This window comes from Eleutherodactylus coqui, chromosome 6 (assembly GCF_035609145.1).
Source record: "Eleutherodactylus coqui strain aEleCoq1 chromosome 6, aEleCoq1.hap1, whole genome shotgun sequence".
In the NCBI taxonomy this organism is placed as follows: domain Eukaryota; kingdom Metazoa; phylum Chordata; class Amphibia; order Anura; family Eleutherodactylidae; genus Eleutherodactylus; species Eleutherodactylus coqui.
In genome coordinates this window covers 205,215,110-205,287,198 of record NC_089842.1, presented here as the reverse complement: position 1 = coordinate 205,287,198, position 72,089 = coordinate 205,215,110, and the positions used below count along the sequence as shown (strand labels likewise).

The 72,089-nt window shown below is 43.8% G+C and overlaps 1 protein-coding gene, 1 long non-coding RNA gene and 1 pseudogene across 3 annotated transcripts; 2 read left to right on the top strand and 1 right to left on the bottom strand.

The window, feature by feature from the left end:
• Positions 1-13,468: 13,468 nt before the first annotated feature.
• On the top strand, positions 13,469-15,040 carry LOC136571809 (cytochrome P450 1B1 pseudogene; annotated as a pseudogene).
• Positions 15,041-24,985: 9,945 nt separating this feature from the next.
• Positions 24,986-67,754, bottom strand: RMDN3 (regulator of microtubule dynamics 3). 2 transcript variants are annotated; one of them, XM_066608651.1, is made up of 13 exons: positions 67,625-67,754; positions 62,982-63,174; positions 62,728-62,893; positions 61,549-61,692; positions 46,601-46,874; positions 44,486-44,588; positions 43,223-43,283; positions 39,470-39,545; positions 38,815-38,892; positions 36,818-36,916; positions 36,676-36,729; positions 32,994-33,074; positions 24,986-29,221 (listed from the first exon to the last, which is right to left on the bottom strand). In XM_066608651.1, exons 2-13 carry the CDS (start codon positions 63,163-63,165, stop codon positions 29,168-29,170), a joined length of 1,374 nt encoding a protein of 457 aa, XP_066464748.1. In that variant the 5' UTR covers positions 63,166-63,174; positions 67,625-67,754; the 3' UTR covers positions 24,986-29,167. The 2 variants fall into 2 exon arrangements, with proteins under 2 accessions (XP_066464748.1, XP_066464749.1); XM_066608652.1 differs by having other exon boundaries at positions 67,653-67,735.
• Positions 48,034-63,271, top strand: LOC136633144 (uncharacterized). The gene is made up of 3 exons (XR_010793235.1): positions 48,034-48,098; positions 51,881-52,013; positions 63,063-63,271. It is a non-coding gene; the product is annotated as an uncharacterized lncRNA (long non-coding RNA).
• Positions 67,755-72,089: the final 4,335 nt, after the last annotated feature.

Here is a 72,089-nt window from a genome sequence, read left to right as displayed (position 1 = left end):
CAGCACAGTTACAGCCCCCCCCCCAAGGTACCCGACCAGAACAGTGACAGCCCCACCTTTCCCCCCCAGGGCACGCGACCAGCACTGTGGCAACCCCCCCAGGCACCCCACCAGCACAGTGACAGCCCCACCAGCGACAAGTCTATGTGACAGCACACCCCACTGTGACAAGTCTATGTGACAGCACACCCCACCGTGACAAGTCTGTGACAGCACACCCCACCGTGACTAGTCTGTGACAGCACACCCCACCGTGACTAGTCTATGTAACAGCACACCCCACCGCGACAAGTCTATGTGACAGCACACCCCACCGCGACAAGTCTATGTGACAGCACACTCCACAGCTACAAGTCTATGTGACAGCACCCCCACCCCCGGCAAGAAGTCTATGTGACAACACCCAACAGTGACAAGTCTATGTGACAGCACACCCCACAGCGACAAGTCTATGTGACAGCACCCCCAACCCCCGCAAGAAGTCTGTGTGACAGCACCCAACAGTGACAAGTCTATGTGACAGCACCCTATGTGACCCCAGCCAATACATTGACAGCAACACGCCCCCCCCTTCCCGCCGCCGTCAACTCGACCTACACTTTGAGAGACCCAACACCCCCTGACAACCCCCTCTCCCCGCAGAGGCACCGACCAGCACAGTGACAGCCCCCACCTCCCCCCACCAAGGCACCCAACCAGCACAGTGACAGCCCTCCTCCCCCCAGGCACCTGACCACCACAGTGACAACCCCCCCACTCCCCCTAGGCACCCGACCAGCACAGTGACAACCCCCCTCCCCCCCATGGCCCCCTACCAGCACAGTGACAGCCCCCCTCCCCCCAGGCACCCGACCAGCACAGTGACAGCTCCACCCCTCCAGGCACCCGACCAGCATAGTGACAGCCACCCCCTCCCCCAAGGCACTTGATAAGCACGGTGACAGACCCCCATCTCCTTAGGCATCCGACCAGCACAGTGACAGCTCCCTTCCCCCAGGCACCCGACCAGCACAGTGACAGCCCCCTCTCCCCCCCAAGGCACCAAACCAGCACAGTGACAGCCCCTCCCCCCTTCCCCATTACATTCACCCTCCGCCTCCTTGACAGCTGGACACTTGCAATCCTCACTGCAGCAGACCTGGACTGAAGAGAGCTACTGGGCATGTGCGAAGAATACCAGGCTCCTCCATGGAAGGTGAGTACATAACTTCTGTATGGCCAATTTACAATGCACAATGTATATTAAAAAGTGCATTGTAATGGCCATACAGAAGTGCACACACCCACTTCCCACAATGGGACAACCTCTTTAATAATCAGGATATTAACTGTGAAGAACACTGAGGTACATAATGAGACACTTCATAGCTCATGCCACTTTTGGGGTTTCTGCACACTGGGGAAAGCGATATTGGGCCGTGATTCATATCCCGATATCGCTCTCGCAATCCCTCTGAAAAGCCCTGGATGCGAGACATTTTCGCAGGGAAACAGCCTACCATCACAGCAGGGCCACAGCAGAAGATAGTGATCTTCTCCCATTTATTTCAATGGGGCCGGTGGCAGCAGCGCCAGTCCAATCGAAATCAATGGGACACGATCGCTGAAGGAATCCCCTGCTGCAGCTGTCATTGCTGCAGCAGTGGATCGTGATGTTCTCCCATTGTTCTCAATGGGGCCGGTGGCAGCAGCTCCGGCCCTATTGAAATCAATGGGAGAAGATCGCTATCCTCTGCCACTGCTGTGACAACAGTGGCAGGAAATTCCTTCATCCCAGCGGGGAGTCCACTCATCACTGGTGGGCTTGTACTATAAGCCCTACCTCGAAAAACAATCCCTAGCTGCAGAAAAAAAAAATAATAATACATTACCTTAAAGCGCTGCCTCTGATTGGGATGAAGGAATCCCCTGCCACAGCTGTCACAGCAGTGGCAGAGGATTGCGATTACCGTCAGCCCCAATGGAAACAAAAGGGCAAGATAGCAAAAATATAGGACATGCTGCAATTTTGTTTTCATGCTGCATTGTAAGTGTTAAAACATCACACATGTGAAGGGGGCCATTGGAAGCCATTGGCTTCATAATTTTGCGATTTCTTGCAGCGCTGGTAAATCGTGCGATTTCATCGCCAGTGTTAAGGCACTCTTAGGTCATTAATTCCTACTGGATTTATGCATTGACTGTTTATTTCCACACAAACATGCTGCAGATCTGGAAAAGGCAGACATGGCCAAAGTACACCAGGATTTGGCAATAGGTCCTGGCAAAGCTCTGTTTTCGTATCTGTATCTCATTCTGAGTAAGCTGGGTGACTACAATATATCTAATATGACAGCTCCTATGGGAGCTTTTACAGGGATTCTGCCAGTTTTATTTGAATGTTTTAATGAATCTGCTCCGTTCTGCAGTTATTATAGGAAGCAGGGAGATTTTGCTTTTCAAGGGGAAGTAAAACATGAATGACAACTATTGCCGGAGCAGTAGTGGCAACCCTGATGGCAAAGAGGCTAATGGATGCCCACTGATATTTGACATCAGAAAAATCCTATTGAAATCAAACATGTATGTAAATGGCAGAAGAAAAGTTTATCTACAGAAATCAAATCAAGTTAATTTTATCATAAACGTTTCTGGATTTTTTTTGTCTTGCTTTGCAACTTTTTGATGCCACAATTCTGGCGCGAGCCAGGTTAGGCTGCTTTCACACTTGTGCTGCGGACTCCACTCTTCTGCTCTGTTCAGGGAACAGGAAAGGGGAATTCCACAAGGCCGAATGGTCTGTGGACCAAACCAAACAGCTTCGGGCGGGCCCCAATGATTATAGTGGGGTCTTCCACTTTCCACCCAGCTGCCCAGTTTGGGGATGAAAGAAAAAGTGCTGCATGCAACACTTTTTTTCCTGAGCTTGCAGCTGGATCTGTGAATCTACTTTAAAGAGGTTGACTGCTATTGCCTATTTAAACAATATAAAGTTGATATACTGTATTTTTCACCAGAAAATAACAGCCAAGGTTAAAAAAAGGATGTGGGTTGGTGAGGTGATTTAACACTGCAGCTTAGCTCTAGAATACCTTCAATTAAGGCCGAATGTACACGGCCGGTTTCTGCAGCAGAATCCGACCCTGTGCCCAGCCGGTGACGCCTGTGTACCTCTCCAGATCCGTATTGCGGACATGCGGCTGACGCACATGTACAGTATATTGTATGCCGCATCATCACTAGGTGATGATTGCGGAAAGGCCGCGGATTGGACGGCTTATATTGACTTCAATGAAAGCCATCCGTGCTGGAATAGAACATGCTACAATTTTCCCTTTGCGAGCGGAAAATCGCAATTGATTTCCACTCGTAGACTGAGAAAAGCAATTTTCAATAGCGTGTCTATGAGCGGTATTTACTGCATAATCCGGAGGAGGACGCCCGCTCCAGATTCCGCAATGCAAATACGCTCGTGTGATTCGGCCTTATGCAGTCACCACGTAATAGCAGTTCTACACAGTGATAGTGATTACAGTACTGTTACCTCCAGTGATCATAGCTGGATTCTTCTCTGGTTAGTGATGTTTATTTTTTTCTCTATATGGGCAAAGACTGCCATGTCAGTGTGTTACACTTAGAAGGTAGGGGGTGGCCCGTCTGATCTAATAGTATGGGTGTAACTAATAGGACTTATTTACACGAGCGTATATTGGCTGGGTTTCCACGCCCGGCCTATATACGCTGTCCTTCTCTACAAGGGGGGGAGGCGAGCCCCCACTGCTCCTCGCCACCCCTTCTCGCCACCGCCCCTAGCCACCGTTTGCAATCGGAGGGGGCGGAACTTGGCCCCGCCCCCTCCCATTGCAAACAGTGGCGAGGGGCGTGAGCTCAGTGCACTAGCTCCCGACCAGGCCTGCCTCCTCCCCTTGCAGAGAGGGACAGTGTATATTGGCAGGGCGTGAAAACCCGGCCGATATACGCCTGATTGAATAAGCCCATAGGCTGTAAGCCTGCATGGTGCACTACATGCATCTGTGTGACTGACATCGTATACAAGCCTTATTTATGTGCACGTATAATACAAGAAATAAATTGTGGCATGTTCTAATTTTTCACGTTCCTCGGAACGCCTCGCCTATTGATTTCAGTGGGATCTTAAATACATTGCTTGGCTGTCATATGCTGTGCAATGGGCATGCAGGTGCAATGTGAGGTTTCCCATTGAAATCAATGGGAAAACACTTGCGATCTGTTATCATGTGTTAAACTCATGTGAGAGGATTGGAATTTCACAGAAGCGATGCGAGGCGTGTTTGCCTTAAAAATGCCTTTGCATCCTCGGGTTAATGGCCTAAGGCTACCTACACACCGGTGAGCGTGATATCGGCCTGATATTGCACTTGTCAATGTGCGTTTTACCCGTAAATGTGAGGCATTCTTCATACAAGAACTCCTCGCATTGTTTCTGTGAAATTCCAATCCACCGGGGCTTATTTCACACGGGTCGGAGGATCGGCAAGCGTTTCACATTGATTTCTGTGAGAAACATCACAACGTATTTGCATGCACCTTGCACGGCATGTGATAGGTTTGACTGTCCCATTTAAAACAATTGGCAATGCGTTCCGATTGAATGCGAAAAGATAGGACATGCAGAGACTTCTTACCTCATAGCATCACTTTGAGGGAAAACATCTCTCATACGTATGACCTCATTCAAAAGAATGCAGTTCATATTCGTTTAAAGGGGTTGTCCCGCGAAAACAAGTGGGGTTCAGCACTTCTGTATGGCCATATTAATGCACTTTGTAATGTACATCGTGCATTAATTATGAGCCATACAGAAGTTATTCACTTACCTGTTCCGTTGCTGGCGTCCCCGTCTCCATGGTGCCGTCTAATTTCAGCGTCTAATCGCCTGATTAGACGCGCTTGCGCAGTCCGGTCTTCTCCCTGGTGAATGGGGCCGCTCGTGCCGGAGAGCTGGTCCTCGTAGCTCCGCCCCGTCACGTGTGCCGATTCCAGCCAATCAGGAGGCTGGAATCAGCAATGGACCGCACAGAGCCCACGGTGCACCATGGAAGAAGACCCGCGGTGCATCGTGGGTGAAGATCCCGGCGGCCATCGTGCTAAGGTAAGAAAGAAGTCGCCGCAGAGCGGGGATTCGGGTAAGTACTAAACGGTTTTGTTTTTTTTTAACCCATCCATTGTGTTTGTCTCGCGCCGAACGGGGGGCCTATTGAAAAAAAAAAAAACCCGTTTCGGCGCGGGACAACCCCTTTAAGTTTTGTGCGTCTCGCAAAACACACAAATCTTGCGTGACTTTCTTGAGCATGTGAAATTGGCCTAAGTATGTTTGAATAGCTTTCTCTTTATATATAAAATCTTCTTTTTGGTTTTTATCCTCTCTAGTTATTAATCCCTTAACGCTCCATGATATACAGTCACGTCATGGAAGTTTGGGGTTTGTATGGAGGAGGATCAGAGCCGATCCCGCTCCATACATTGTGGGTGCCCGCTGTGTCTTACAGCCGACACCCGCCAACAACAGCTGTGATCAGCACTCCCACTGATCGCGCCTGTTAACCCTTTCAATGCTACTATTCTGTCTATTCTGCCCCGATTGGAGTATGATGAAATTGCAGGGTGCAGTTTGGTTGCCATGGGCTGCCATTATGGATTGTGGTGTGGCTTGATAGACAGCCTGTCAGATAGAGGTATAATCTAAGGTTATGGCATTACACCATACTTCAGGGGTGATCAAACCATTGCAAGTTCTGCATTGCAATTATTTAAAAAATTGAAAAAGTTATAAAAGTAAAATAAAAAAAACTAATCTTTTCCCATATTTATAATAAAAAATCTAAATAAAAAAAACAAAATCATATTTGGTATCGCTATGTCCATAAAAGTAATGCATTATTTACTCGCATGGTGAACATCGTCTGAAAAAATACACATTAGAATTGTGGGGTTTTTTGTCACCCTGTCTCCAAAAATTAATATACAGCAATCAAAAAGTTACAGGTAAGGCAAAATGGTGCCAATAGAAATGACAGAACGCCCCGCAAAAAATGACCCCTCGCACAACTATCTCAGGAGACGGCAGCAGAAAATAAATTGATGTTTGTCCAAAGATATTACTTTTTTCAAATAATACAGCTTGAGGGCTTATTTACACAAGCGTATATCGGCCGCTGTTTTCGCGCCCGGCCAATATACACTTCCATCTAAGCAGTCCCGCAAAAGACAAGCCCTCAGACACCTACATCGATGGATAAATAAAGAAGTTACAATTTTTTTTTAAAATAGGGAAGAATAAGGGTGCCTACCCACTTGCGTTGCCGATTTTCGCACGTGAAAAACGCGGCGTTTTCGCGTGTTTAGCGCGTTTTTCGCAGCCCTCCATTGACAATCATGGGTGCATTAAGAGAAAAATAAGGACACATATGCAACTGACAGTTCCTATGTGAAAAAACCCCACGAAACGGGAAAAAAACCCCAGATGGACAAGAACACATTCTATACTAATTGCTCTTGAGAAAAAACGCAAAACATCACAGGAAAAAAAAATCGCAAGTGGGTAGGCACCACCCTGACTGAGAATGAAAAAAGAGGGGAAAAAAGGGCTGCAACCTTAAGGGGTTAATCCCTTGGCAATTCAATAACCTGTGGGTAGGAGCAAACTGATTGTCATCACATGAATTTCCTTTATAAGAAATCAGCACGATGCCATCCCACAGCCTCCCAGTATAAGCCCCCATGTCCTTCTCACCCCTAGCATTGCATGACAGCAACTGGAAGTAGGGGAGACGAGTTCTGTAAACACTGATCACTTCCAGAGTGTAAAGTCCTTCTATTCGTGACAGAAAGATCCCCTTCTTCTAAACTGCCAATAGTCTCACATGCAAATGTTAAGTAAGATCCTGGACTGCACTCTTGATAATAAATGGGGCCAGGCAGAGGAAGGAAGAAAGTGAAGGGTGTTAAATGTCTTCAGTGACTGCTAATTACCAAACTACAAACCTCTAACACCAGAATTAACAGAGAGGGGGGTCACTGTGCTATATTATATAAATGTATAATAGCAAATGCAGAAGTGAGCTGGGAGTAATTACAGTATGTCTGGAAATTCACACTCAATGTTTAGGATGAAGTTACAAGAAGTAATTCTGCAGGGAAGGATTGATGCTGACTCATAACTTACTTGTTTCTCAATGGGCTACGGTTGAATTGAGTTAAAGCCTATCAATTAACTGTTCAGACAACTTGTGCTTATATCATAGTCAGCGTGATAATTAGGATGCTTTCACACCTGCGTTCGGGTCAGCTCAGGGTTTTTGTCTCTCGGTTCCATTTTTGGAGGAGAGAAACTGAAATAAAACGGGGAAAAAAATGGAATTGGGGGACACTTTACTACACAGGAAGTACAGTAATGTGGGCACCCGGTTCAGCAGCAGGTATAGCGATGGGAGAAGTAGTGGGATAGTATTAATAAAGAGAAACAAGATTGGGAAGTAGAACTGTGTGAAGAATATAGGTAGAAATATGTTAATGTTTGAAATGGGGAGTGGAGCTGGAATTGTACTACGCTTATCCCTTAGAAAATATACTATTGTGTTTGTAGTGTAGAAGACTGTTATTTGATGATACTGTACGTGATGTTATTAATTGTGTTGCACTATTTTTGTCATCGCCTAGCGCACCTCAATGGTGCCACGATTTCCTGCGTTAGTTGAAGACACCAGGATGCTATCCTGCAGAAGGAGATCATGTCAGCCAAATCGGTCATTATTCTGGTGCCCTGTGCTGACTTGACGTTGAGTCAGTGCTCAATGAACCAATCACAGCATCACATTGAATGGCTTGGTTCTCATTTTACTGACCTCAGAAAGATGGAAGGCTGAGTCAACCTTGATCCGGCTACCTGAACCAGGCAAGGAGTGAACCCACAACCTTCAGGTCGTGAGTGAGAGGTTAGGACTACATTTCTGCTGCCTTAACACTACACCACACAAGTTTTTGGCTAGCTCCTTAACGCCACATGGCGTACAGTTACGTTATAGAGGTTCGTGATTTGTATGAAGGACGATCAGTAGAGTTGATCCCGCTCAATACAGCGTTGGACACTGACTGAAAGCTGCCGGCCGCAGAGGCGCGCATTGGCCCACCGGAAAGGCCTATCACATCAATTCGTTGGCATGCAGGTCCCCCGCTCCAGCTGCGCATTGCCACATCAGAAAGGGCCTTCCCCGTCGGCGGAACCCCCCTCTGTGTTATGAGTTTTGTGGAGCGCGCTCGCTAGCACGGAGCACATTGCGGCGGGGGACACACTGTATGACCCACGGCGTCCCTACACAGCTGCACAACAGCAGAAAGCAGACAGCGACGCGGGACACAATCTGACATCGCTACCCCGGGGACTGCATGACAAGAGCAGGGAGGCAACAGCGGCAGGGCCAGGGGACAGGCAGCTAACATCGGTGCAGCACAGGGAGTGTTCCTCAGTCAGATCCCATGGCACTTCAGACAGAATAAGGTTTTTGTACTTTCTAGGACCTTTAGGTCTTGACCCAATCGGCAGCTAGGGGTGTGACGGGGTGTTCCTCCATGGAACCCCTGTCAAACCCCTAGCTTTCCTTGGTGTCAAGATACACCAGTACTGGCATTCCATCATACTGCATGAGCAATCAAACCACTGCAAGTTCATGTCCCCTTCTGGAGACTAAGGGTGGCTTCACACGAGCGTGTTTTTGTGCGCGCATATTTGCAACAATGCATTCCCTATGGTGTGTGCACATGTCTGTGCTTTACAGGCATGTGCCTGCAAAGATAGGACATGCGTGCACCATAGGGAATACACGCACTGTTTTCAATGGAGCTGCAGCTGCTGCCAGCGGCTCCATTAAAAACAATGGGCTGTCGGCACCCCTGCATTCTTTTTCAGGGAAGGGCTTTACATATAAGCCCTTCCCTGAAAAAGAAAAATTTTAGTGTAAAAAAAAAAAAAACATAATAAAAGATATACTTACCTGTCCGCCGCTGCAGTGACCCCTGCGGGGATGAAGATCACACCTATCACATGCGGCAGATGTTTCCTTCATCCCCGCTAGTTAAAACAATTCCCTGATGCTACATATGCCACATCTGCCGGCAATTGATTTCAGGAGAGGACTTTAAATATAAGCCCTTCTCTGAAAATCAAATAAAAGCACCTCAGCCAATCACATTCAGCTCTTTCAGCAGGGGATTTTAAATCCTCGGCTGCTGATAGATCAGCACCTCAGTGCAGGGGAAAGCAGGAGAAGACGCGGGTGATCCCCTGCAGTTGAAGCAAGGTGAGTATCTTTTTTTTGTTGTTTTTTAAACCACTTTTACTTGATTTTCAGGGAAGGGCTTATATTTAAAGCCCTTCCATGAAATCAATTGCTGGCAGCAGAATCCTCTACCACAGCTGACATGTCTGACATCTGTTCTTCATCCCTTCGGGGGACACAGCAGCGGCGGACAGGTATGTAAAGCTCTTCCCTGAAAAACAATACAGGTGTGCTAGCAGACCATTGACTTCAATGGAGCCGCCGGCAGCCGCAGCGGCCGCATTGAAGAGAATGCCTGCATTTTTTTTCCTTTTACACTAAAATCTTTCTTTTTCAGGGAAGAGCTTATATGTACAGCCCTTCCCTGAAAAAGAATACAGGGGTGCCGGCAGACCATTGTTTTCAATGGAGCCGCCGTCAGCAGCCGTGGCTCCATTGAAAACACTGCACGGAACTGCATTCACGTGAGTTTTTGCACGTACATGGGTGCGCACCTATGTACGCACAAAAACACGCTCGTGTGAAGCCACCCTATAAAAAAAGTGTGGAAAAAGTTTTTAAAAAGCATTAATAATTATTTAAAGAAAATAAAAGGTAATGCAAGTTTAAAAGAAAAAACTTTTCCTGTATTTGTAATAAAAAAAATCTAAATAAAACCCAAATACATATTTAGTATCTTTGCGCCCATAAGAGTCTGATATATCAAAGTAACACATTATTTATCCCGCATGGTAAACGTTAATATAAATATACAACTTCAGAATTCAGCTTTTTTGGTCATCCCGTCTCCAAGAAAAACAGTGATCAAAAAGTCATATACTGTATACTCCAGAATATTACCAATAAAAAACTACAGTATGTCCAGCCAAAAATGAGCCCTCATACAAGTAAGCCGATGGAAGAATAAAAAAGTTACAGCTGTCATGAGATGACGGCAGAAAATAATTTTACTTTTTAAAAGTAGAAATCACAGTGGTATTCCAAATCTATATGGTCATAGAAACGCCCTTCACAGATATAGATTAAAATTAAAAATAATGACTTTTATTAACAACTGATTAAAATTAGGGCCACATAAATCATATAACAAACAAAAAACGAACGTGGACTAACAACGTGGATCGTATTACGTGACCCAGTGACCGGATGATATGAGGGTGTCGATTCCCCTCCAGTAGCCAGTCAGGTTAACCCCTATTAACAGTATTAGGGGACTGGGTCACTGGTTTATAGCGGCATGTCACAATGCGAAAAATGGTCATAACGTATCAGGTTTCCAGTCTAGGATAACAAAGTACCTCAATTTATGATTTAGAGCTGGAAACCAGCTGACCATTTTTTTGTCGCCGCTTTCAATACACCTTAAAGGGGTTGTCCCGCGAAAGCAAGTGGGTCTATACACTTCTGTATGGCCATATTAATGCACTTTGTAATGTACATTGTGCATTAATTATGAGCCATACAGAAGTTATCAGAAGTTATTCACTTACCTGCTCCGTTGCTAGCGTCCTCGTCTCCATGGTGCCGTCTAATTTTCAGCGTCTAATCGCCAGATTAGACGCGCTTGCGCAGTCCGGTCTTCTTCTTTTCTGAATGGGGCCGCTCGTGCCGCAGAGCGGCTCCTTGTAGCTCCGCCCCATCACGTGCCGATTCCAGCCAATCAGGAGGCTGGAATCGGCAATGGACCGCACAGAAGACCTGCGGTCCACCGAGGGAGAAGATCCCGGCGGCCATCTTCACCAGGTAAGTAAGAAGTCACCGGAGCGCGGGGATTCAGGTAAGCACTGTGCGGTTTTCTTGTTTAACCCCTGCATCGGGTTTGTCTCGCGCCGAACGGGGGGGCTATTGAAAAAAAAAAATAAACCGTTTCGGCGCGGGACAACCCCTTTAATACAGTAGGGATTCATATAGTTGATCAGATGTGTATGTTACACCATATGAAGTCAGTAATCACTCAGAGTTTGTGTATTACAACGTTGACAATAGAGGAATTGTTTCACACAGTAAGCAATCACTCAGATGTTATTGTACGTATTTCAACATTGATGATAGAGTAATTACTCAGCAATCGCTCAGGCGTTTTTACGTCTTTCAACGTTTAGGGGTAAGATGATTACTCCAATGGTGGGCGATTGCTTCAAGTGTCTTTTCGTGTTTCAACTTTTTTAGGAATAGGGTATTTGCTCGACGCGTTTCTCCGCCCCTGTCTGGGGCGGTTCCTCAGGAGCAGGGCCGAGGATCGCCCTAGGATTTACGTGATTATCCCTATTAGTCCTATCGTGGTGAATAAGACCCTTGTTGGTAGTCCTTTTTATTAAAAGGGAGTAAGACTATGTCCCTGATTAAAGTGAAGTTCTCCTACTACTACTTCCCCCATCTCGGCTCAGAAACTTGATGTAGGGGGTCACTTTGCTATAGGGAAGAGCAAAGAGACCAATTATGGCCTATAAGTATTAATCTGAGACCATCTCTAGTCGCATCGAGACCGGTTAGCATATATAAGTCTCAAAGCGAGTAGGTGGGAGTTGGATGTCCCAGCTCACTCTCCCCAGGAGGGATCTCAGGAGACAATTCACTCCTATGGCGCAATATGTATATCTCTGCGCAATATGGCGCAGAGATAGTAGAGGGCTAGTAGGACAGACCCGTTGGTCCAAACCCACATATACTGGACCAATGTCCTATTACAGACTGTAGCCTGTAAAGGATAGTCTGGTTCTTGGTCCCTGTACCAGGGATGGATCAGGTATCCAGTGCTCCTATATGGGTTAGCAGCAATGCTCCAGATGCAGGACAGAGCTGCGCAGCCCCACTAGTAAGGGGAGGTAAATTGCGGGTGGAAGAAGGGAGAAAAGGTATAGCGCCTGCGGCTCTGATGGTGAGCGGCTGGCAATCAGTTGTTAATAAAAGTCATTATTTTTAATTTTAATCTATATCTGTGAAGGGGGTACTTTTTAAAAGTAGTACAGCAAAAACAAAACAATATACATTTGGTATTGTAGTAATCGTACTGACCCATAAAATAAAGTTATCCTGTCATTTTTGCTGAGGTGTGTCCACCGTAGAAACAAGAACCCCACCCCCCAAAGTTGCCAGAATTGTGCTTTTTTTCCATTTCACTCCATTTACAATTTTTTAGAAGTTTTTCAGTATATTATATGGTACATTAAATAGTACAATTGAAAAATACAATTAGTCCCGCAGAAAAACAAGCCCCAGACAGCTACGTTAGTCGATAAATAAAAGTTATGAATTTTTAAAAGTACAGAGGAAAAAACTAAAACAAAAAAAACGGGCACATTCTTAAAGGGTTAAAGTACAGTATTTACTTTAGCCTACTAGGTTACGTTTTAGTTTCACATTTGTTTTCTGTGATTTAGTTTATGGATTGTAAAACTATCTAATACCCAGTATGATCAGCAAAGTCTCTAAATCCTGGCCAAATAGCAAATCGTGCTCACTTTTCACTCAACTGTTACAAACTGATGCAAATTGTTAATAAAACCAACAGATTAAAACTATTTTGGACTAAAAAAGGTGCAAAAAATATAGTCCAAAAATGTATAGTCCATAAAGTAGTCCTTTATTTACCTATACATACAAACGATATCATCCATCCATCTATATCTCATATCTATCTATCTATCTATCTCATATCTATTATCTATCCCATATCTATGAATCTCACATCTATCTATCTCATATCTATTTCATATCAATCTAATATCTATGACTTAAATTTAGTAGTCTATATATATGTAGACTCTCCGTACATTAAACTGTATTTCATTGTCTGTGACTGCTGTGACAGTTTCATCCAAGTTCTTTTTCTATTTACTTCACCACTTTTACTTCCCAGAAAGTGTCTGGAGCTGTGTGCAGAATAAGAGTATATGGTAATTTGCAGAGTGGGGCTGGATGGGATGAAGGGTCCACAAGATTGGGAGGAGTCAGACTCTCCCCACCTCACTCCTACATGCTATAAATAAAAGGCAGAGTCAGTTCAATAAGTAGGCATATTTAAGAGAAGGATAAACAAAAAAAAAGTTATTGAAGATTTACAAAGAGCCAGGATCCTCTTATGCTTTGTGAATATTGCAGAGATCTGAGAAACTCATGAGCTGGACAAAAAAATAACTTACTCATACCCAGAAATAGCAAAGATTTGCAAGATGACTCCAATGGATGACATAGAAGCAGTTCGACCATGGGAAGACTGGAAGAGCAGTATCCACACAGCTGTGATATTCTTCTTTGTGTTTCTGATCTGTCTGGAAGTTTGTTTGTGGATCCGAGGTTGTGGACAGAAGAAGAGCCTTCCAGGTCCTTTTCCATGGCCTCTTGTGGGTAATGCCATGCAACTAGGGCAAATGCCTCATTTAACATTTTGTAAGATGGCACAAATATATGGAAATGTCTTCAAGATTAAGCTGGGCACTCATGATATCATTGTCCTGAATGGAGAGTCGACTATCAGACAAGCGTTGGTGAAGCACAGTGCAGAATTTGCAGGTAGACCCAACTTCTCCTCCTTCAAGGTAGTGTCCGGGGGCAAGAGTATGGCATTTGGTGCATACAGTGATTTGTGGAAAACTCACAAGAAAATTGCTCACTCAACCCTTAGAGCCTTTTCCACTGTAAATACACAAAGTACCAAGCTACTTGAAGAACATGTAGCAGCTGAAGTTGAAGACCTTATCCAAGTATTTCTGCACCTCAGCTCTGGAGGTGAGTACTTTAATCCTTTCTATGAGTGCCATGTGGCCATTGCCAACATAATTTGTGCATTATGCTTTGGTAAACGCTACAGCCATGATGACCAGGAGTTTAAAGCTCTTTTAGGAAGGCATGATAAATTTGGGCAAACTGTTGGTGCAGGTAGCCTAGTGGACCTCCTACCTTGGCTACAGTCCTTCCCAAACCCAGTGAGGAGCCTCCATCAGAGTTTTAAAGACCTAAATATTGAATTTTTTAACTTTGTGAAGGATAAGGTGAGCCAGCACCGAAAGACGTATAACCCTGAGATAACCAGGGATATGAGTGATGCATTTATAGGGCTCATTGATTATGGGGAAGAAAAAGTGCTTAGCACGGAATATGTGGAGAGTACACTTATGGATTTGTTTGGTGCCGGCCAGGACACTAACTCTGCTGCCTTGACCTGGATGATTCTCCTGCTCATTAAGTATCCTCATATACAGAAGAAGCTGCAGGAGGAGATAGACAGAGTGGTGGGACAGGGCAGGATGCCCACCGCTGAAGATAGAGCCAAGCTCCCTTATGTCCAAGCCTTTATCTATGAATCCCTGCGCCTCAGTAGCTTTGTGCCAATGACTATCCCTCACTCAACCACCAGCGATGTAATTATTGATGGCTTCTACATCCCCAGAAACACTATAGTCTTTGTAAACCAATGGTCAGTCAACCATGATGTAAATAAATGGACTAATCCTGACCAGTTCCAACCTGAGAGGTTTTTGAATGAGAATGGCCAGCTCGATAAAGACCTCATCCATGGAGTCATGATATTTTCACTGGGGACAAGGAGATGTATTGGAGATCAGCTTTCCATGCTGCAGCTTTTTCTTTTCACTTGCATTCTCTTGCATCGGTGTTCATTTCATTCCGACCCAAAAGAGGAACTAACAATGAACTCTACCAATGGTTTGACGATCAAGCCTCTTCCATTTGGAGTATCAGTGAGAGCCAGGAGACTGCGCAGAAATCAGGAAATTCTGGGCTGAAACAGCATTTCCCCACTGCTTTATCCAGAGATATAACTATTAATATTTCCAGCAATTCAAGATCTCTGGGGCCTATCTATCTAATATCTATGTATCTATCTGCCTCATATCTATCTATCTAATATCTATGTATCTATCTGCCTCATATCTATCTATCTATCTAATATCTATGTATCTATCTGCCTCATATCTATCTATCTGTCTATCTAATATCTATCTGTCTACACACACTTACAGATATCCACACGAGTATAAAGATTATAGTAGATATTAAATGGATAATTTTAAATTAAAGGTGTTTACTGGCAATATTATTGATGATCTATAATCAGAATAGGTCATCAATAGTTATCGGCTTCGTTTCACTGCACCCTGGCCTATCCGCTGTTCGAGCTTTACTGTAAGCGCCACTATACATAGGGGATAGAGCGGAAGCCGATTGCTCCGACATGCATGAAGTTGCTGGTGCTGGTGATTGCAGATGCAGCTCTCATTGACTTTAATGGTAGCTGGGCCTGCAATTACCAGCTCCAACAACTAAACAGATGTCAGAGCAATGTGTTTCTACTCCATCACCTGTGTATTTGATGGGTGACAGCTGATTGGTCAGGGTCCTGAACAGCAGATCCAAGCCAATAACTACTGATGACCTATGCTGAGGATATGTCAATTGTAGTTAGCTGGTAAACTCCTTTAAGTAGCACATGACCTCGAACTGTTGTATTAGTTTTACTGTTTATTAAAATAGCTGCACTATTCCCTGTACATTTTTCCCTTGTAATAAGGAAGTTAATTACATAGAAAAACAATTGGATAGCGCTCGTAAACTGCATTATTAGTTTATTTGCTGTGAATTCAACACAATTACTGTAATACACTGCTTATACGATATTTCATCTACGTCCACATTCTCTACAATGTCATTTACTGCTAATCTCGTTACGATAGAATAAAATCTATGGTAAATATCGGTTTGAGTAATAGTCTCTAAAATTAAAAAGAAATGAATTAAATATGTTCCTAATTAAAGTACAATTATCTACGGATTATGTTATGATACACTGTACAATACCCCCAATAAAAAGCCATTACTTGTAATCATTGTCTAGTTGTATTTTACATCAATATCTACTTGTTCTGCAAAAATCATGTTGTTTGTTCTAGTTTCTAGTGTTTCCTCTGTTTATGGGAATCTGAAGACTGTATTTTTGGAAATAGATAGACAGAAATGGACATGTGATGAATGAATCTACAGAAATGACAAGTGGTTAAAGAGAACCCATCATCAGTTTTTAGCAATAGGAACCAAGACCAACACTATAAGGGCTTAGTTATACGGATGTCGGCGTTTTAACGTTCGCCCGCCGGCAACGTAAAAACAAGTGAATGGGTACACAAATTTAACGTTTGTGCGACCGTTCTGATGGCCCTGGCGCAGCGCATTTATGCTGAGCCCGCAATGCTGTCGGGCGGGGGGAGACAGTTAGCTTTGCTAAGCTGTCTCCTCCTCGCCATCTCTTGGCAAGGGGAGGAAGCAGGACAGGGTGGGAGCTAGTGTGCTCAGCTTCTGCTCCTTCCCCACCCTTTGTTGCAGCCAGCACTGGGAGGGGGCAGGAGCTTAGGAACTAGCTCTGCCCCCTCCTAACTACTCCCATTGCAAACAGCTCACAAGGGGTGGCGAAGAGGAGGGAAGGGGGTGGGAATTTAGCATTCAAGCTGCTAAACTCCCTCCCACCTCCCTTCCCCATCAGCTGTCATAGGCTCCCATAGGAGTCTACGCAGCCGGCGGCATAAAAGCGCCCAGCTTAAATGCGCTATCTTGGCTGGCCGGGCGTTTTTACGCTGCGGAAATACACCCATGTGAACTGATGCATCAGAGGGGCAGCGTATATCGGCAGGGTGTGACAATGCAGCCGATACATGCTCGTGTGAATCCAGCCCTAATAATGAGTCTACTCTTTCCCACAATTATCTTTGTATGTCTGCTAATACAAGCATGCCTGGGTTATCAAAGTCTACATGTAAATGAGGTAGAGTGGTCCAGTGGGAGTGCCAGACCATCTTTGCTAGCATCTTGTTCTGTCCCTAAGTCCGCCCCTCTCGTCCCCTCCAGTGAGTCTTGGGAATGCTGCGTGGATGACACCTTCTACATCAACCATGTATGAGGAAGTGAGAGGGGCGGACTTAGGGGCGGCACGAGACTCTACAACATAGTGTGGCATGCCCACTGGACTACTAGGCGCTGCAAAATTATAAACTTTGATAACTTAGGTATACTTTTATTTAACTTTAAAAATCCCTGGAAAAAAATCTAAAAGTGGCCACTTGTTGTTGGTGAGTCCAAATTACTAGTACTAAGAAAGGGCCAGCACAAGTATTATTTGATGTTAGACCTGTGCTTTAAGATATTATTTGTTTGTTCCATTTTTCTCTGGGACTAGATGATCTGAGTGCAGTGCACAATCGCACCAGAAAGGAAACAGAAGAGGATGTTTAAATGAGAAGAGATGCCGCAGCAGCCTGATGATGATGACACGAGTGCTAGCACCACCTCCACACTACACAGCCGCATTGCCCTGTGTACTAAAATGTCCCATACGACAGCCAGCCTGTAGCTACTCTGTGGGCCCCCTAAGACAGCAAGAGAGAGGAGTTTGTAGCATGGAAACCACTGGTAACACTGACTTGGGGATTTTGGTTAGCTGTACACTTAACTGGAACAAACAGTGTCAGGCAGCTGCTGCCAAGGCAAATAGGATCATGGGGTGCATCAGAAGAGGTATAGGGGCACATGCCGAAAGCATTCTTCTTTCACTGGTCAGACCACAAATGGAATATTGTGGCCAGTTTTGGGTACTAGTACTCAAGGAGGACATATCAGTATTTGAGCGGGAACAAAGACAGGTAACTAAAGGAATAAATAGAATGGGCGGACTACAATACCCAGAGAGGTTATCAAAATTGAGGTTATTTAGTTTAGAAAAAAGATGGCTGAGGGGCTGCACTAAAATTCGCACTGCTAACTGCAGATTTTGATGTGAAATTACCAGCAGAATTCAGCTATTTTCAAGTCTGCATCAAAATCCACACATTAGTAGTGCAGATTTTGGGGCTGAATATTCTGCAGAGGGGCATATTATGCAATGCTGTTAAAGGTCCCTAAGGCTGCTATTATATAGAAGCGTTATTCGCCTGCAAAACGCAGGAGGCGCTACACTGATTGCAGCCAACATCTGGACTTCTCAGTTAAGGGGCTTTGACAAGCCCAGGTGTGGGTTAGTGTCAGCATTTCTTCTTCTGTAAAGCGCAGGGAAGAATCTTTGCTGTGTAATAGCAAGCCAAGGGACTTTTCACGCGGGACAGAATAGGCCGTACAATGGACTGCAAACTGTGGTAAATTCCACACTAAAATCCACAGGCTACTTGCACATTTTGATGCAGAATTGAAAATGGCTTAAAATTTCCCTGCAAATCCGCATCAAAATCTCCCCGAAAAAGTATATACTTTGGAGACAACATCATATATATTGGAAACAGTATACCTATAAGACAGCTGTTATAAAATGGCGCTCTTAAAGCGGTTTTCCAGGGATAGGTCATCAATAGTTGATCGGCTGGGTCCGTCACTCGGGACCCCGAACAATTGGCTGCTGACAGTGCTGCAATTACACAGAGGTCAGATCGGAAGCAGCAGAAGTCTCTGCTCTGACCTCTGTATAGTGTTCGGTGCTGTCAGCGGACATACAATCAGCTGATCGGTTAGAGTCCCGAGCAACAGACCCAGCCAATCAACTACTGATGCTACCCGCTGTTCTCAGGCATAAGGGGGTGGATCAGGTTGATCAGTACTTGAATATAAAAGTCTGACACTTTGTATCTCTATAATTTGCTTCTATCAACACGCCATAGTATTAAATATAACAAAGTAACCAACTTCACTTCTGTGTTCAAAAGTCCATTATGCTCCGAAGGCCTGGAGATCAGATCCAGAAACAGAAAAGTGGAATGTAGACACATGCCACCGACAAACCAAGTGATGTTTGGGGTCTCTTCCCCCTTCTTCCAGCATGTGTATTGTGTGCCCGCCACTGACATTTATAGCCACACCAGAAAAGGATATAACAGTCATCTGTTAACAACACTCTGTATTATAAATCTTATATTCTACAATATTTCTCTAAAACCGCAGAATGTCTTTACTGCACTGTCCCATATATACTTTCCCTCACAGACACCTGTAGATATACAACTACTGAACAATTACATGTAACATATCCTTTGATCTTCATTTTATGACCTTTCATTTGGAGGTATAAAATCCCACCCCTTATAATATCCAAGCAATTCTGACAGGACGGACAGAGAAATGTACCATGTTTTTGAGTTTTTAAAAAGGTATGAAGTTTTACTAGGAAACACTTCTTCATGTATCAAGTCTTTGGTCAACAATTTACCGTCTTACCGTGTTTCCCCGACAATACGCCCTACCCCAATTATCGGGGAGAGGGAAGTGGGGGGGTTGTTTGAAATATAAGCCCCCACCTCGAAAATAAGCCTTAGCTAGGTTACATGTAAAAAAAAATACTCACCTACAAGCCGGCTTCGGGTTCCTCGCTCCTGCGGGCTGCCATGTCCTCCTTCACACAGTCAGAGCAGTTCTTCCTAGAAGCGGGGCTTGAATATCCTGCCTCCAGCAAGCTAATGCTCTGATTGGTTAATGTAGCGCTGCGTCAGCCAATGAAAGCCGGCGCTGAATTAACCAATCACAGCCATTCAATGATCTCAATCAAATCATGACAGTTGTTAAAATATATCAAAAAATATTCTAATCCATCCAAATGTCCCCCTCCACAACAAAAGTACATCATCTACATAACGGACTTACATTTTGATCTGATCTATAAATTCTGAGTAAACCACATATCTCTCTTCAAACTCACGCATAGAAATATTAGCTATTCTTGGAGACACATGGGACCCCAAGGAACAACCCTGTAGCTGCAACTGTAAGCCAGAACCAAATCTGAAATAGTTTTTGGACAAATCAACAGCAATAATGCAATCAGAAGGCTCTAAATACATTGAGTACAAAGCCAGGCAACATCATTCATATCCATATTAGAAATTAAATTGAGAAAAGCCCCAGTATCCTTCAGACATCTGGATAAACTTTTTACAATTGTCTGCAAAAAGAAATCAACATAGATTGTTAAAGTATAGAACAATGAATGAACCCCAGACACTATAGGACTCCCGGTGGGAGTAAGGGGAGGGGGGTGCTCTCCATCCTTGTGCAACTTCAGCAAAGTATTAAAAAAAAAAGGCCCCTTGAAATATAAATTGAGTAAGGCCTCTTTCACACAAGCGTATATCGACTGCCGTTTTCACGGTCGGCCAATATGCGCTACAATCTGATGTATTGGATTCCAATGCATCAGATCACAAGGGCGTATTCCTGCGGCGTGAAAGCGCCCGGCCGGGCCAATATAGGGCAGAGATATTCCTGGAACTATCTTTCAGGCCGGAATACGTCGGCCGGTGCATGGGCTCCTGTGGGAGCCAATGACAGCGGCCGGAGAAGGGAGGTGGGAGGGAGTTTGGAAGCGTGACTGCTCAACTCCCTCCCTCTTCTCTACTCCTCTCTCCTCCCCTCCAGCTGTTTGCAAAGGATGGGTTTTGAGTGATCATTTTGCATAAAACTACTACTTGGTACTAATGCCTATTAGTACGAATCACTAGGGTGTGAGCTGCTGGGTGCTATAGTTAGAGAACAGACCACCTGCTGTTCGCTGAATACATTCCCCTTGTTCTTCTGAGAGGCTCACAGCTGAGACAATGTTATCAGCTGTAATCAGGGCTCCCCGGGCAGAACAAAGCGTGCGATCCTTCTTATCACCTGTTCTGCCGAACAATGGATTTCATGCTGAACTGAAATCCATTGTTCAGCAAAAAAGTGAAAGATGGGCTCATTTACCCGCAACGATTAACGCTCAAAATATGGCTTTTGAGTGAATTTTGAGCAACAATCGTTGTGTCTAAATGGGCCTTAATAAGTTTTTTAAATTTTCATCAATCCCCTGAAATGCAAGGATCTTATAGATAATCTCTTTCATAGAGGTATGCAAAAGACCCCAATGAGGTACTGGTAGAAGTGAATTTTTCCTCATTTTATGGAAAAAAGTATTTTCCCACTCCAAGTTTGGAAATCAAAATAATCCCTGGATCACCAACTCTTGTTTCACTCAAGAAAGGCATCCAGGCCCCTCTTGAACTCTTTTAGTGAGTTCGCCATCACCACGTCCTCAGGCAGAGTTCTATAATCTCACTGCTCTTACAGTAAAGAACCCCCTGCTGTATTGGTGATGGAACCTTCTTTCCTCTAAATGTAGAGGGCGCCCCCTTATTACAGTCACAGTCCTGGGTACAAATAGACTAGTAATTATTAGGAAATTTATTACTAGTGTTTCTGGTGGCACAATGCGCAACTCACTACATCCTACATCCATCCTGATTTCCAGACATCATACACACAGGTCTGCTACATCCAATTCTGATTCCCACACATTACGCACAGACCTCTACTACATCCATACTGATGCTCAGACATTACAAACACAGCTCAACTACATCCATCCTGATTCCCACACATTACACACACAGCTCTACTACACTTATACTGATGCCCAGACATTACACACAAAGCTCTACTACATTCATCCTGATTCCCAGACATCACACACACCCAACTCTACTACATCCTGATCTCTTCAGCTCATCCAGCAAGGATAACAACCAGTACAGCAGACTTCTGGATGCAGTGATTAGCTCCTGGTCATCGGATCCCATGCGGCTGATTGCAGCTATTGCCCATGGATGTCAACTGTAATAAACAGCTGATGCCCGCACTGTGTAGAGGGAGATGCGTCCTGCAATGGCACGACGTAAAAAGACTATTAGGCTGTCACTAACAGGTTAAATACCATTCTGTTAGTTACTGCCCACTGTCCAAGCTTTTCTAGATCTTTTTGAATACTCTTTTTCTCTTCCCTAGTGTTAGCTATCCCTCCTAGCTTTGTGTCGTCGGCAAATTTGATCAGTTTCCCATCAATTCTGTCCTCCAAATCATTTATAAAAATGTTGAACACCACTGGGTCTAGGTCAGAGCCTTGTGGTACCCCACTTGATACATTCTTCCACTTGGATGTGTAGCCATTTATGACCACTCTTCGACTATGATCACTCAGCCAGTTGTGAATCCACATAACAGTTGCCTTGTCAATCTCATATTTGGTCATTTTTTTCAATAAATATGGTATGAGATACTTTGTCAAATGCTTTACTAAAGGTCAAGATAAACTATATCCACCGCATTTCCCTGATCAACCCAGTCAGTGATACTATCATAGAAGAAAATTAGATTAGTCTGGCATGACTTGTTTGCTACAAACCCATGCTGGCTCTGGTTAATTACTCCATTTTCATCCAAGTACTTGCATACATGCTGTTTAATAATTTGTTCAAAGATCTTTCCCAGTATAGAAGTCAGGCTCACAGGCCTGTAGTTTCCTCGATCCACCGCCTTCCCTTTTTTGAAGATAGGGACAACATTTGCCCTTTTCCAATCTTCTGGGACTTCTCCTGTTTTCTAGAAATTTTCAAAGATTATGGAAAAATGGTTCAGCAATTACCTCCGCTGCTTCCTTTAGTATCCTAGGATGTAATTCATCTGGACCTTGAGATTTGAATTCATTTAAGTTAGTTAAGTGTTCCCTCGCCATCTCTTTACTTACAGATAGCCTGCATACTTTTATTCCCCCAATAGCACAGGGAAGATCAATTTATGTTCCATCTACTTTCTGAGAGAAAATAGACACAAAATAAGAATTTAAAAGTTCAGCCTTCTCAACATCATTCTTGACCAATTCACCATTTTCATCCTATAAGCATCCTATAGCATCTTTGACTTTTCTTTTGCTTTTGACATACCCCCCAAATCCTTTTTTATTGCTTTAGCCTCTGCTGCAAGCCTCAATTCATTATCAGCTTTAGTTTTCTGACACTTGCCCTACAGCAGACCGTATTATATTCTTCTTTAGATATTCCCCCCTTCCCATGTGATAAACATATTTGTCATCGTTTTTAACATGTGTGCAAGTTCTGTGTTCATCCATCCTGGTTTCTTTAAATGCTTCCCATTCTTCCTTCTTTTAGGGATTGTTAATGATTGTGCTTTGAGAATCTCATTTCACAATATTTCCCAACCTTCTTGGACATTTCTGTCCTTAAGAACATCCAGCCATTGGATTCTTCCTACCCTCTTTCTGAGTTCATTGAAATCTGCCTTTCTGAAATCCAACCTTGAGGTCTGAGTCTTCTCAGGTCTTCCTCCCCTTTTTATCCAAAATTCAAGGATAGCATAACCACTGCCTCATAAGGTCTCAGCCACCCTTAGTTCCTCAACCGTTTCCTCCCTGTTGGTAAGAATTAGGTCCAAGATAGCAGATCCCCTTGTTTTCTCTTCAACCTTTTGGAAGAAAAAGTTGTCAACAAGAGCAGATAAGAATTTGTTGGATCCATTACTTTTACCTGAGAAAGATTCCCAACAAATGTCTGGATAGTTAAAATCTCCCATAATCACTATATCATGCTTTTTTTTTTTTGAGAGCTTGGCCATCTGAAGTAGAAAGAGTTCATCAATATCATCTGCTTCTCCAGGTGGCCTATAGTAAATGCCTACAATGGTGTCCTGTCTGATGGTCTCTCCTTGTATTCTTTCCCAAACAGTTTCTACAGAACTACCATGCTCTGAAGCTTGAATCTGTGGAGATTAAGGTTTTCCTAACATACAACGCAATACCTCCTCCCCTTTTTTTGGTCTGTTTCTTATAAGGCAGTTGTATCCTTCAAGCCTTATATTCCAATCATGGGTATTATTCCACCAAGTTTCCGTGATGCTTATGACGACATATTTCTCTTCCTGTGTTAGGTGCTCCAATTCTCCTTGTTTGTTTCCTATGCTCTGTGCATTTGTGTAAAAACATTTTAGTTTGTGATCGGTGTCTCTTGCTCCTCTACTTGCCTTCTGAATTGTTTGGCTTTGTTCTTTTTCCCCCACTTCTAATAGCAAGGTTCTCAAATGTATTAAATAGCTGTATATTTTTACCTGGCCTTTCACTTCTCTTCTCTTATTGTTCTAGTTTAAAGCTCTCCTAATGAATGAAGCAAGGCACCCACCAAATATATGCTTACTAGAGATGAGCGAACATACTCATTTCGAGTAATTACTCGATCGAGCACCGGGATTTTCGAGTACTTCCGTACTCGGGTGAAAAGAATCGGGGGGCGCCGGGGGGAGACATGGCGGAGCGGGGGGTAGCAGCGGGGAACAGGGGAGAGCCCCCTCTCTCTCCCCCTCTCCCCTCCACTCCCCGCTGCAACCCCCCACTCACCCACAGCACCCCCCGAATCTTTTCACCCGAGTACGGAAGTACTCGAAAATCGCGGTGCTCGGGCGAAAAAGGGGCGTGGCCGAGTAGGTTTGCTCATCTCTAATGCTTACCTGTTTTTGTAAGCTGCAAGCAGTCCATCAGTCCTCAGTAATAGATCAGTGGATTCTGTTATATTTGATGGCCTGTTCCTTTTAAGGAAACGGGTAGCACAGAATACTGCGCTATTTGTACTGTTTAAAAAACGTAAACGGCAGTTTTTCATCTGTACTCAGTTTTTTTTTTAACTCCACTAAAATCAATGGGGGTGGGGGAAAGGATCCATTTATATCTGTTTCTCTCCTCCAAAATTGGAGCAGACAAGAGGAATTATGACTGAAGTCCTAATGCAGGTGTGAACGGAGCATGACAATGCCAGGAACGGGTTCGGTTGTTTTTTTTTACATACATTCTCATGATTTTATGCTTTACAACAGACTTTGAAGCAAAAAATACAAAACAATTATTTAGGACTTTATTTAGTAACATCATTAAATAAAACACAAACCACTTTATTATTCAGTGCACGTCTGACGAATCATGTTAGCTTTACATTTAAAAACTATCATCAATTATAGGTCAATTATAAGTAAAAGAAGGAATGTGCTCATTTCAGGTCAAATAGTATTTACAATACAGGTTCTGACTACGGCCAATGTAGCTAAAATAGGAGAATGAAGCAACCCTGCAAAATCGGGCCTCTATTGTTCTGCGTCCACAGCTCTCACGCAGGCCTAGGTTTCCATGGAAGCAGACTACAAAACCCCTCCATTTCTGCAGTGTCACACTCTACCCCAAATGTCTATTACAAGGAGTAGAGGATAGTGGGAATGACCACAACAAACTATTAAGGGTATGTTCACTCAGTTGATTTGCTGCAGATTCCCCATTTGATGTAGATTTTGCTGCGGATTGTAATGTGGAGCTGCAGCTGATTTCACCATTTCCATTTAAAGGCTAAATTGGACTTTGACGCAAATTTGCTGTTGATTTTTTTTGCTGCGGAGAACCAGCAGCAAATCCATCACATGTGAACGCACCTACAGGCCAATGTCACACAAGTCTATTACCAGAGCATTTATGTAGTGTCCCACCTCAACCATAGATGATCCTCCATTTTCAAGTCAGTAGACCTAAAGTCGGGCAGGGACACTTGTCTAAAACTAGTTTTTCATTGACATGTGTGAAAGCAGCCTAAGGGCGCATTTACATGAATTATATTTTCATGTGAATTTTATATGATGGGCACAATACTTGCACGAATATCAAATCCCTTCTTTTGAATGGATGTATTCACATGAGTAATTCGCAGCATGTTTGGTCTCTTGGACCGCCTTTACTCATTGTTTTCAATGGAACTTGAAAGACATCATATGCCGCGCAATGCAATGTTTCCCATTGGTATGAGGATTGCAGTTTTTACAGGTAGCAATACAATGCAATTTTACGTGAAAAACACTGTACATCACCACATAAATCGCACGTTGGCAAGCGCAATACACGCTCACCCGTGTGATTGTAGTCAAAGGATCAGTTTGTAGTTCAATCAGAGACACATATGTTTGCATAGAAGCTGTAGACATGGATGTTATTCAACAAATTTGCAGAGTTGCTTTACCTTTCATTTCAGTTACAAAAGGTGTCTTTTAAAGGCATATTGATTAGCACAATTTACATCTAGTAAAATATAGCAGGGAAAACTAGAAAAAAATAAAGGAAGGAAAGAAAAGATTAAAAATACATAAACGTAAGCTGCAGGTAGAGAGTCACAGTGAATACAGAATATGTAAACTTCCAGATTAAAGGCAGAATGCTTTAAAGTAATTCCTAAGCTACCCAAAATACAAGACAAAAGGCGGTCCAGCGGATGGTGCACGTCCAGGTAATGTGCTATTGTCAGGTGCAGGTTATTGTGCATGTCAGGTTCCCATGTGTGGTTTTATAACCCGAACAGAGAGATGAAGATCAGTCATGACGGATGACAAAAAAAGGAAAGGGTTCATTTATCACAGGGTCATCTGCTAACATACAAAGGTTAATTTAACTACATGACAAACATCAATCTACACATGTAGCAAAGTGTGCAATCAAAGAAAACTAATGGTCCATCAACTTCATGAAATAAGACAAATCCTTCCACTAAACATGTCAAGTTGGAATCTGGAATCAAATTAAAATAAAACTCCTACAATGCGCGTGTGTGTGTGCATGTGCGTGTGTGTGGTGGGATGGGAGTTTGGGAGAAATTCACAAATCCCTTTACACAAAATTCTGGAGTTTAAAAAGTTGCAGATTTTTGCTCAAGTCCAATTTGGCGCATGGTCGCCTCTTATTACCTTTGGCGCATTTCACTTCATCCATCCCTTATCTAAGACTTGCATGTAAGACACTGATCTTGGAGAAATGTGCCCCAAAGTATTTGGACCAAAAGTGAACTATGCACATTATCTTTGGCGATTTGTGAGATCCTGAATCCTTAAAATACTAAAACGTACTTGGTGAATGTGGCTCAGAGTCCAGAATGCTTCTGCCATCAAATTCTCACTGCTGACAACAAAGTAGAAACTTGCTGTCACTGCCTGATGAAAATGGGCAACCTATTTGCACATTAGATAGTGGCGTGCCAAAAGCTTGGTTGGCAGACTGCTATCTCACCTGATACTTCTATTCATACATATGCATGTGCTCTGAACCTGAAGAGAGTAGCATTGGCTTAGCTCCCAAGAACAACCAAAAAAACTGGGCAGTTAAAATCTAACTGCCAGATTCTTCTATCCCCCGACATCTGGAATTGGGAAGAGTTGGGAGACCTCCATACAGATTATATAATTGTCCTGACATCTAATGTGTATGGCCAGCTGCAGAGTCAGGAGAGGCTAGAGATCTCTGAAATTAGTCTTTGAAGGGATTTCCCCACAATGGACATCTATCACTTATCCACAGGATAGGTGATAAATATCTGAATGCCGGTGGTCCCACTTCTGAGACCGCCACCAACCACTAGCGCTCAGCTCTTGTGGTCAGCCCCAGAGACATGCATCCGGTGTCTGCATTCAGACTTTGACAACTGCATCAAGGAGGAGCTGCGGGGCTCAGGAACAATAGGGATCCAACATTACCTATCCTGTGGATAGCTGATAAGTGTACATTGCAAAAAATCCCCTTTACACTACACATACATATTCCATAAAGGTCTTTAAGGTTGCTGTTGGAGCCCAAAGTGTATGGAAGTCCCCAAATTGTTCCTAGATGGCCACTATTGGGAATAATGAGAATCGGCATCATTGGTTTTCAGTATCTTTCAGTATCTTTGTCTGACAGCAGCTTACCTCCCTCTGACCACTGAAATAAACCTACTTAGGCCGGCTGCACACGGCCGTGACGGGCTCCACCGCGGAATATTTCGCGACGAAGCCCGTCACGGCGCCCCCCAGAGACCCCATACTTACCAGCGGATCCGGCGTTCTCGCTCCCGCATGACGCTTCCCCGCCCGCCACGTCATGCGACACGCCGGCCGCGTCACATGACATGCCCACCATGTCACATGACGTGGCGGCGGTAGGTGGGGAAGCGTTTTCACGCTATCTTACGCTGTGCTACAGCGGAAGATAGAGTGAGCGGACGGCTTCCATTGACTGCAATGGAAGCCGTCTGCGCGTACACCCGTGGCAAATAGAGCATGCCGCGGGTGAGGACGGGAGATTTCACGGTGCGAAATTCCGCGGTGGAATTCCGCACCATGAGCACTGCGCTATTAGGTTTAATAGAATCTAATAGCAGTGGGCAACGCAGCGGATTTCCACCGCGAATTACGCGGCAGAAATCCGTTTGTGGGAAGGAGGCCTTACTTGTGCACATTTATATGGGGGTTGGAGAGATGACTGCTGGCTGAACAAGTGTTTTCTTATGCATATGGCCAACTTTAGTGTTACCGCAAATGAAAACCTGATTATGATCTTGGCACAACAGACAGCCGCTAATTTAATGGATAAAGAACAGATCAACCATTTCCGCTCAAAGTAGTTAATTCATATTTCAACCTTTTAGAAATTATAATAGTAAAAGAAACAAACTGTTTTAAAAGGTTTAAGGAAGTCATTTTTGAATAAATGTTCCCAAACTGAAGGCAGAAGATTATTATACCTACAGTACAAAAACCATAAAAAAGATATTTGTTTTAGAAGGCAAAAATATTTAAAAAATTGAAAAGTAATGTAGAGCTTTGTAATGTTTTACAATATTAATTTAGTACTAAGGCACAAAAATGGAAGGTTTTCACAGAAAGGCCTGTATGTGTCCGCTGACTGAGACCAGAGTTCCAGGGTCATTGCCTATTTTGACCCTAAAGAAATATTATGTGTAGTCTCAGAAAAATCGAGAACACATATGTCCAACTTTACATTAACACAGCAGATTCACATGGCAACACGGTTACTCTTCATTGGAAAGAAAGAGATCCAAGAACTTACAACCTTGCAATGACTCAAGTCTACCTTAATAATATGGGTACATGGAAATATACCCGTTTTATAATGAATCACTAAAATTTGATCCTCATCGGAATGCCATAGCTCAGAAGTACTGCGATGTCTTCCAGGGATCCAATAAAACTATACTGTGTTGTCAGACAGACAGTTTCATTTAAGCAGTCATTGTTGACATCATCTCCTCAATGGTAGACATGCTTTCTTCATCCTGTTTGAACACAAAACATTTTTTGGAGAGGTTATTCAGATGAACCATGACAAAATGCAACTTTTGAGAAACATAAAATGTCATGATGTATATATAGAAACATCCAAGACTTCAAGAGTGTTTGTTAAAATATGAATTGTTAGAGCTGTGTCTAATGCAGTGGTGAGCATCTGGCGGGCCCAAGTCCTACGGACAACATCAGGGCCTCCCACTAATGAAGGGAGCCATGGGAGAAGACTGGAACTTTGAAAAGCAGAATACATGGAGCCGTAGCTGAATCGGATTTGGCTGCAAAAGTGGCTTCACTGTGAATGTGGTGTGTACATGGACATGCCAAAAGTCATGGGACAGGAATTAATATTATGTACAGCCCCCTTTGGTTCAGCAACGTGCGGAAATTTGATGCGGCATCAATTACACAATAGCATAGAAGATATCTAGAGGGATGTTGTGCCATGCCATCTGGATAGCTGGCTATAGCTCGTTGGTATCTCAGGTGCAAATGGACCTCACCCCACATCTCATAAATGTTCAATTGGGCCACACCATTTGTAGGAACTCTCCAGAGCGCTCCTCAAACAAATTCTGGACAACTTGGGCTTGATGACATGGGATATTCCATCAGGATAATGCACCATTGTCAGGAAGAGAGAGGGGGGACCCCGACCGATTCCGCCTCTGTCGCCAATTTGTTACAGATCGACTACTTTGAGCGCACACGTCGCTGCCAATTGTCATGGCAGAGCCTGATCGATCACTCTAGTGGGGTTGTAAGCGCAGAGTTGTTAGAATACAGATAGTTTTGTACCTAGCTTTCCCAGGCTCCTGCACATGCATGCAGAGCGAAAGCTTAAATCACTACCTGATCCAGTCTAACGTCTCCAGCACTTTACAATACCTACACACACTCGCTATGACCACCAGCTTTTACAGGTAAGTTGGAACCCAGACTTACTAATTATGTACACAATCTTCGAAGTTATGGTTTGTTTTAAAACGGACAAGGCTTTACTAATAAATTGCAGATTTATTCTAAAAAAGACTAGCAGTGCTAAATATTTATAAGTATACAAGAATATACAGAAAAGGATGTTACAATAGAGATACGGTATACAGGCATGCACAACAGTATTTTGAAATAAAACAGGGAGATAATAAAGAAACTAGATTTAAAATGCTTGGCCCAAGATTCTGATTTATGCAGAGTCACTGAAGCAAATGGGAAAGCCTTACGCTAAAGCATATGTCCAAAGTCTGAAACTAGTCTTTCTGAACCCCTGGTTGTTAAAGGGTTTCCCTAGAACCCCCTCCCTCCTTATCTGAAGTTATTCAGAAAAGGGAGGGGTGTATGCGTCGTACTTGTGGAAAAACGATAATTTCCCATTTCGGTCATATCTCTTCAAGAGATCCTCCAATCTGGAATATATGCCTGGCATATTACCGGTCATGATTTTATCTGCACAACGACACCAAGTACGACCTGGAAACTATACCTAGGTATGCGGATACACCATTTGAGGGTGTTCTGGGGCCCGTACCTCAATGCTTGTAAATGCATTTTAGTCGGTTGGCCCACCCGATTCCGAAAATATAATGCGTATCGGGTTAGGACCTTTGCAGGATCGATAATCCTATTAAGAGATTTCCTTCTAATGTGAATATTGCAGCCAGGATGTCTATGGGAAATATCCATGGTGTGGATACTCACTGGCAGGGGGTAATTTGCATCCCCCTATCACTAGCTAACCTTATTGCCATCAGAACAAAGGACTTCCTATGGCCCCAGGTACATCAGAGGTCTGGCAGATGGAGAGAGGAAGGGGGAATTAATATTGAGTCCACTCAGCTTTCCCAGGGTCCTGAATGGCAAATTGATATGGACAGCTGGGGGACATTTTATGAATATACTTATACTACACCCATCATTGTGGGGGCACATGAAATCCATTAACGTCTGGAAATGGTCACAAGGTCGTGAAATATAGTGAACTCTGATTAATGATGTGTTTAGGTGGTCCAGTGGACCAAACCCATAAGAACACACCCCACCCCAGTATGAAATCATCAGCAACTGGCATACTACCTAGTTGACAACTGGAGCCCATGGCTTCATTTGGTCTGTGTCTCACAAAACCACTACCATCAGTTCAAAAAACTAGTACCATAACTCATCGTAACACGCCATGGTGCCAGCCCTCTAGGGTCCATATAGCAACCTTACAAGCCCAGATTAGGTGCTGGGTCTGGTGTTAACGGGGGCACTTGTGTGGGTCTTCTGCTCCCAGATCCCATGGATGCTAAAGAATGCTACCTTCAGAATATGTGTGTGGGGCCTCTTGCATTGAATGTGATTTCTGCCAGAGACGTCTGTCTGTTCGTATGGACAATTCTGGCTAGATGCCATTGGTCAAATCCTTAAGCACTCGTGGGTGGCCACTGTGAATGGTAATGCCTTCCATGAGGTATTCCCAGTATACGTGACACTGTGGATTGAGGATTGTGCAGTGCGTACACACGTTCGGAAACGGAATATTCCACAAGCCTGGTATGTCTCGTTTGACCTTACAATTTTTACAGATGTGGGCATCCCCAAGCTGTCACCAGAGGTAATACCACTGCCATGATTTTTGCTATGTCAACAAAAGTAGTTTTACTATACAGGGGAAAGACATATATGTTTCACGGCACATTGAAGGACACGTGGCTATATTTTATATGGATGGAATAGGGTGCACTGCCCATGGGGGAGAGCAAGTGGAATCACAGACCATGAGGGCACGCGTCTGGCACTTGTGAGAGTTATGTAGCTGGGACTATAAACAGGTGGCATGTTGACGACACTGGATTAGCTGTATATTGGGGGCATGTGGCTATCACAGTGTAAGGCGCTGTGACTTGAAGCGGTCATCTAGTATAAATAATATTAACAGCAGGAAATGCGATAAAATAAAAAAATAACCATTACTTACCTGTTAAATTTCCTGACTTCTGATGGCGATGCTCAGGTGTTCTCTCCTGGTCTTTATATAACTTACTGCAGTGATGACGTGTCGTACAACCATGTGATTGCTGTAGTCACTGGCCTCAGTGGACTTGTACCATACATGCAGGCATCACTGCCGGGACCAGTGATTGGCTGCAGCGGTCAAGTGGATGTACAGCATATGATCGCTGCACCAAAGACTGTCGGGGAACATGGAGATGTGCAGCATCTAACAGGTGAGTAATTGCTTATTTTAAATTTTATCACGTGTCCTGCCATTATACAATTTTTTTTGTAAATCACATATAACCTTTTTAAGTTAAGTCCCTCTTTTGTCTGAAAACAACAACTTTCCCTATTTCCAAAAAGTAAAATGTATCAGCTCCTAGCATGCGTATAGAAAAGTAGAATGGGCAGCAGTAAAGACGATTAAGCAGCAGACCGCGTGGCATCATTAGATATCCTATATGTCTCTGATCCATGGGAATCCCACGGCAGGATCCAGAGAACAGTCTCATGTCTACTCAGTTCCATATTTCTTATCTGCCATAGTGTAGAGTGGCCATCTATAACCTGCTAAAAGGAAGAAACCCGGAACATTGTATATATGGATTGCATCTGAAGCCCCTATAATGTTCAGACTTGTCCACTCAGTTTTTTTTTAATTGGTTTTAGGTGTCACCATAAGTATTAAAACCTAAAAGCCTCTCATCATCCAAGAACTGCCAGAAAAAGGTCTGTATGCCAGTTTAATGCAATGGAAGTGAAAACACAAGAATCAATACTTACTTCCCGTGTGCGGTCAGGAAGTTCTGCAGCCAATTTCAACCAATGGGTGGCATCACTAGTGTTCCCCAAATCTCTATAACACTAGAAAAAAAACACAACAATAGGATAATTTTTCCCTTCATAAACACAAATTAGAATTATTTAAAATTGTTGTAGTCTGAAATTACTTTTAAAGGCCACTTCTAAGACCGGCTGCACAAGACCGGGACGGGATTCCGCATGCGGGAACCTGCAGTGGAATCCGACCCCGGGACCAGCCAACATCTGCACGTACCTGACGTTCTTTTTATGTACTGGGGATGGACCGCACAGCGAGCTGTCAGATATTTTCAGTGTGCGTACGGATTTAATATGTTGGTATAAGAGGAGGAGGTCGTCTGTGTAATATGTTGGTATAAGAGGAGGAGGTCGTCTGTGTAATATGTTGGTATAAGAGGAGGAGGTCGTCTGTGTAATATGTTGGTATAAGAGGAGGAGGTCGTCTGTGTAATATGTTGGTATAAGAGGAGGAGGTCATCTGTGTAATATGTTGGTATAAGAGGAGGAGGTCGTCTGTGTAATATGTTGGTATAAGAGGAGGAGGTCGTCTGTGTAATATGTTGGTATAAGAGGAGGAGGTCGTCTGTGTAATATGTTGGTATAAGAGGAGGAGGTCGTCTGTATAATATGTTGGTATAAGAGGAGGAGGTCGTCTGTGTAATATGTTGGTATAAGAGGAGGAGGTCGTCTGTGTAATATGTTGGTATAAGAGGAGGAGGTCGTCTGTGTAATATGTTGGTATAAGAGGAGGAGGTCGTCTGTGTAATATGTTGGTATAAGAGGAGGAGGTCGTCTGTGTAATATGTTGGTATAAGAGGAGGAGGTCGTCTGTGTAATATGTTGGTATAAGAGGAGGAAGTTGTCTGTGTAATATCTATCTATCTATCTATCTATCTAAAGACGAAAGCCCTCACTGACTGACTCGCCAAAAGTTCTCCAACTTCCCGATGTCGTAGAAACATGAAATTTGGCACACGCATAGATTATCTCCAAAATAGGAAAAGCTAATGGGTCCCAACTCGATTATTCAATTCTATGCACAAAAGAATTAGCGTCCAAATTTTACGTGCGGAATGTAATTTTCTCACTTTCCGGTGTCATAGAAACATGAAATTTGGCAGGAGCATTGATTATGTCATAAATAGGAAAAGCTAATGGGTCCCAACTCGATTATTCAATTCTATGCGCAAAAGAATTAGCGTCTACATTTTGCGTACGGAATGTAATTTTCTCACTTTCCGGTGTAATAGAAACGTGAAATTTGGCAGGAGCATGGATTATGTCATAAATAGGAAAAGCTAATGGGTCCCAACTCCATTATTCAATTCTATGCGCAAAAGAATTAGTGTCCACATTTTACGTACGAAATGTAATTCTCTCACTTCCCGATGTCTTAGAAACTTGAAATTTGGCACGGGCATTGATTATGTCATAAATAGGAAAAGTTAATGGGTCCCAACTCGATTATTCAATTCTAAGTGCAAAAGAATTAGTGTCCAAATTTTACGTATGGAATCTAATTCTCTCACTTTGTCATTTTATATAAAGGAAATGTCGCATGGTTACCCCCACAGGGTGTTTCCTGGGTAACGCCGAGAACTATGCAAAATGGTGAACATATGTTTTTCCGGTATCTCTAAAGTAACCATGACTTCATAAGATTTTCCGTGTGAACACCAGATAAACACCAGTATCAAATTAACTCGGGTGAAGCCGGGTATATCAGCTAGTATTGGTATATGAGGAGGAGGTTGTCTGTGTAATATTAGTATTTAAGAAGGAGGAAGTTGTCTGTGTAAGGTATTAGGATCTGAGGAGCAGGAGGTCTGTGTAATACTGGCGTAATTAAAAAAATCAAAAACTCACCGACTTGCCCTGTAATTTTTGTTGCCAATAACAACCAATCACAGCTCAGCTTTCACTTGTTCTACTACTGAGGTAAAATGAAAGCTGGGGTGTGATTGGTTGCTATGGGCAACACAGATTTCCTTTTGGACAGCTTTCATAAGAGTGTGTGCTGGGCTCATTTCTGTGTGTTACATAGTAGCTTAGTGCTGGTGGGAAGCTGTGTGGTAGTTGGAGCAGAGGAGGAGGTTGTCTGTGTAAGATAATATCTGACGAACAGGAGGTCTGTGTAATAGATTAGTATTTAGGGAGGAGGTCGTCTGCGTTATAGAATAAGGTATGATGATGAGGAGGTCGTCTGTTTTAGATAAGACTGAAATAAAAAAAACACCTGCTCAAGTGCAATTCCGGCATTTCACCCCACTCCTCCCCAGGGGTAGTGGGGCTGTTTTATGCCCCACATTTGTCTCCATGAGATGAGTTATAGATGTACCAAGTTTGGTTGAAATTGCTCCAAGCATTCATGAGTTATGGTGGCGCATACATATATACATACATCCTATTTTTTATATAATATACATTATATAGTGTCAATTGGTTTTTAGCTACCTGCTAGTGATAAAAATGAGGTGATGCCGCTAACATTCAGCATGTAACACAAGGTTGTAGAGCAGTATGTACTTGCTTTACCAACCTTGAGGTAACACCTGTTTTTACGGAGATGCGGTCATATCTGACGCCATATTCTGTGCCGAAAGACAAACGTCTTCAGTGTTATTTATTAACTTGGTTTCTCTCCTTTACAAATTAATTAACAGATGTGCTTGTATTTATGCACTGAGCCTCCATTCATAAGAACAGTGGTTTCCAGAAAATGTGTGTCTACAAATGGGTTGTAACACCAGATCTGCAGATGCAGCCTGTATCAAATGTCACACAGTAATTCTTCTCAGTTTAATGAAAGAGTGGTGGATATAAAGTTGGAAAAACACAATAACGCCACTGTGTCAGGCGGATATACCACTTAACAACAGACATTAATACTCCTCAGTGCACCTTAATGCAGCGCACATCTAAATTCTCAATTGCATCCAATTAGCAGTCCGTACAATTTTGGAAAGGCCATTTTAAAAGTGTCTTCAAGAAAAGAAAAATAAATACATCCATGCATTATCCTCTTCTCAACAAGTCACAAGGGAGTGTATGGATCGGGCTCAGGAGATGAACCCCCTGCACAGCGGGTGTCAGCTGTGTTCTACAGCTGACAAAGGCCGGCATCGGAGCTAGCTCCAATTCCAATCTTTTAACTCCTTAACCCATTAAGGACCAAGCACAGTAAATTTACAACGCTTGGTTCCGGGCTTAAATCCCAGTTGATAGTAAAAATACGGCAGAGGATTAAAGCCCCTGGCTCTGCAATCAATCAGAAGCAGGTCGGGTTGTCAGCTGTTAGCCACAGCTGAAAACCCGAAGGAGAAGGGAGAAGTGGTTTTAAATGGGGATCCAGTGGTAGGACCCGCACAAAACAGCATTTATCCTGTGGACTAGAACAGATCAGAGAATTCATGAATATAGGGATCGGCAAGTACATTATTGGCACCTTATGTCAATTGCACATTAAAAAAAAAAAAGTTTCCCTGGAAAGCTCCTGAAACCATTTCTAATAAGCAACCATAACAAAGCAATGCAAATTCGTGATTATATATACATAAAACAGGTGTATAAGATAACTTACAGGATATAAAAAAAATAAGATTCCTAGGTCTTTGCTTGTTAACAAGAATTAGTAGTGACTTACCTTAGCGATGTTAACTCTTGCAGCTTTGGAAAATCCTGGTGACAGCTCTTCAGCCTTTACCAAAAAACATAAAAACAAGCAAAATGATGTAAAAAGCAGAACAGTTCTTGAATAAGCAAAAATAACCCTCCGTCACACTTGCCTTCAGGAGGTTTTGTAAGGCCTCATCCACAGTAGCACTTGGTGGGGTGTCATAAAGAGCAGAAGCAGTTTTCCTTTCCAGCCAGCCAAGATTAGAGACCTATAAAAAAATGTAATATTAATATCAGCTAGTACACGTATCGCTGCGTAGAGAAGATGAACATACAGGGGCCAATTAACTTATCACAATAATTTTGGGGTGCAATAGGAAAACAGAGTAACCAGAGAAAATCCAAGCAAACACAGGGAGAAGGTTTCTTTTCGTCAAGGACTACATGGTAACTTTGGCCATGAAGCATATCGCTTGGCCAAAGATCGCAGTATTCCCACGTGAGATTGTAACCCAACGTAAGTAAATGCAGTTGTGTTATTACTGGCAAGTTGCTGCAAGCAGACAATGGAGCAGGTTGGGGTTTTATTGCACCTTGCAAATTACTGTAGCCCTATTTGACCACATTCACGTACATTAGGTTGCGATCTCTCATTGCTATACTATTATCCTTAATTGCACAAGATGTGTTGTGGTCAAAGATATGGGGAATCTTAGAACAGGATGCAAGAAAAAAACATCCCTGTGTCTTATTGCCCAAAGGTCAGGGGGACAATTTAAATAGGAGTTTGGTATTAGGGAGCTAGAAGTGTTTAACTGATAAAAGTTACACTAGTGGGCCGCAAGCTGCCTAGAAAGATAACATTTACTGGGGTAGACCGGTAAAGCTTTATTGCCCAGTGCAACAGTGAGCAACTTCATTTTTCGTTTTTGTTTAGTGAAACATTAGCAGTTCTATTTGACCAGGTAAAATGTGATTGTTCTCAGTGAGAGAATCCAAAGTCCAAAAAGAAATTACACCAGCAGCACAACTGATATATACCCTGTTCAGGGGAGGCAAATACTGTACAGCCAATTCTGGAAAATGAACTCCACTTCTCCAATTTCCGTCAACATCCAAATTAGATACGAATGGCAGCAGGATAGCTTCAGTGCATAAGACAGGTATTTATTCCATCATTTAAAATGGTACAAGCAACGTTTCAACCATTCAATGGTTGTTATCAAGCATGCTTGATCAAGACCATTGAATGGTCGAAACGTTGCTTGTACCATTTTAAATGATGGAATAAATACCTGTTTTATGCACTGAAGCTATCCTGCTGCCATTCGTATCTAATTTGGATAGCGAGAGAATTCAAGTAATCTCGTAGATACATTTTAATGGCTAACAAAAATACATGATGTAATAGCACGCTTTCGGTTCCTCTGTTGATCCTTCCTCAGGCTAAAATGGAACTGGCTTGGATAGGGCACATATATAATATATACAAATGCAGAGAGGACACCTCCTCATTATTAAAATACAAATGTTCACACACAGAAATTTGAGACTGTTTGACACTGAAAACAGAAACTGAGCTGAGACACTAATTAATCAGTCCATTGAGCTCAGGAATGTGACAGTTTTATGATGTGTCTTATCTCTACTTCAACCTGTACATGGAAGGAGATGCAGCACCACCTATTGGGTGACAACATTATTACAAGTCAAGTTCTAAATTTTTATGAAGTTTAAAAAAAAAAAAAAAAAAATTGGGAAGAGGACATCCCTCTTGACCTCCTTCAGACTTTTCATATTTTTCATATTTTCCACTTATGCAAGAATCCCAGGCTGAGGTTCATTCCATTCTTGAGGGTATCAAACATGGCCATAAAGTTGTACTCTTAAATTCTTCTGTGACACTGAAACTTGAAATTGACCAGGTAAAAACGCTAAAAACAAAATTTATGGATGAATTGCTGTATTTTGCACTAAATGACACTGGATGCTGGCCACTGGAAAAGAAGGGCAGTGGATCTCCCAAAACAATGGCCCAAGAATCCACAGAGAGGGAGGTCCAAGGGCAAATGAGCACAGGTTGCCAGAAAACATCATGTAGCGCCCAATAGACTGTTATTTTATTGCCTCTACTTAAAAATGTGTGGCAGAATAGAGTCCCACATACCTCATAGCACCACCGGCCAAGTAAGTAGTAGCATTGTGGATCATTCGGCTGTAATAGAATTGCCTTTTCAATGTGTTCCTAAAAATGAAAAAAAAATTATTAAAACAGGTTTGTAAACATTTTATTTTTAAAGTACTTAGGCAAAAAAAGAAATGTACTCGGTAAGGCTAGAGGTAAATGGCCATGATGCAAGTTGTGCCAAAGAAACTCAGACGTAACTCGCATGAGACAACACATGGACACTGCATCTCCTATTCTTAGCCATGAAAACAGATGGCAATAGCACAAGCCCATGGGGACCATCGGTCCTTGTGAAAAATAGTTAATGTGTATAGCCTTATAGTACACGACTCCATTACAGGCCATCTGTTAAATTACATGGACCGAAAATACGGCCGTGTGTCTCTGGTCAAAAGCTACTTCCACAATCATCGTTCCTGGGCTTTTACACAAAAACGAGCATTGCTGACTTTACAGTAAGCAGGCACTGGTCATTTACACTGAACAATATGTTGTTCTGTTTTCTACGTGCAGAAGCTGAACGACGGATGAGAAGAGAAATAAATCCTCATTCTTCGCTCAGTCGGTGCATGCATTTACACTGAACAATAATAATCGTTCAGATTCTCGCTGGATTGCAGGAATCAGAACTTACCTTAAAAAGATATCCAGTCTGAATGCGCTTCTGAATGCCTTCATGCTCTGACAGATGCCCACAAAGAATCGCAAACCTAAAAGAAAAATGGAAACACTACTAGAAAGAAAATGCATGCAAGTATACGTACTTACTATTCACGTTCTATGTGCTGGAGTAAATAGCTCAAACGGTTTTTTTGGACTCAAACGGTAGGTTTGGTCCATTTAACAGTGGGAAATGAAGTAAAACAAAACAAAAAAAAAACCCACTCACCTCCTTCAAGGTTTTCCCCTTCAGTGCTGAAGCTGCAGTCCCCGTCACGCTGACCTTGGAAGACGATAGTTGCGGTCATATGCCATTTAATGTACATGTGGCCACTAAGCCAATCAAAGGCTTCAGTGGCGACTCTGCTGTGACCATTGAGGGCTGTGACCGGCTGAGTGGTCATATGTACAATGAAATGGGAACAATCACATTTTGCTCTACTGGCTAACACGGTACCAAATCTTTGTTTTCATTATATGTACAATGAGTGATGACTGCAGCCTGTTTATTCTGGGTTTCGCGCAGCAGAGACCCACTGAAGGAAAGCAAGACATTGAATGTGGAGAGTATGACTTTCTTTATTTCACAACATTCCATAGCACTATTTTTTTTGAGTCTTGGGAAATACCCATTAAACTTTTCCCCATTTTGATATGACCTTCAATGTTTGTACAATTTCAAAATTTTAAATTCCAATCCAATCTCCCTGCCGTCCGCACACTCCGCAGCTCTTATTTATTTTGGGTGGCAAAGCCCATTTCGAATTCCTTGGAATTACTCAACAGAAACACATAAAAATGACTGTGATGATTTTATTTGCAATTCTTTGAAAATTGAATGTGATTGAGATTATATATATATATATATATATATATATATATATATATATATATATATATAAAATATATATATATATAAAATATATATATAATATATCTATGTATATTACACTATATCGCTATGGATATTACACTATGCAGAAGAAAGCTACGATGTCGGAGTTCTCTTCTGCATAGTGTTAGAAACATGTGTTAGACTTCGCCGAACATCAGAGCTATGCAGGGAAATACAAAAGAGAAAGCTGGTCCCACAGAGAAACACAATTTGTGAAGAAATGAAAGAAGCAATAAGAAGGGATATGGAGATATTCAAAATCTGGGCACGGAGATAATATAGTAAAAAATTTAATTCTGTAGCAAGATGCCAAATCAGCAAATATCTTTATTGTCTACTGTCTACAGAATTTTCCAAATATATAGGACATGGGGAAGGAGGAAGAGAAAAAGTAATACAACAAACTCAACTAAAAAAAGAATAATCCCATATTTATGTTTAACAAAGGGTTTTCTTTGTTTTTTTCTGGACTCTATAATTTGTGCAGAACGTGATTCTTATGTAGATTCTGAAGGATAATATGAACATTTCGCTTGGTGGTCAAACAGCTGAACAAATAGTTACATGTAGAGGCAGAAGAACTTCAGAAACATAAAATAACATATGCATTTCCTAGCTCAGTGGGGTAGAAGTGTAAACTAGTAAGGTAGGATAGCTGCACCAAACAATTCTCAAGTATCAGGAAAGCAAGAAATATAAAAATGAAAAGCTCGTTAAGGTTTCATTCAGATCTGGTTGTTTGCTCCGTCCAGAGATCCTATCTGGGTTAGTTTTTAAAATCCGGAAATAGCACTGCTGAAAGGGATCTCTCTGCCATTACGGAAAACTGCTGAAATGGAGACCAATAGGTCTCCGCTTCGCCAGGTTTCTGTTTATTTCCGGCATTCTGTGCTGGAATGAAGATCACAGTCTACTACGCTTTTCTTTCCAGCATAGAATACCAGAAATGAACACGTTTGGTAGTTTTCTATAATAGGAGAAAGGGGGAAGTGGTCAGCAGTCACAAACTACACTGCCACTGCCGAACCGCTGATGCAGACTGGGTGAATAGAATTCCTATTAGCTTCGATGCACGGCCTGCGGATCATGTGTTTGACATGTGTGCCCTAGATATTTCTAGAGATCTTAGAATCTAAATAAATAGAAGGACATTAGGAGAGTAGAAAATCTAACTTTTTTTCTGCCAAAAATAGGGGCTTAAAGGTTTCCAAATCCACTCTTAGTAGGTGGGTTAGTAATGCAATAAAGCTAGGGAGTGGGATCCTATCACAGTTCTTTGCTCTGGAGGAGGAATTGGCTTAGTGTAACTTCCACTATGCAACCTGGTGATCCCGTGACCACCGGGTGCCCCCTGTTACAGCAGAGCTGCAGGGTCCTAACAGATCCTGATCAGCACTGCCAATGACTTATCACTATAGGGGGATGTTTTCCCTTGTAACTTTGGCTCCCAAAATTGTTACAAAAATAAGTTAAAAAATTACAGAATAAAATAAAAATAAATACATAAAAAAGAAAATGACCCAAAGCTGACGTCAACCAAAACCGTCGCTGTATGTGCCCTGTAATCCAAAACCACACATATATATCAAAACGTCTTAAACAAAACGAGGAACCCATTCCCATACTTTATTTCAGAGTAAATATACTAATTAAAAAAAAAAAGAAAAAAAAAAAGGTAGAAATTAAAAATAAATCGTTAGTCAGTGAAAAAAAGTCACGGAAAAAAAACAAAAACAGCAAAAATAATTTCGATAGCTGAAGGGAAAAAAATAAAAAAAATAGGGCAGTAAAACCACCACATGGGTAAAATCCTTAAAAAGTGTCTGGTCGTTTAGGATCAAAACAGCCAGATCCTTAAAGGGTTAAATGGACTTTGTCACCTCCAATGTGCACTGCAAAGTAATGGGTGTATAGTGAAGGGGCGCTGAGTGCCAGAGTATAGTTTTCTTACTACAGTGTTCCCCTGTAGCAGATAGGATGGATCAGCACTCAGGAACTAGTTTAGGAAATGTACCAAATCTTTATTTCTCCGACAAACAGAAGCTGCGACGTTTCGACCTGTTAGAGGCCTTTGTCAAGGCCGAAACGTTGCAGCTTCTAGTTGTTGGGGGAATAAAGATTTGGTACGTTTACTGAACTAGTTCCTGAGCGCTGATCCATCCTATCTGCTACATGCTAACTATTCTGAAGGGTGTTTAAGTCCGGACTTGGCTTACCGGATCGTGCACCGTATTATAATATACCCCCACTTAGTGACTATAGTGGTTGTGCTGCTGTCCATTACACTATTATTCCCGCCTGTTCCCCAACTAAGCACATGGCGCACACTACTTCAGCATGTGCATGTAATAAAAGTGAAGTGATCTTCATTAACTTGCTTAATTAGTTAAAATGTTTGACACATCAATATTTCTACATTTCCGAATTCCAGTAATGGCTTTTCAGTCCATAGATGGATATTAAAAGGTTTTTTTAAGCATCCCTTTCACAGAGCAAAGAAAATACAGTGGTGCCACCAGAAGCGATACTTGGCTGTATAACGTTGTATACACAGATGTAAAGGACGCAGTCATGTCTTGGTCTTTGGCATAAAGCCTAGAATTCAATGGCACATAAATGTTTGACCTTTTGAGGTAACAAAAAGAAGTAAAAAACACATTTGAATGAAGTGTTTGCTAAACAGCCAGGAAAATCTTTTGGGAAAAGTTTGAACACTTGACTTGTGAGAATAGTGTAGGCAGAAACTGCCTAGATGTGTTCTGTGTTATGTCCGTAAGATGATGAATGTGGAACACGACCATGATCCCTGTCTCCCCCAGTGAAGACACATACCATTTGTGACACTCAGCACTTTGGCCTTCTTTTTGAAGTGCGGCTTCAACAACCTCTTTCCCTAAAATAAGAACCAAATATTTTCTCGTTAGATAATTACATCAAGGTCTATAAATAATTTGCTCATACGCCAAATCAATTCTGGTGACCATCTAGTTTGCTGTAAAAATATTAGCACGTCTCTCACTGAGCCTAAGGGTCCTACTATGAGAGTTTGTCCGTATAGGCCAGCTGTACAATCTCCCCGTTCACAAGGGGAGATGTACTGCCAAACAGTAAGCATGCTCACTGAAACAGAATGCTTAGCCAATGAATAAGCTCTCACTCCTTCGTTTGCTCATTGTTGGGCCCTTTGAATAGCCCGATTGTCAGGCGAATGAGCATTCAGACGAATGCTCAGGCCCAATGATCAGCCCATGTAGAAGGACCTTAACCCTTTGCAATCCAATTTTGGATTCAGGGTTTCCTAGGGGGCTTTCTGTTTCTGCCATTATACAATGGCGCCATCTGCTGGGTAGAGCCAGAACTGTGGTATGGGGACATGCTGGAGAGGCCCCCGATAACAGAGCGGCCAGTAATATACAGTAAGAATACCCTGCTGGACGTCTTCCGACATGAGAGCTGTACAGCCTTCAATCAGAATGTCTTCAGACGTCCGACAGTGGATTGGAAAGGGTTAAATTCTGAATAAATTTTACTGTGCCCATTAAAACTGTCCGTCATCACAGACGACTAAAAAAATAAAATAAAAAGCATTCTTGAAGAAATCAGTGTTTATAAAATTCCTGCTCCACGTGCAAATTATGCAAACACATCTGGTGGGCTGACCAGACTGTCTCTGCTAGCTGGAGGTTTTCCCCCCTAAATCTGCCCCTCTTTGCTCCAATGAGCACTACATCATCCACAGATCATTGCAACTCTCGCACACGCGCCGTAAGTTAACTGAGCAGCGCACGTGCAGATAAGACATGACATTAGACTTGAAGATAAATGTAAAAAGGGCTAAGCTGTAGTTTACAGAGAGTGTTCATCTATTGACAGCAAACTATCTTGAAAATGATGAAGAATTGAAGTAGGGAGCTCGCCTTTAGTGTTGCCGAGGGTCGTGAATGACTAAACAGCTAACAACAAAGAACAGTTAGAAAGTTCTATAACTTTTCTTGAATTTTGTGATTAAATATTATTAACCAAAAAAATGGGAAAACCTCTTTAACAATTTAAACTTTTCAACACTCAACAAATCTGCTCATTTCAGCTACATACCTTCCAAGGCATAGGATTTCTTTTCTGCCAGGTCTTCCGTAATCTCACACATATCACCGTAGGAGCGCCCTACTCTCCATAGAAAGTCTTGGCGATTGCCGTACTGAGAAATAAAAACATAAATAAATACATACATTAAAAAGTGCAGGGTTTTAGAGGTTTTCATAATGGCAGTGAACAGGTGAACATCAGTTTTGTGAGAATTATGTTATAAGGCCAAAATTATGTGGATTGCAGACCACCAGACCCATATGAGATTGCTGGACCCCACTTTTCAAAACCATGAGAGGTAAATATGGAGTTGAGTTCCATTTGTGACTAGAACAGCCTCCATACTTCAGATGGTTGTCCATCCACCACCAAGTTTTACAGTAGGCACTACGCATTCTTGTAGATGGTGTTGTCCGAGTATTCACCAAACCTAGATAGATTTGTTAAAATGGCCAGATAAAGCATGAGATTCAGATTGCCTTTCTCCACGAGTACATGTTTCCATTGAGTCCAATGGGTCAGAAACGCTATCATTTCTTCTTAGAGAGAGCACCTAGACGGTAAGTGAGGAGACTTAAAAGGCCATTTATGATCCTCTGGGCAATATGCAAATAAGGGAGATTGAACAATACCTCCACAGTGCCACCTATTGTAAGGCAGCAAACCCTAAAGTCAATCCCCAATGTGAGACTTTTTATACAAGCCTTGTAACAATGACCAGGAATTGAAAGCAAAGTCAGAGCCCATGCACAAGCAGATCTGACTTTGTTTTCAATTCCTGGTCATTGTTACAAGGCTTGTATAAAGAGTCTAACATTGACTTTAGGGATTGCTGCCTTCCAATAGGTGGCACTGTGGGGGTATTATTCAATCTCCCTTATTTGCATGGAGTCTAATGGCATGCTTTATACCACTATTACTGCACATGGTGATCTTAGGCTTGTGTGTAGCTGCTCGGCCATGAAAACCCATTTCGTGAACATACACAAGAGTTTTGTCGATGTCACACAGACAGGTTGAGACTCTGTAGTGAGCGGAACAACAGAGGATAGGGAATTTTTCTACACCACAAGTTCCAGTACTTAGTGACTTTGTTTGTAGCCTACAGTTTACATGGTCCACCTCTTTGTGGCAAAGTTGTTTTTATTCCTAAATGCTTCCACCATACAGGGTGCTGCAAAATACCATACGAAATCCCAAAAAGTAGTTGCTCCCTTAGGTCCAAAACAGGCTACTTCCTTAAAGGGGATGTTCGGTTACCAGACAACATCCCTTCAACAGCGTTCATTGAGCAGTACTTATACATCCTCCACTGTCGGGAACCAGCGCTGCAGCACCACGGTGGGCCAGGTGTCTGTTGGGGCAGCTTATATCACCAGAATTCCGGTGACCACTGCAGCATCACCATTTGGCTCTCCTGACATTATAGCATACAAAATATGAGAGTGGTTAATCCTGATTTGCGGCAGCAATCACCTGACTTCTGGTGATGTTAGCTGTCATAACAGACACTTGGACCACGGCAGGGCTGCATCCTGGCAGTGGACGAGGGGTAAGTACTGATAAGTTTGTTATTTTACTACAGTGATGGCTCTTAAAAGGATGTTGTCCGGTAACTAGACAACCCCTTTAAGGGATTCATTCTTTATTGATCTGGCACCCATCAGGTCTGGTTACCAAATATTCTTGATTATTGGAAAGTCATACAAAAGTATGTAAAATTTACTTGTCGGAGACTCTCAAGGAAGACAGCCCAAAATTAGATGCAAATACAAATTATGGTATTACAGCTTTTTGTAGCGGACTCGTGTTTAGTTTAGTTTAGTTCTAGTCCTGTGGAGTTTGATTTTACAGTTTTGTGCTTCATTAAAGGTTTGTCACTGTACTGATATATTGCTTATTTCAGCGCTTTCTTGAGCATACAGAAATACTTTGAATTCAAAACAGTATGAGGGAAAACCATAAAATTACAAAAACAAAGGAGGGTATCCGTGTATATTTTTGTAATTCAGTTTTGCAAACAATTTTGCTTACAACTTGCCAACATATATACGGTTATACTTGTTACAGAACTCCAACAGTGATTTATTATGACGGAGGCTGTACGAGAACAAGATATCTTACCACTAACTTATTACTACTCAGCAGCTGGAATCCTTCCCTCTTCTGCTCAGTGTCACCATTGTGCAATTGGTCAGACCTCTGGAGCAAAAGCGTCAAGTCTTCATCTAAAGGGTCAGCAGCCAACATGGTCCCTTCATCGTCTGTAACTAGATCTCCGGAGTCCCTCCGCATTGTCCGCACCGTTTCACAGCTTACTTCATCCTCTTCTTCTTCCTCCTCACTCCCTTTGCTACTTTCACGATCAAAATCAGATTCAGCATTTGCTGTAGAGTATCTATAAAAGTAATGAAATTAAAATTTTAAAACCGGTTTGAAAGCGAATTATATAGATATGAATAATATTGTTAAGGTTGTACATAGTCAAGCCTTAAAGGGGTTGTCCAAGTTGTAACATCTCGGGACAACCCCCTTCCCCGTGCGCTAACATAACAAATCGTGAGCTACTCACCTCTTGCCGCTCCAGAATTGTCCCGCTCCGGTCTGTGCTAATGACTGCAGTCCCGCCTGGTTTACGGGATATCACAGAGGCTGCAGCCAATAGCAGAGCTCAGTGATTAAGTACCTTATGTACTTCTTATCATAGTCACACTACCAAATTATCACTGTTTGTATCTGTCTAGATAGACTGTGCTAGTCTGGGGTGCCACTAGTTCACAACACAAAACCCAAAGGGAAAAGATGGGACGGGGGGATAGAGCAGGAGAGAGAAAGCGAGAGACTGACTATCAGACAAGTCTGAACTTACCAGATGAAGGTTTACTGCAGAAAAAAAAAAGTAAAAATGGATCTCACTATTATGTCCTACCACTTAAAGTTTTCTCACAACCACTCTGTCCTTCCAGACTATTGCTGACCCGGACATGTCAACCAATCACTGGCCACAACTACTGATTGGCTGCAGCAGTCACATGTCCTGGTAGGCAGCAACCAGAAAGGACACTGTGGTTGTGAAGCAGTTTTAAGTGGTGGGACAACTATTTAAATTTTTTTTAAAAGTCATTCTGTGTCCAAAGTCATCCCAAGGTGAAACTTGCACTAAAGAGTGACTGCATTTACCTGTATTACATACCGTATTTTTCCGTGTATAAGACGCGCTTTTTTGGAAAATATTTTGCTCAAAAATCATACTGCTTCTTATACACGGGATGCAAGTTTTCGTTGAAAACACTTACATGAATGTCGTCTGCAAGGTACCGCTCACGTTACACTACAGGAGCCGGGAGGCAGAGCAACAGCGCTGGGAAGTAGGGCAGCGAACCGGAGAAGCAGGTATGCCTGCACCCTCACACATACACACAACACACACATATACATTACACACACAGCACATACAACACAGTCTACTCACCAGCCATCTCCTCTCAGCGCTGCCCGGCCGGTCTTCTGTCTCCTGCGCTTGTTCCCCATAGCAACCTGTAAACAGCAACCTCTCGCGAGGCAGCGGGGGTGCTGTAAAGAGCTACAGAGACCTGTCGGGCAGCACGGAGAAGACGGTCCGGTGGGTATAACAGGAACCTATAGCGGGATTTAAACATATAAAACAGTACATGGTACTGTTCTGTTTAAAATCTTTTTTTCTTAATCTTGGGTGGGAAAGTAGGAGGTGCGTCTTATACAAGAAAAACTGATATTTTTGGTATAACTTACCATAAAATCTCTCTCTCGTCACGTTCATTGGGGGACACAGCCAGACCATGGGATATAGCCGCTGCCACTAGGAGGCAACACTAAGCACAAGTGTTAGCTCCTCCCCCTGGCTATATCCCCCCTGTAGGCACTCAGCTAATCAGTCTGTATGCAAGCAGTAGGAGCAGCCAGTGGGAGTACGACCACAAAACAATGCATTTTATCATTATTATATATTTTTACACACCAAACATATAATGTTCTGGACTAATCTTATGCCATCTGTGACTGAAGAACAGAAAGTTCCAGTAACTGCTCTTTAAAGAAAGGGGTGGGTGCTGTGTCCATCAATGAACGTGACGAGAAACAGATTTTACGGTAAGTTATACCAAAAATATCCGTTTCACGTCCGTATCATTGGGGGCCACAGCCAGACCATGGGACGTCCAAAAGCAGTCCCGAAAGAGAATGGGGTGGGCTATTTACAAGAGTGGTCCAGAGCGATCAAAGGACCGCCGCCTGCAAAATCTTCCTGCCGATAGCGGCGTCTGATGATGCCGACGTATGGACCTTATAGAATTTTGAAAATGTATTTAAGGAAGTCCAAGTGGCTGCCTTGTATACCTGTAATGCTGAGGCCCCGTGGCGAACTGCCCAACAGGCCCCCACCGCCCGCGTGGAGTGGGCCGTAATCCAAAATGGCGGCGAGCGCCCTGAGGTGCGGTGTGCCTCCGTTACCAGAGACCGATCCTTTGCGGGGCCCCTCCGGAATCACGAAAAGTGTCTCCGTTCGCCGAACTCTCTGGTTCTCTTTACATATATCTTTAACGCCCTTACTAGGTCCAAGCGGTGCAGTGCTCTCTCCTTCGCATGTACCGGTGTTGGACAAAGGATGGTAAAATAATGTCCTCATTAATATGAAGCGGCGAGACCACCTTCGGGAGAAAATCTGGGACCGGCCTTAGCATCACCTTATCCTGATGAAAAGTCATATAGGGCAGTTCTACTGATAGGGCAGCCAATTCGGAAACTCTTTGAATTGAAGTGATTGCGACTAAGAACACCACCTTCCAAGATAGAAGTCGCAGGGGGACTTCTCTTAGTGGTTCGAATAGGTGAACTAGCATAGCCTCCAACACCAGATTGAGGTCCCCCGTCTGAGTGGGCGGCCTGAACGGCGGTGAAGCATGGGCGACCCCCTGGAGGAACGTCCGCACCGCCAGCCTACTCGCAATTGGCCTCTGAAAGAGTACTGCAAGATCCGAGACCTGGTCTCTTAACGAGCCCAGTTTCAGCCCTGCCTCAAGACCTGTCTGCAAGAATGCCTAGATATTTGCCAGTGAAAATTGCATGGGCTGGATGTGCTGATCCTCACACCAGCCAAAAAACCGTTTCCAGACACTATAGTAAATTCTAGATGAAGCCGGTTTCCTGGCTTGTATCATCGTTTGAACTACCCCCTCCGTGAACCCTTGTCTTTTCAATATTTCGGTCTCAATAGCCATCAAACGTAGCGACCTAGAATCTGGGTGGAAGAGGGGTCCTTGGGACAGTAGATCTTCCCGCTCCGGCAGCTGCCACGGTACGTCGGGCAGAAGTTCCACGATGTTTGCATACCAGCTCCTTCTCGGCCAGTCTGGTGCTATCAGTGTTACTGGCCACCCTTCCCTCTTGATTTTCCCCAACACCCTTGAGATGAGAGGAGAGGGGGAAAAAAATGTAAGGAAGTCTGAAGCCTCCCCATGGAATGGTTAGTGCGTCTGCTGCTGCCGCCTGTGGGTCCTGAGACTAGGCCACGAACGGACGAACATCAAGTCTACGTCCGGGGTGCCCCATTTCTGACAGATCACCTGGAAGACGTCCGGTAACCCCCAATCGCCAGGATACATCGTCTCCCGACAGGGGCAGCAGGGGGCACAGATGTTCGTGGGGCCTGCAGAGCCAGGATACAATCTGTACACCGGTTCCGCCTGACCTCACTGGAGCTTGCATTGCCTAAAGCGCAAACATAGCATTCTGTCCTTCCTATAGCCTTACCGGAACCCTCTGGCCTGGGGGTTGGACATGGCGTTATGCACAGAGAAAAACGGCACATCCCCTACTACAAGCTGGTAACTGCAGGGGGGGGGGGGGTGGGGGGGGAGGGCGGGGGAGATATAGTACAGGGGAGAGCTGCCACCAGGTCTTACCCTGTACCCGACTGTCCTGTCCTAGCTGGAGCTCCTGGGATGTATCAAAGGGTTTCTCCTTAGCGCTCATGAGCAGCATGCTGCCAGCACTCCTCCACCTTGCAAGCAGGTAGGAGCAGTCCCGGACGAGAGCGGCCTCCTCCGTATAGGGAGCCGTTCCTCTTTGGGTCTCCCGAGCCACGGAGAGGGCGTGGCCTAGCGCCGCCAGTGGGCGTGGCCTAACGGGGCCAGTGGGCGTGGGGCCTCGTGACGCAGGCGGGCGTGGCCATTTCAAGCAGAGTTCCAGCAAGCTGCAAGCCTCTCCGCTGTCGGCTCGCGCCGCTGCCACAGGTAGCACCCCCTTGTGTCTTCAGCAGTTTCCTCAAGCCTGGGGACTATGTCTGCTGTCGCTCCCCCAGGGAGCCCATACAACCTCCTGTCCCAAGAGAGTGGGCTGGGAACCATCCAAGGGGTACCTGTCCTGACAGTCGTCCTCACAGAGTCGGTGGGAATCCAAGCTTCCTTCCTCTCCCTCTGTCTGTGCTCCAGCAGTGTCCCCCCCCCCCCCCCCCCCCGTGCTTGCCGTCAACAGGAGGGGAGCTGCTCCAAAAAAGGGGGGAACCCTATCGCTGGCGGGTCAACGACTCCAATGCACAAGGGCAGGGTCGTGCCACCTTTACTACTCAGCTGTGCCCAACTTGCTGCCGCCGTGCCCTGCCATCCCAGACAGGGGTGGGGCACAAGGCAGGATAACAGGGGGGTACCTGACTCCTTCTGATTGCGGCAGCTGTTCTCCACAGACCATGTGAGGGAATCCTCGCTCTCGTCCTCCCTCTCTCTGTCTGTGCTCCGCGCTTGCCGTCACCAGGAGGGGAGCTGCTCCAGAGGGGGGGGGGGGGGGACCCTATCACTGGCGGGCCAACGACTCCAATGCACAAGGGCAGGGTCATGCCACCTTTTCTTCTTTGGGTTGGGCGCAGTAGTGTGGTGGAGACACCACCTTTTGCGCCCTTCCCCGGGAGGACAGGTAAGCCAGGGGAAAAGCCCCCGACTCCCTGGATTTCCGCAAGTGAAGTCTTTCTCCAGACCTAATACTAAACATGTCTGCCTCCTGCAGACACTAAGCTAAAGACTGATTAGCTGAGTGCCTGCAGGGGGAATACAGCCTGGTGGGAGGAGCTAACACTTGTGCTTAGTGTCGCCTCCTAGTGGCAGTGGCTATATCCCATGGTCTGGCTGTGTCCCCCAATGATACGGACGAGAAAATACGGTACTTTAATTATACCAATAAAAACTACATGTTATTCTGCAAAAAAAAACAAAAAAACAACAAGCCCTCACATAGCTCTGTTGACAGAAAAATAAACATGCCCTGGTCCTGCAAAGTCGTAAAAAAACAAAAAAAAAATCTGTCTGTAAAAAACAAAAAATGTTTATATAGGCAATGGAACTGGGCGATTAATTGAATGAAACATTTTTTTTTAAGTGCTCCACGGCAACATCTGCTCATCATGTGTGGGACAGGACACTCCAGGACGAAGGTGCAAGCGGCAGGACTGCTCAAGTAGGCAGAGCTGCAAAGTGTACAGAAAAGATGGGCTACAGCTAATTTGTGTCCAGTAAGTGGAGTGAAAACCATGGTAGTGATAGGCTTAGCATCAAAGGCCCTGCTCCCTCCCCTGTGTAGATGGACATGTGGGCTGCAGCTGTGTAGTGTAGGACTGCAGCTGTGTAGTGTAGGACTGCAGCTGTGTAGTGTAGGACTGCGTTATAGTATAGTGTGTGTGCGCGCTCCTTATCTAAACAGTGGAGGAGACAAGCCGGAGTGTGTCTACAGTGAGATCAGACTGCACTCTCTTTTGTGTGAATTGTACCCCTGACCACTGCACTCTCTGCACAAGGCAGCGCTTGCGCCAGGGAGGGAGTTGCTATGCAGTACATGGAGGGGTGGCTGTGCTAACTGGGAAAGTGCGCCCCCGTGTTTCATGTGTATATCATTTTGATGTCCCTTAGGCCATTCTGTTACATAAAAGGAAATGCATGCACAGCAATTCCCTAATAAGTACCAATATCAGAATTGTCCCATATAATTCTGTAAAATCAGCATATATTCAGGAATTGCTGTGCCTGCATTTGCCTTATCTGAGAAAGAAAAGGTATACTGGTGCTCTTTTAGGCTTGGTTCACACCTGCACCATTTTGGTAGAGAGCCGAACATTGAAAATAACTGAAGTGCTGGTTCCAGCACATGAGCACCAGGCACAGTGACCGAGGGACTCCATTGACTATAATGAGGTCCATTGGGTTTTCATCATGCTGTCTGGCATTTTTCAGGACAAAAAGTAGCATAATGCGCTGCACCATTTTGTCCAGGATTTTGTGCCAGAGGCATTGGTTTTTGTTTTTCTACTTCACTCCAATTTTTTAAAGTTTTTCAGTACATTATATGGTACAATAAATAGCATCACTGAAACTTGTCCCACAAAAAACAAGGCTTCAGACAACTACGTTGATAGATAAATATAAAAAAAAAAAAAAAGAGTCCAGGAACGGGTTCCTCATTTGAGATATAAAATTTGTATAGTTTTGGATTACAGGGCGCATATGGTGACGGTTTTTGTTGGTGTCGGCTTTGGGTCATTTTCTTTTTTTGAGTATATATTTTTATTTTATTCTGTAATTTGTTATTTTTGTAACAATTTTTTTTAAACATTTTATGTCACCCATGACGTTATACAAGACCTCATTCACATAGTTGTTTTTTTTAATTCACACTTTTCCACTGCAGCTTAGCAGCATCCATATGAGGCCCAGTTACAAGGAAAACCCATCCCCCTGTAGTGACATTAGTCACTAATAGAGCTGATCTGGGTATCCCGGGCCCTGCAGCTCTGTTGTGACAGGGAACACACGGCGGTCACGTGATCATCAGGTCGAATAGCAAAAGTAAAACTTCTGCTTTCTTACTGCACTACATAACGTTCACTGAGCGCCATGGAGACTGCAAAGGAGACTGCAGAAACAGTTACAAACCACTTCTGTCTTCTCCTCCGGGGCCTCGGCTGTGTGTGACAGCAGAGGACCTGACCTACAAGTGCAGTAGCAGAGGCTTTAATCCCGTGCTGTATTTTTGCTATCGGACGGGATTAAAGCCCAGGGCCATGCGCCGTAAATTTACTGCACTTGATCCTTAGAGGGTTAAGCTGGAACAAAATTTACTTGAGACGTAAAATTCCAAGTTGACAAAAAAAAAAAGAAGTGTTACTTTTAGGAGTTTTTTTCTAATTTTCATTTTTAGGTCAGAATTACAAATGCAATTTTTGAGAAGACAAAATGCAGGATGGAATACACAAGGACCAGAGAAGAGTCAGTCTTTCCCTCTATTTGAATTTTCTTCTGGCTTTGACCGGAAAAACTGCATCGAAACGTCCCACAAAAAGCGTATCTGTGAATCTAGCCTTAGGCTTTAAATGATTTGCATGGCATTAAAAAGCATCATGGCTTTCCTCCAGAAATAGAGACACATCTGAAAGTTCCTTGAATGGAGCCGAGCTGTAATATCAGACCCAATGCAGAAATAAAAGTTATGCTGTTTCTGGAAAAAGCAGCTATAGATTTTATTTGTTTTTGTTTTTTTTTTTTAATGTAAACTAAACAAAACCACTAGAAAGAGTCCAGTTAAATAGTGTTTGTTTCTGTGTGTGGTTTGGAACATACGGTTTTTTAACAGTGTTCATGTATTGACAATAACCCTTTACAAGTTAAAAAGGCTCCAAAAATGTTCCCTTCCACTTGCCAACCCAGCTCTCTTCTCCAGTGCCGTGGAACCTCAGCACTCTTGCTACCCCTTGCTTAGGTGAATACTATGCCTTCTGTATTATTATTTTAGCACTTTAGGCTAATTTCACACGGGTGAGAGTGATATTGGGCTGTGATTCAATTGCGGACAGGTCGCGGGTCGGACGGCTTCCATTGACTACAATTTAAGCAGTCTGTGTGCGATCCGCACTGAAATGGAGCATGCTGCGATTTTTTTTCTGGACCAAAAGGTCTGCAAATCAAATCTGCATGCCTTATTTTATTTGTGGAAGCCCACGTATCCCTATGGGCATCTTGATTTGTGAAAATCCGCAAATCAGATCTGCCCGTTGACATTGGGCCTAAGTATTGCATAATAATCTATCTATATAAAGCTGAAAGCTCTCACTGACTCACTCACTGACTGACTCCCCAAAAGTTCTCCAACTTCCCGATGTCGTAGAAACATGAAATTTGGCAGAAGCATAGATTATCTCCAAAATAGGAAAAGAAATTGGGTCCCAACTCGATTATTCAATTCTAGCGCAAAATAATTGGCGTCGAAATTTAAAGTACGTAATCTAAATCTCTCACTTCCCAATGTCATAGAAACATGAAATTTGGCATGAGCATTGATTATGTCATAAATAGGAAAAGCTAATGGGTCCCAACTCGATTATTCAATTCTATGCGCAAAAGAATTAGCGTCCAAATTTTACGTACGGAATGTAATTTCTTCACTTTCCGGTGTCATAGAAACGTGAAATTTGGCACGAGCATTGATTATGTCATAAATAGGAAAAGTTAATGGGTCCCAACTCGATTATTCAATTCTATGCGCAAAAGAATTGGCGTCGAAATTTTACGTACATAATCTAAATCTCTCACTTCCCAATGTCATAGAAACATGAAATTTGGCACGAGCATTGATTATGTCATAAATAGGAAAAACTAATGGGTCCCAACTCGATTATTCAATTCTATGCGCAAAAGAATTAGCGTCCAAATTTTACGTACGGAATGTAATTTCTTCACTTTCCGGTGTCATAGAAACGTGAAATTTGGCACGAGCATTGATTATGTCATAAATAGGAAAAGTTAATGGGTCCCAACTCGAATATTCAATTCTAGCGCAAAAGAATTAGCGTCCAAATTTTACGTACGGAATGTAATTTTCTCACTTTCCGGTGTCATAGAAACATGAAATTTGGCACGAGCATTGATTATGTCATAAATAGGAAAAGCTAATGGGTCCCACCTCGATTGTTCAATTCTAAGTGCAAAAGAATTAGCGTCCACATTTTACGTATGGAATCTAATTCTCTCACTTCCTGATGTCATTTTATATAAAGGAAACGTCGCATGGTTACCTCCACGTGGTGTTTTCTGGGTAACACAGAGAACTATGCAAAATGGTGAACATATGTTTTTCCGGTATCTCTAAAGTAACCACGACTTCATAAGATTTCCGTGTGAACACCAGATAAACACCAGTACCAAATTAACTCGGGCGAAGCCGGGTATATAAGCTAGTAGTAGTATAAAAGTAAAAATAAAAGCTATCCCGCGCCTTAGCAGAAAACCAATCTTTTTTTATTCTTATTAAAACAACGCGTTTCAACACGGCATGTGTCTTTTTCAAGTTTATAAACTTATGGTATAAACTTATTTATAAAGTTTATGGTATAAACTTGAAAGACACATGCCGTGTTGAAACGCGTTGTTTTAATAAGAATAAAAAAAGATTGGTTTTCTGCCAAGGCGCGGGATAGCTTTTATTTTTACGTTTATACTCAGTTATCCAGCCGGACCGTGCTTGCAAACACGGTGCAAGGATATCCGAGGACGCCGCTCCAAAAAGAAGCATGGAGAAGCAAGAAACCTGCTGAAGGCTAACGTGGACAACAGGTGCAGAGGGGTTAACTCCTTCACCACCGGATTAACCCTTCTTGCACCTTCATTTAACTATAAAAGCTGTGCTCACTAAAAGCATTTGTGAAAGGTCCGGTTACAATAGCGGACTTGAAACTGTCAGTTTGGCCAATACAACGCTGAACGGCTGTTTCTTTTATATATGTTATGCTCAAGTTCGGATTTGGAAACTACAAACTATGCGTGCTCTGGGATTTTGGTTTTGCTAAAAAGTTGAAAAATGAAACTGTCCAAATGGACCTTAAGGATCATCATATAAAACAAGCAAAGAGAAGTATTAACCTCGCTGCCGTAGCGTCGGCCAAAGAAAACATTCACACTGGTTTGCTTTGGAGCCAAGATATTTGCTTAGGGTTCCATCGTTGTAATTATCTCAAACCTCTATTATTTTCCTCCGGTTCTTTTACCTTTCCTCTGTGAAAGCTGACCGCACAACAAGCAGCCAATCCGTAATAATCTTCATTTTTATATGGTCGCTAAAATACCCAGAAACCCTTTTTAATAGTTAACCTCCCCTTAAAGGCTACATTAGGTCTTCATATTGACCAGAGATCTAGCAGTTGCATAAAAATATCCTACAGCTGCAGAAGTGGAGCAGAGGTGCTGCGGACAGACCGAGACACTAGAGAGAATTCGGATGTGGTTTTAAACTTCAGTGACTGTTCTGTAGGACTTTTCCCCAAGGACCCTAATCTGCTCCCTGTCTAACTCATAACAAATGTCCGCAAACATTGTAGGCCTCCTTACGTTACAGCAGCAGCCTTTATCCATATAAATGAATAAGATTTACGGTGGTTTGCAAAAGTATTCACACCCTGGTGTTGTTTTCTAGTTTAGTTTTGCATTACAACATAGAATGAAAATGGATTTTAAGATTTTAGGTAATAGACCTAACAATATAGTGTAAATCGTTGCAGTGGAATGAAAAAACAAAACAAAAACATTTTGCTTAAAAATAAATAAACTGTAACGTTTTAAGTGTCTATTAGAGATGAGCGAACGTACTCGGTAAGGGCGATTTTGCAATCGAGCACCGCGATTTTCGAGTACTTCACTACTCGGGTGAAAAGTACTTGGGGGCGCTGTGGGGGGGGGGGGGGGGGGTTGCAGAGGGGAGTGGGGGGTAGCAGCGGGGAACAGGGGGGAGCCCTCTCTCCCTCTCCCCCCCACTCCCCTCTGCAACCCCCCGCTCACCCACAGCGCACCCGAGTACTTTTCACCCGAGTAGTGAAGTACTCGAAAATCGTGGTGCTCGATTGCGAAATCACCCTTACCGAGTACGTTCGCTCATCTCTAGTGTCTATGTATTCACCCCTTTTGCTATGTAACCCTGAAATAAGGTCTGGTACAATCAATTAACTTCAGAAGTTGACCAAGGTTCCCGTTTGTGCAATGAAAGGGTCACATGAGGTCATTAAATGCACTTGTTCTGAAAAGCCCCCCTCCCCACCAGAGTCTGTAACACCACAGAGCGAGCAACATGAAGACCAAGGAGTCCTCCAAACAAGTCGGAGACTAAAGTTATGGAGAGGTGTAAATCACAGTTGAGTTATATAAAAATATCCCAAACTTTGAACATCCCACGGAGCTCCATTACATCTTACAAAGAGGGAATTAAAGAAGTTTTCCAGGACCTGACTTGTCCTGAATACAGGTCAGCAATAGTTAATTTGTAATCGGCAGAGGGCTAGTAATTGGGATCCCTTCCGATCAGCTGTTCCCCAGGCCCGCAGTCAGTACAGACAGAGCTAGTAGCAGATTTACGTTTACGTTGCAACAGCTGACTTTTTTCCCCCCAAACTTTCCCGCTTTGTTTCATAGCGGAGTTACGTATAAAAACACAAAGTATTGCGTATGGACGGCGTTTCATACACAGGCAATACACAAGTATAGGGCTCATCAAGAGAAATAGAGCACGCTGCGATCTATTTCTCGTACGTATCGATACACAGCGTCTACACGCACATGTGCATGGATCAATGAAAGTCCATTGACTGTCGTGGCTATGAGCACTAAAACTGTCATTTTTGGACCTCATGGGAAAAGCTACATGCAGGCTCTAATGCAACAAAATGGCCAAATACTTTCACAGGGAAATTTTTGTGGACTGCCACTATGGAGTTGGGAAGGAATTTTTTTCCCCCCAAAATGGGGTAAATTGGCTTCTGCCTTATTGAGGTTTTTTACCATCCTCTGAATCGACAAGGGGGAATGGAGACAGGCTGAACTAGATGGACATTGTCCTTTAACAGCCTAACATAACATATGTTACTATGTTGCCACCATGAGGGGGGTGGGGGGGTGGGGGTTCTCCTAACACGCAGTGTTTCTTGCTCTATCCATATATTACCGGACCAGCTAACCACTACTACAACTCTACATTGTGACAAACTCACCTGACAATACAACATCTGCAAGGGGTTTGAGAGGCTGAACCCAGGGGAAATCAGGTGCAAAGTGCAGCAGCCTTACCTGAAATTGGGTTGTCTTGTTGAGACAACCCCTTTAATTCAACCCTTACTGTAGACATGTGGGATTCTGGTTGCATCGATGCAAATACTCTTTAACTGTAGTGGTAATGGCAGGACAGCATTTACTAGCAAGTCATTTACTGTAAGCTGCCCCACTAATATAACAAAATTAAACCATCAGGAACGATTATTTTAATTTCAATACTGCAATCGGCCTCAGGGGGCATTATACTTCGTTATACTGGAAGAGAAATGTGTGTGTGTAAACGCACTGTAGGGAATGGCACATTAATAAATAGAAAGCATAATATTTTCAGAGAGCTCTTTTAGGCCGCCTGCAGACGGGCGGGTCAGATCCGGCAGCGAGAATTCTCACCGCGGGACCCGACCTGAGCGCCTGCAGAGACAAGTGCGTACTCACCCGCGCCCGGCGGCCCCGGCTCTTTTATGTGCCGGCTGACGGGCAGCCGGTGCATGCGCAGACCGGAGCCGGCGGCTGGGTGAGTGACGTTTCTGTGCGAGGCTCTGCGAGCCCCGCACAAAAATAGGACATGCGGCAGTTTGTTTGCCCCGCGACCAAACCGCGGCCGTCTGCATAGGAGTGCGTATTGTAATGCACTCCTATGCAGGCTTTCAGTGGCGGAAATCCCGTGGGAAATCCCGCCGCGGGATTTCCGTCCGTGTGCAGGCGGCCTTTTTTAGAAAAAAAATTAAGAACTGTCCCCAAAGTAACAGCTTCTTTAGTAATGAAAAAAAGCAATACGCACTCCTGGAAGTATGGCGGATGCCATATGCTAGAGAGATGCTAGTGGGAAACTGCAGAAACTCAGAATACTGGACGGACAGATGTAAAACTGTTCTTCTTTTAAGTTTTATCGTCCATAGAAGCCAGAATATACACTAATTGTCAAAAATGATACTTTCTCTGTGTGATTGTAAAGGCCCTTTTTACATGGGATTAGCTGTGGGGCAAACGATGCCCAACAGTGCAGCCCAGTGATGCTACAAAGGAGCAAGTATCGCTGGCATCGCTGAAAGCACTGGCGGCATGGAGGCGGGGTGGATGGGGAGTGCTCTCCCTCCATTCTTTCCCCACCCGCCTCTATTCACTGTAAGCAGACGGCATTTAAGTACCGAATGACTGCTGTTCCCACTGAACGGTAAGTTGTTCAGTTTTCTGCATGCATTTACACGGAACAACTAACGATCAAAACCCCGCAATGCACAAATCCTGCGTGATTTTGACGCCTGTGTGAAGGCAGCCTGGGGGAATGTTCACATAGTGGATTCTGGCAGAGATTCCACCCCAAAATCCTCATAGTATTAAACTGAATGGGATTCCGTGGCGCTGTCTTCACAGCACAGATTTTCTAATAAAGATTTAAATACCACAATCGGCGAAAAAACTTAAATTAGTGATGTCTCTTTTGAATGCGGATCCGCACAGAATTTGCTTTGGAAATCCTGCACACTGATTTTGCTAATTCCTAAAGGCCAAATCCATGTGTGGATTGTCAGAAGAAAAGATGTGGCTTAGAACCCATTGACTTCTATGGGTGTGTTCACATGCACGTATTTTAGGTGGGCATTTCAGTCACACCAAAAAATTCACAGTATGCTCTACATGCCTGTACATTGGCGCAGGGAAAGAACACATATTGAACTCATTAAACTAATTGGCCTTCTCAGGACACGCAGTGGTTTCATATAAACAGCGCCTCTGCACCCTCGTTCCATGCCCTTCAAGCTATATGACCCAGACATAAAATAAAGTGATTGGAATACCTCCAGCTGTCCTCCTTTCTAAAGGCCAACTTTAGGGCCTATCAGGTACAATCCCCCCAACCCCAATGGATCTAGAACATTCTCCTGATGCAGATTACTGCAGGATATTCTTAACCGAATGCTGGGAGAGGGAGATGTCTAGCTGCTCACTAGGTGGTCAGACCTCATCCATTGCATTAATCGGTCTTTATCAGACTCCTGCTGGCGCTGCGGATCTGGGCTCGGAACATCTGGTGGGAATGCCAGACTATTCAAAACCTTCTGGAATTCCATTTTCCAGTTATATGAGCAAACCACATATACATCAGTAGAGGCTTCCCCCCACCTAGCACTACTCTCCATTATCCCAGGTCCCTTCACCAAGATAAAAAAGGGCCTATAGCAACACTTCCTCACAGCAGCACACTCCACAATCACCCTCCAAGAGCTGAACCATATAATACACATGGAGGAGACGGTGGCCGAAAGTTCTGCCAACCTAATCACCAACGTGAGCTCATGGTTGGCATGGACCGCCTTTCAGGAAACCCCAGAATTCTTAAATTTATTAGAGTGAGAACACGGCAGTGAGCAGTACCCTCCGTAAGATCCCCAATACGTTTCTTAAAATATGCAAAACACATCCACCCATATCAGCCCTTTCCCATCTAATATACACATGCATTTATTAAGCCCCTACGCCCCTTTGGTTTTTTCTTTCCTTTCTTATTTTTCGTCTTCTCTATGCTTCTTTTCCATAACCTGTAAATGTGCAACGCCCTTTCAGCAAAAACGCAGTGCAAATGCATGTGTAAATAGGCATATGCTCGTGTGACACAGGCCTTAGACACAGACTTCTGATGTGGTTTTAGAGGTGAAACATGCAATGCAAAATCCACATTGAATTCTGCCGTGTAAACGTACCCCAAGGTTATGTTCACATGGAAAAATCCACGTTGGATTTTTCCACTTCAAAATTCATGGCAGAATAGCAGATTTACATCAGTAGAACATTAAAAAACTTCCAGCTTTCTTCTTCACCTCTCAGCAGTGCCAAGCTCACACCCCATGCATAAAAGAAACAGCATCCCCGTGAGAGTAAAGTCCGTGACATTTCTCTTTAGCTCAACATATAAGGTAAGTTGCAAAGTAGAAAAGTAAGAACATGGCATCTTCTTATACTACTTACCCCCCTTCACTCTCCACATCAGTCTGTGCGGCCCCAGAACTAGTGGTAAAGTAAATAGAGCTGGAGCCTGTAGAGTCAGTCCTCTCTCGGTGGGGCAGGTACCTACGCCGTCGGCTGGCCCTTTGGTTCTCTTCCAAATGTGACCTGGCAAAATAATACAATTTAATTTCATTGCCTAGTGCCGTAGATTTATGTCCCCCAGTGAAACTAGAGGAAAAATGGAAAATTAGGATCAATAAGGTTAATTAAATTAAGGAACAAAAAGCAGCACAGGTCATATAGGTCATCAACTTTATCGTCGGGGGTTTGTCACTTGAGACCCCAGGTAATTAGCTGATCTTGGGTCAGCAGCTAGTGCAGATGCTACGGGGAGCTGACTGCTTCTTCCTCATTGCAACAGACTGGGTTGGTAATTACAGGCACAGCTTCCAATGAATTTAATCGTTAATGACCCCACTGCAAACAGAGGCGATGGTGGGTGTCAAAGGCCATACATGTAATGGGCGCAGGGAGACCAAATATCCTTCAGCCAAGTGCCTGGAAATGGTTCCAACAGACACATGGGCCTGTAACAAAGGCACCACCTGTCTCTACATGGTGGACAACTGAACAATTGGAGCTGCTGGTGCTTGTTGGACGATCAGACAATCCTCTCTACTGGTGGTCTGTCGAGGGCATCCTGAGCCCAGTTGCCTTGTGTGCCCTTACACATCCACTGGTCCCCAGTTGCTGCAACGGGAACAGAGCTGTAAGCTTCCGAGGATAGGTCATCAATAGTAATGCCCTTTAAGAACATATTTAAACTGAACCGCGAATGATGGGGAAAAAAAAAAGAACTGCAAAAAAAAAAACTTTAACAATCGCCGATTTGCTATATTTTCCCACTGGCAATTAATTTTATTTATAAAAATGTATGTCACCCAAAATGGATCCAATAGCATCCTACAAATAATAAAAGTGATGGCTCCTGGAACGGGTTGAGAGAAAATAAATTGCTTGGTCCTAAAGGCCTAAAATGGGCCACTCCTTAAAAGGGGGTAAAGGATTTACTCCCATCACAGGCATCTATGATCTATACACTGGCTATGCCATAAATCTCAGATATATGTGTCCAATGTAGCTCATGGGCCCTCAGGGTAGAAGTGACAGTTTGAAGTCACCTTGCTCACATTTACCCACCGGAATTCTCCAACTATATCTTCAGCTAGGCCGTGCAGAACGTTCCGTAATGACTCAATCTCTTGCCGTAACTCGGCGATGCTGCTAATGACATAGTCCAGGCGGTTCAACAACTCTAGCTGCTCAGTACGTGATGCGGCTACAATATCTGTGTTGGCCGACAAGGCTAAAATAAAAGACAACACTGTATTATTTTTGCACAACCTTGGGCATTGCATGCTTAGAAACATGTGACGTTACAGAATATGACAAACCTTGTGAATAACTTGGCAATGAAGTACGATCTGTGGTTACTTGGACAGAATATCCATTTTGCTTTCTTGCTTTTTTATTAGGATTCTGATGACGCTGCCGATGCACCATATAAACGACTACCCCAGCCGCCACTCCGGCTACCAGGCCCAAACCAACTTGATAGGAAAGGAGAAATTTCGACATGACTCCTTCCTGGGAAAAAAAGGAATTGCAATTAGAATGAATTGCTTTGTTGCTGTATTTTGTATCCTGATATATTTTAATCGCTTTAAAAAAAAAAATAAAGTAAGAAAATAAATTTCGCACACTTTGCCCTATTTGTATAAAAATTTTTTTTTACAAAAATCCAACATATTTGGATCATCGTATTCGTAACAACCTGTACAATAAATTGAACACACTATTTATTCTGCACTAGCAAAACTAAAAAAAAAAACAAAAACCTGAAAAACAAAGACAAAATTTTGCCTTCCAAACAAATGCAATAAAAGTGACCAAAAAGGCTATATGCACCCCAGAATGGTACCAATAAAAACAGCTCATCACACAAAAAAACAAGGTGTCATAGAGCTCCGTCCGTGGAAAAATTAAAAAAAGCTATGGGACTTTGAATGCAACGATGTAGAAAAAAAATTTTTTCTAAAAAAAAAAGAATTTTTATTGTGCAAAAGTGAAAAATGAAAACTAAAAAACAAAACAAACAAACAATAATATTGGTATTACCGTACCGTATCCTCACTGAGAAAAAAAGGATAAGGTCATTTACGCTGGATGATTAACGCTGTATGCCCAAAATAGACCGTGTCCTTAAGGGGTTAAACGGAACCTGTCACCAAAGTTCATAGGCAGCATGTATCCGGGACAGGTACGCTCACTTGGCCCATATACCTTTTAGGCTTCATTCACACAAGCGTATATCGGCTGCACTTTCACGCCTGGCCATTATACGCTGCCCATCTGATGCATTGGTTTACAATCTATCAGTTCATATGGGTGTATTCCCGCGGCGTAAAAGCGCCCGGCCAAGATGGCGCATACGGAGTGAATTCCAATTGGGCGCTTTTACATCAGCCAGGAAAGATAGTTCAGGAACTAATTTCCTGGCTGGAATAGGTCAGCCACTGCCATAGACTCCTATGTGAGCTACCAGAGAAGGGAGCTAAGCAGCGTGACTGCTAAACTCCCACCCCCTTCACCGCTCTGCCCCTTGCCAGCTGTTTGCAATGGTAGGGGCAGGAGCTATTTGCTAAGCTCCCACACTGTCTCGCTCCCTCTCCGCTCCTTATCGGCTGTCAGCAATGGGAGGGGGCGAGACAGCTAAACTGTCTGCCCGGACAGCAATCCGGGCTCGATGTATATGCGCCAGGCCATCTGAACAGGCGCACAAACTGCAGATTTGCGCACCCATTCATGCCATTTTCGGTCGTGCTGTGGCCGTGACACAGCTGACCGAAAAATGCTACACCCGTGTGAAAAACTGGACCCTGACCAAACAGGCGATTATGCGCCCGCTGACAGCGCCACAATTACACCACTGGCCCCTGTAACTGCAGGCATGGCTCGCGTTGATTTCAAGGACAGCCATACCTGCAGTTACAGGGGCAAAACACTACAGAGGTTGACGCATGGACATCCGTTGCTTCCGCTCCGATCCCTGTTTAATTGTGGCGCTGTCAGCAGGCGCACAATCAGCTGATCGGTTTCTCATTTAGGGTTGCTCCTCCAATTTTTCTAAATTCTTGATTTTCCCTCAACACAGCCGTAGGAGGTGCTTTTGGGGAGACGACTTGTATATAATAAAGATACTATTTATTGTAACATATAAAGGGCTGAAAGGATTTTGAAAGTGAAATGGAAAAAAATGCAGTTGTATTTATGGTGAATTTGCTTTTCCGGCGTACACAACGTCATGTTCACTTTATTCCGTGGGTCGGTACGATTAGGGCAATACCAAATATCTATAGCTTTTTTTTGCTGGACTACTTTAATTTAAAAAAAATTAAATTCCGTTCTGCCCCGCCTTCTGACCAGTGTAATTTTTTTCCTGTGTGAAGGCTTTTTTTGCAGGACAACTTGTAGTTTCTACTGGTACCACTTCTGGGTACATATGACTTTTTAAACACTTTTTTTCTTGGAGACAGGGTACAAAAGCACAATTCTGGTGTAGGGTAGTTTTTTTTCCCCTTACAACGTTCACCATGCAGAAAAAAAATCTAATGCATTATTTTAATAGATGGCGTTTTACGAACATGTTGATATCAAGTATGGTTATTTTTTTGTTTGAATTTTTTTAATTTAAGTTTTGCAAAAAATAAAAGCTAATAATTAAACATCTTTATTTTCACTTTATCATTTTATTTTCAGTCCGCATAGAGGACTTGAACCATCATTCGTTTGATTGCTTATACAATCTATATTGTGTTTCTGCAGGCATTCTTTTTAAGCTCTGCCACAGGCACGGCTTAATAGTCAAACATGCATTGCAGCCCTGAGGGACTTCACAAGGCACGAGGTATGAATGGCTGCGTGTAATCTTGCTGCAGGCAGACCACTCAGGTGACAGAGCGATCATTTCTGCATCACCTGACCAGAGGCTCGGCGCTCGCTGGAGGCTGCCGGGGGCGCTGACAGGACAAGCATTGTGAAGTGAGTGAGGCGAGTGCTCTATCTGCTGAAGTCAGCTGCGCAAATGCAGCTGATTTTGAGTCAAAATCCGCACTTCTTCAGTTTACGGACTAGTGAGGGTCTCAGCTCTGGGACCCCACAGATGAAAGCTTCTCAGGTTACCATGACACGTAAAAAGTTTTGTTAAAGTTTAATGATGTTTTAAAGGCGACAGTCACACAGTGCTGCTGTCTGACGGGTATTTTATGCCGCACAGGAAAAGCGGCATGAGTTTTGGCGTGGTACCACAGCTGGCTCACATCACGTCCTGAAAGGGGTTTTAGCATTAAAAAAAAAAAAAAAGACTTTAGCCAAAAGTAACTTACTCCCTGCTGCCACCAATTCCTTCATGTATCCCAATCTTCCATTTTGCTCCATTTCCTAGATTCCAACGCTGGTCACATGACCTACAGCAGAGCGTTTTTGCAATTTACACCATGACGTTGTGTACTGGGGTCACTATTACTACTGGGCCCACTATGGAGGGCACTATTATTACTGGGGTCACTGTTACTACTAATTATTACTGGGGTCACTATTACTACTAGTCCTACTATGGGGGCATTTTACTACTGAATCACTATTAATACTAGGGTCACTACGGGGAGGCACTATTAATACTGGGGTCGCTACGGGGAGGCACTATTAATACTGCGGTCGCTACGGCGAGGCACTATTAATACTGCGGTCGCTACGGCGAGGCACTATTAATACTGCGGTCGCTACGGCGAGGCACTATTAATACTGCGGTCGCTACGGCGAGGCACTATTAATACTGCGGTCGCTACGGCGAGGCACTATTAATACTGCGGTCGCTACGGCGAGGCACTATTAATACTGCGGTCGCTACGGCGAGGCACTATTAATACTGCGGTCGCTACGGCGAGGCACTATTAATACTGCGGTCGCTACGGCGAGGCACTATTAATACTGCGGTCGCTACGGCGAGGCACTATTAATACTGCGGTCGCTACGGCGAGGCACTATTAATACTGCGGTCGCTACGGCGAGGCACTATTAATACTGCGGTCGCTACGGCGAGGCACTATTAATACTGGGGGCGCTACGGCGAGGCACTATTAATACTGGGGGCGCTACGGCGAGGCACTATTAATACTGGGGTCCCTACGGCGAGGCACTTGATACTGGGGTCCCTACGGCGAGGCACTTGATACTGGGGTCCCTACGGCGAGGCACTTGATACTGGGGTCCCTACGGCGAGGCACTTGATACTGGGGTCCCTACGGCGAGGCACTTGATACTGGGGTCCCTACGGCGAGGCACTTGATACTGGGGTCCCTACGGCGAGGCACTTGATACTGGGGTCACTATTACTACTGAAACCACTATTACTAGTGTAACTATGGGGATCACTATGGAGGGCACGAATATTACTAGGCCTACAACAGGGAGCACTATTATTATTGGGGCACTTTTAGTACGGGGGCCACATTGGACGGCACTATTACTACTAGGCCCACTGCAGGGGGACCATTACTACTGGGGCCACTCTAGGGTCACTAACGGTCAGGTTCACATGGGCATAAGTTTATTTCGGTTGCGCAAATACATAACGGATTTGTCCGACCAAAAATCGCTTATGCCCATGATTTCTGGACGTATACAAAAAAAACAGAGCCCAGAGTCATTAAAATGGTGCACAAGTACACCGTGTAATACGCGCCAAAACAGACCGCGTCACCAATATGACGCAATCAACATGACAAAATAAGCTAATGTGAACAAAACCATTGAAAAACTGCAGGTCACACCCGGCTGCTGTTCTGTGACCGAGCCCTAACTGTGCAGTGCAGCATTACAGCCTGCCACCCTGTGGCCGGAGGACTCTGACCCCTGACCTACAGGTAGCACTACAACGTGCCCAGCACAGCGGAGGCACGCCCCCTGCAGCGGACATGTGGAAGTGCAGCACCTTATTTATTCCCCATCCTACGGAGTCAGAAGTGCTATTATTTACCAGCTTCTTCCTGCAGCTGAGAGATTACCGGCGTCACGTCACTGCCGTATTGCGAGCCCGGCCCCGAATAGCGGTGCCAGCCACGGACCAAAGGTCGGCGAAGATGCTGGAGGACCTGTTTAACGTCACGGTCATGTGACGAGTCACGTGTAGGGGCGGAGTCTGGCTGCTGCTCCGGCTGTGATCCCATAGGTGATGAGTTCTATAGACTGAGCATGAGGAGTGATGGTGAAGCCAAGGGCCACATCAGCCTTGGCTCCTACCACCGGATTAGGATTGCGGATTCTGCAATCGCTATCCGTGCGGACGATCCGTGGTAAAACGCGGGCATTGAAAGGCATGCATTTTCACTTTTTCGTTCACACAGTGGAAGAAAAATCGCAGCATGTTCTATCTGGCTGCGGAATCCGTAGCTGAACGTCCCTGCAGAGAGGTTATTAGCGCAACAGGACGTATACTTACGCCCTGGGGATAGCGCAAGATCAGAAGGGATCCCGCGCTATCCCACAGTGGAAGCCGCCTGTCACCAATAGCCGACCTCCCATTTCATCAGTGGGGGTGCCCCGGAGCAGCGACGCCCGCTGTTAACCCCATTCCTGGCGCGATCTATGTAGATCGCAGCATGTAAAGGGTTCACAGAGGGAGCGTGACATCGTCAGACCCCCACAATGTAATCACGGAAAGCCCGACGGGTTGCCATGGCAACAGGACGCCAGCTACAGGCATCCTGCAAGTGCCTGTGATCGCTATAACAAGCGATAAGGCATTGCAAGAGAGAAGACCTGCAATGCCTTATCATAGCGATCATCGGTGCTGTGGTGAAAGTCCCCACAAATCGTATAAAAAAAGATAAAAATAATGTACAAAAAAGAAAAATGCAAAAAAAACCTTTAAAAACATCCCCCCCCCACCTATTAGTATAAAAAAAAGTAAAAAAATTAAAATCCCACATATTTGGTAGCTTTATATAGGTATCGACTCAAACAACAAATTAAACACACTTGTTATTCTGCATGGCAAAAAGCGTTAAAAGAAAAAACAGGCAAAATGCTTATTTTTTTCATTTTGCCTCCCAAAAAACGCAATAAGGGCTTCTTTACACGTCATGCCGAGTGGTTTGCAATGGGAGTGGGTGGGGCTAAGCCCCCGCCCCTTGTCCATAGCCAGCAATGAGAGTGGGCGGGACATAGCAGAGCTTATCTCCGCCCCCACCCATTGCAAACGCTGGACTGGAGAAGAGAGGCAGAGAGTCGGTAAGGGGGGGGGGGGGGGGGACAGGACTGCTTAGATGGAAGTGTATATGGGCCGGCCGATATACGCTTGTGGGAATAAGCCTTTAAAGTGATCAAAAACCCCTAAAAACTACAGCTCGTCTCACAAAAAACAAGCCCTCAGAGGGTTTTGATTGCGGAAAAGTGGAAAAACCTAAAAAAAAAAATAATAATAATTTTGGTACTGCTGTAACCGTACCGATCCGCAGAAAAGATGTATTGTGTCATTTATGCTGCATGATTAACGCTGTAAAAAAAAATAAAATCTTTGGCAGAATTGATGTGTTTTTTCTCCCTGCTATCATAAAAAATTCATAAAAGTTTCACAATACAGTCTATGTACATAAAAATGGCACCAATAAAAACTACAACTTGCCACGCAAAAAAACAAGCAGTTATACGCGTTAGAAAACACGACGCATAAAGTCACAATAAAACGTGCGAACGTCTGTGTGAGAGCGGCCTCATGGTTGTCTTCAAAGGGCTGATGGTATTTATATAGTAAGGGCTCGTTCACATGAGCGGATTTGCGCAGCATATTACAGACAGCGGATAGAACCCATTGGGTTCACATGCGCATATTTTTTCACGTGATGTGCGATTGCATTAAAAAATTCACAGCATGATATATTGGTGCGTATTACACAGCTATAATTGGCCACTGAAGTGAATGGGTGGATGGAAATACACAGTGAGTACGCAGGACACCTCTGTATTCACTGTGTATTTGCTCACCTTTTCCATGAGCCTGTCTGCGTTTTTTTTTGTGTGCGCGCAAATACGCAGTGTATTTTTGCTCATAAAAATACGATAAAGCGACCAAAAGATGCATAAGCAATTTTTTATTGTCACGCAGATATGCTGTGTGAGCAAACCTTAATAGTGCCCCCATAGTGGCTGCAGCAATAATAGTGATCCCCATAGTGGTCCCAGTAATAATAGTGACCCCTCATAGTGGCCCCAGTAGTAATAGTGACCCCCATAGTATCCCCAGTAATAATAGTGACCCCCATAGTGACTCCAGTAATTTTTGTGATTCTTATGGTGGCCCCAGTAGTTTTAGCGGACCCCATAGTAGTCACAGTTATAATAGTGGCCCCAGTAGTAACAGTGACCTGCATAGTAGCCACAGTAGTAATAGTGACCTCACAGTGGCTGCAGTAGTAATAGTGTCCCTCCATAGTAGCCCCATTAGTGATAGCGACTCCCATAGCGGCCTCAGTAGTAATAGTGTCCCCCATAGTAGCCACAGTAGTAATAGTGACCTCACAGTGGCTTCAGTAGTAATAGTATCCCCCATAGTAGCCCCAGTAGTAATAGTGTCATAGTGGCCCCAGCAGTAATAGTCACCCCCCCATACTTGCCCTAGTAGTAATAGTGGCCCTAGTAGTAATAGTGAACCCCATAGTGACTCCAGTAATATTAGTGCCCCCTATATTGGCTCCAGTAGTTATAGTGACGCCCGTAGTGACTCCAGTAATATTATTGACCCCTATAGTGGCCCCAGTAGTAATAGTGACCCCCACAGTAGCCCTAGTAGTAATAATGACCCCACAGTGGTTGCAGTAGTAACAGTGTCCCCCATAGTAGCCTCAGTAGTGATAGTGACCCGCATAGTGGCCCTAGTAGTAATAGTGACCCCACAGTGGCTGCAGCAGTAATAGTGTGCACCATAATAGCCCCAGTAGTGATAGTGATTCCCATGGTGGCCTCAGTAGTAATAGTGTCCCCCATAGTAGCTCCAGTAGTGATAGTGTTCCAGTGGCCCTAGTAGTAATAGTAACCCCCCCCCATAGTGGCCATAGTAGTAATAGTAACCCCCATAGTGACTCCAGTAATATTAGTGACCCATATAGTGGCCCCAGTAGTTATAGTGACCTCCGTAGTGACTCCTGTAATATTATTAACCCCTATAGTGGCCCCAGTAGTAATAGTGACCCAAGTAGTGAGTCCAGTAATATTAGTGTCCGATAAAGTGGCCCAAGTAGGTATAGTGACCACCGTAGTGACTCCAGTAATATTAGCGGCCCCAGTAGTTATAGTGACCCCCGTAGTGACTCCTGTAATATTATTAACCCCTATAGTGGCCCCAGTAGTAATAGTGACCCAAGTAGTGAGTCCAGTAATATTAGTGTCCGATAAAGTGGCCCAAGTAGGTATAGTGACCACCGTAGTGACTCCAGTAATATTAGCGGCCCCAGTAGTTATAGTGACCCCCGTAGTGACTCCTGTAATATTATTAACCCCTAGAGTGGCCCCCAATAGTAATAGTGACCCGAGTAGTGAGTCCAGTAATATTAGTGTCCGATATAGTGGCCCCAGTAGTTAAAGTGACCACCGTAGTGACTCCAGTAATATTAGTGGCCCCGGTAGTTATAGTGACCCCCGTAGTGACTCCTGTCATATTATTAACCCCTATAGTGGCCCCAGTAGTTCTAGTGACCACCGTAGTGACTCCAGTAATATTAGTGACTCTGTTTACCATCCATGATGTGTACTTTTGAGCAATGAATAGTTTTATCAGTCTCACTATTTAATTGTTTAGTGATAGATATTGTGCTCACCAACATGGGACACCTCACACCGGATCGTGTGCACGTTGCACGTGGTACGATGCTGCTGCTGGCCTCATTAAAAACAATGGGTGATGCAAGGGAATGCCCGAAGATAGGACATTCCACGATTTTTTTCCAGCACCGTGATGCAATGCAAGAAACCATCGCTCATGTATATGACCCCATCCAAAAGAATAGGGTTCATATTTGTGCGTCTCACAACGCATAAATCTCGTGCAAATTTCTCGACCCGTGTAATGCCGGCCTCGAAGTTCTTTTAGACATATCGATTAGGCTGGGTTCACACAGGGCGGATTTGCCGCGGATTTGCCACGTGGAATTTCGCCGCGGCAATTCCGCCCGGGGCCGCTAATCTCGGGATTAGCCAGCCATGTGGACGAGATTTCTCAGAAATCTCGTCCACACAGGACGGCCAATCCGCTGCGGTAAGTCCGGCTAAAACCGCGGCTGCCCAGACGAATTCCACATGCAAAAAAACAAATTGCAGCATGTTCTATCTTGGCGCGTTTTACACACACATACACGCCAAGACAGTGCATGGCAATTGGCACGCAGCAAGTACATATGTCATTGCATACTTGCTGTGTGCTTGCGTGTGGTACACCCTGTGAGCCTGGC

Bases quoted from the DNA above. Each gene is read 5' to 3' on its own strand.
- RMDN3 (XM_066608651.1), bottom strand. From the start codon at position 63,165: ATGTCGAAATTTCTCCTTTCCTATCAAGTTGGTTTGGGCCTGGTAGCC. The intron at 62,894-62,981 runs GTTTGTCATATT...CTTTTATTTTAG, and splicing joins ATTGCCAAGTTATTCACAAG to CCTTGTCGGCCAACACAGAT. The intron at 44,589-46,600 runs GTAAGATATCTT...TTTATTTCTCAG, and splicing joins TGAGTAGTAATAAGTTAGTG to TACGGCAATCGCCAAGACTT.